The 59343-nt window shown below is 37.2% G+C and overlaps 1 protein-coding gene and 1 non-coding gene across 2 annotated transcripts; one reads left to right on the top strand and one right to left on the bottom strand.

The window, feature by feature from the left end:
* Window positions 1–22920: 22920 nt before the first annotated feature.
* LOC145566568 (zinc finger BED domain-containing protein RICESLEEPER 1-like) lies at window positions 22921–24282 on the bottom strand. Its single transcript, XM_081625947.1, has 4 exons — window positions 24042–24282; window positions 23270–23827; window positions 23115–23157; window positions 22921–22996 (listed from the first exon to the last, which is right to left on the bottom strand). Exons 1-4 carry the CDS (start codon window positions 24280–24282, stop codon window positions 22921–22923), a joined length of 918 nt encoding a protein of 305 aa, XP_081482073.1.
* A 31565-nt stretch (window positions 24283–55847) lies between these two features.
* Window positions 55848–55954, top strand: LOC145569667 (small nucleolar RNA R71). Its single transcript, XR_014096230.1, has one exon. It is a non-coding gene; the product is annotated as a small nucleolar RNA R71 (small nucleolar RNA).
* Window positions 55955–59343: the final 3389 nt, after the last annotated feature.

Consider the following 59343-nt stretch of genomic DNA (forward strand, 5'->3'; position numbering starts at 1 on the left):
CTAGTACTGTTCGCTCGATTCTACTTCCTGATTGAGTTTTTCTCACTTTTCTGAACCTATATGTGTTCTACATATGGCCATAACCCTGTAGGATTTCACGCTCCATCTACCCAATCGAACGCTCATGGCAACGAAGGGTACATCCGAGTTTGTGAATTCACAAAACCATGGAAGCAAGTTCAACTCGCGGGGTCCCTTCCACACGCGCCAACCCTTCCAAAGGTAAGGCTTCCGCGCGGTGCATCCGGACTCATAACCATGGACCCTCTTTGACTAACCCGTATCCTGAACTTTAGAGAACTAAAGCCATGGTTAGGTTGCAAACTCATTGCATCATATTGCTCTTACTTGACTACTTGTGCATTCTTTGCTTGTGCATAACTTGTGTGTGTTTACACTAACCGTTTATTTGACTTGTAAATAAGTCTAATAAACTAATTAATGATTAAAGGACTTTGCTTAATTAATTAATGTTAATATGAGTAATTAAAGTCTTAATAAATTGATCAAACTTGACTTATTACGACTATAGGCTTGTCCTCTTAGAGTAAGACAATGGAAACAGACCTAGACTAATGTTTCAGCAATGATGCAAAAGCCTGGTCTGCGGCGCGACACGCTAGTGTCCGGTGTTATGCGACAGCATTTTCCCATCGCGCTGGTCCTGGTGTTTGGCGACAGTTCGGTTGCTTAAGCGACGGTCCAGTTTTTTTGCTCGAGTCCTCACGTTGAGTCTAATTAATCAGTTTATTAACGGCAGAAGCTATATTTAGTCCTTAATTGAGTCTAAGCACATAGTCCCATGGTCTTACACAAGTGTCAAAGCATGTCACTTTCACTCACTGTTAAAGCACACACTTTGTATATATGTTTCACCTTGACCATGTCTAGAGAATCTTGTGTGCACGTGTTTTCCGTCATTTTTTTTAGGGAGGTAAGTCGGATATTAATTTTAATCCTCCATTTAAACCATACTTGTTTTACAGTAATTGGTCAAGAAGAGAAGGGCGGCTAATCAAGGATAACGCTTTTGTTCAAGTCTTACTTTTTGGTAAACCGATTTGTCAAAAGAGAAAAGCTAAGAAGATAATGGCAACTCAAGAAGAAGTCAATGAACTTAGGCAAAACTTGGCCAATTTAACTAAAATGATGAAGGTTATGGCTCTTCAAGTCATTGACCCTGTGAAACAGCAACAGATGGAGCGAATGGAGGAAAGCTTGAGCAAGCTCTCCAATGACTATAAGTTCCAGGGCATTAGCTCACAAGGGGTCTCGGTGGACAAGGAGCTTCTTCCGCAAAATTTCAATGCCAATGACATCCCTAGGTTCAAACCAACTGACAATCCTTATTTCCACTTAAGGGCTTTTGAAACTATAATGAACATTAAGGGGATTGATAGTAAAGTCTTTCATTCTTTATTCTCATTATCTCTTGAAACCGTTTGCCAACAATAGTTCTTTTCTCTTGATAAAGAAAAGATCTCTACTTGGGATGGAATAGTGAACGCTTTCATTGATAGATACAAATGTAACATTCAAGTTGAAACTGACCATAGAGAACTTGAGATGTTAAAGCAAAAAGAGAATGAGGGTTTTACTTCTTTCTTTAATAAGTGGAGGGAAACTTCTGCTAAAATGGTTGAGGTTCCTAGTGAAAAAGAATCTGTAAGGATGTTCATTAAAAACCTCCAAGAAAAATATTCTAAGCATCTCAAACATCAAAGCAATTTGAACACTTTCAAGGCCATTTATGACATAGGAATTAATATTGGAGATGACCTTGCGAAACAAAAAGCTGCTAACAACTCCAACAGTGGCTGGAAAGGAAAGAAGAATGACAATCCTTCTTCTTCCAAAACCACCCACTCAAACAACGTTAGCACCTTTAATCTAAATGAAATCCTTGCTATGAATAATCAAGGAAAAAAGAAGCCATTTAGGAAGAACTTTACTCCTATTGGCATGAGTTATGACATCGCATTTGATCGCCTTCATGCAAAAGGTCTTATAACTCCCATTGGGCCATTTGGAGATCCACCAGTCGAAAGGAGGACGACTAATTGGAACCCCAATTCGCATTGCAAATACGATCAAGGTAGGGTCCATCTTATTGAAAATTGTTGGAAGCTAAAAGAAGCTATTCAAGATTTGATTGATAGCAACAAACTTCTATTGCCTCCTGCAAGCAAGAAGTCAAGCATCAATAACGCTCCACTTTCAGATTCTTTGGCTATTTTTGATGAAGAAAGTCATGTTGACCCATCATCCCTCATTAAACCAACCGAAGAAGCCCATGATATCGAAGAAGTGGAGGAAACCTTTCAATGACATGAGTGATTTCTGTAATACCCCGTAGTTTTAAAACGTATTTTCTAATTAATTAATTAATTAGTAATTTCTAAAAAGGGTATTTTAGTAAATTTATTATTTGGAGCCAAAATAATATTTGAATTTTGGCGCCAAAATTATTTTGAAAACTAATCATTATTTTGGATAAGATTTATTATCCATTTATTTTATTTAAAAACCGGATTATTTATATATATTCTGGATATTTTAATTAAACAAAATTATATTTTATTATGGCCGAAAATTCCTAATTTAATGACTATGATTTTCGGATTATCTATGTATAGAAAATCTGATTTTCTTAGTTATTTTATTTAGTGAATAATTGGAATTTTATTAATTAATTATTTTATACAATAAATATTATTTACACAATTATTTTTAATTCCTTAAAACTAGCAAATTAATTCCCTAAATATCTAAAGCCACCATGATGGATTTTTGGGTGACTTATTTTGGTAAATTATATATTTAATTATCTCCTTAAAATCTCTTATTTTCCTTAATTTTATTTCTCCATCTTTTTAATATCTAATCATCATATTTTCTTGCCATTCTTTCTTCTTAATTATTCCCCAAGTAATTCCAATGTCCTTATTATTTTTCATGACATACATACATTCCATATTCAATTATACACAATCACCTTAATATCCAAACTTTCCTTAATTCTTTTACTCACTTCTCCAAGTAATCTCTTAAACCCTACTTACCATAATTCTTCCCACATTCTCTTGCCATAATTCTTGCATGAGCTAGCCTATAAATACCCCTTCATACCTCTCATATTATTCACACCAAAACTCAATTCTCTTCTTCTCTCTCTTATTCTTCTTTTCCCTAAACCTTTTCATACTTTTCTTCTCCTCTTTTCATACAAATATTATCCCGTATACCTTTGAAATCAATTTTCGGGCACTTCAGGTCTGTTTTTGGGGTATTTATGTTTCACAGAAGATTGTTTCTCTCGAAAAATCCTTGAGGTTAGGCTCAAGAATCACCCAATTCGGAGTTATATTGAAGGAGTTATGACCTCTGCAAGTTCTGCCTATTCTTTCCTACGAAAATTCAATTCTCTTTAAACCTATTCCTTTATCTACTTCATGGTTAGTTTTCTAAAATAAAAATACCTATTTCAAAGCTATAATTTTATATTAAAGTATTATTTTAAAAGAGTTTTATAGTCCATGCACATTAGATTTGAGTTTATGTTGTGATAACCTTATGGTTATGTTATTTGCAAGGTGTATTTGTGATTGAACTTTAAAAGTGCGAAGTGTTGATTGATATTCGGAATCAAGGTTCTTGACGTTCTTTTCGTGTGGTTTTTCTAGCAAGGATCAAGGTACGTTTAGGTGGCTAGATACCTTTAAAAGTAATTGGTTTGAATAACATGTTTTACATGATTTGATTGGTGATTGAATTAAATTGATTTGAATTATGATTTTGAAATAAATTTTGTTTGAAGGTATTGATTTTAATAAAAGTATTTTGAATGATTGATTTTTAAATCATGTTTTGAATGGTTTGAATTACTTATCATGTTTAAATGAAGGAATTGATTTTAAAAGGTTGTTGAATTAAATAAAGGGTTTTTCAAGGAAGAGTTATTGATTTTGAAAAGTTATTAATATGAGATTTTATCCTCAAGTATCTATTTAAAAGGTTTTGATTTTCAAAGTATGTGGAATTATTAAAAGGAGTTTGAATTATAATGGAATTTATTGGATATTAAAAGGATTTATTGAACCATTGAATTATTATTATTAATGCTTTATAAGCATGTTGGTAATCCCACTATGCGGATTTGGTTTATTGATAAGGCCTTGGACTTTGTATGACCGGGTCTTTCCTCAAGAATAGCCTTGTAATATAAGGAGACTAGCTTGGGGGGTGTGCACACTTGGGTGAGGAATTGGATTAAAAGAAATTGGTTCTTAATAAAGGAATTGATTTTATTAACTATTATTTTGAATATTGAATCATTGGAATCGGTTTTGGAATAACGAGTTTGAAATTATTGGATTAATTATTGGAATTGATTTTAAAAGCATGTTTGCAATAAATTGAGTTTACATTACCTTGCACTTATCGTACTTAGCATAATTTGCTAATCCGTATTTCTTATTTGTTTTGGTTCGCCCTGTTTACCGTAATGGTAAGCAGTGTTGACTATTTTCAGGTGGAGTCAATAATTGAGCATATGGAGTCCCGGAAATGGTTTCACCTAGATTAGGAAGTGTTGGTCTTGTGTCTTTATTTTGAGTACTCATAACAATGTTACTACTTTTATAAGTATTAATAAAAGAAAGTTGAGTTTCCGCTGCAAGTTTTGTTATTAAGTTAAGTATTTTTGAGTAGCCTTGCGTAATCACGCGACGGTAACACTCCTAAGTCTATCTCTACGGTATAATTATACGTATTATACTAGTATTTCCGTAGAGGGAGATTTGGGGGTGTTACAAAGTGGTATCAGTTTTAATGTTCCTAAAAAGATTAAAATTGGGAATAATAAAAATTGTGGGTAGACTTAAGAGGGCATATAGGATAGATAGAGTTTCGCATTTGTGTGAGAGTCAAAAGCTTTATTTTTACATAAAAACTATTTTCCTATTTGTGGAAAGATGAAGGAGAAAAGGATTCTCGAGTTTCTACGGAGGCCTATAATGGGTACGACTCTCTGTCTAGGAAAGACTCGCCTCAACGTCGTAGGTAACTTTCCTGGGAGACGGGGGCTCAACCGTCCTATATCTTGATTCAAGTACATTATTATTATTTTCGAAAATAAAAAAAATTGAAATTATTTGAAACTTGAGTATGCGATTATGTGTGCATTAAGGTTGGTGTTAAAACACCTTAGAGTATGGTCTAGGGTCCGAAATTTTTGGGTTATTACCCATGGTTGGGTGATCTTGAGTTATGCTTGGTTGATTGAGAAATGAATTGCTTATTGAAAATGGATTTTGAATTGAATTGTTTATGTGATTTAGCATTGAATTAATTGTTTTGCATGTGTGTGTGAAACAGATGGAAAGGATTGATGAAATGAGACAAAATTACTTTAACTTGCATTACTTGAAAGATATTGGAGCCACAGTTATTGAGTTCAAAACTGGAATTGTTACTCTGGCCTTAACCCTTTATGAGAAGAATAATCTGGATATGTGATATGTGGCAAGTATTTGGATCATACGAGTTTTACATGTGGTCAATATGGCTGAGTTGTTATTTTGAGATTAAAGGATTTGATGATTACTATGGGATAAATGAGAAGTTATTTTGGATTGTTATCATGAATATTTGAGGATTTGTGCTATCAAGTCTTTCCTAATTTTTGGAATATGATTTATGTTGAGCAAGGAAATATTATTTGTGGTAATGATGAGCTGAGTTGAATTAGTTCTATATAAGTGTTGGAGTAAGGTATGTATTTTTGGGAGATACGAATTGGATATTAGCATTAATTTATGATCGTTTGTATCTAAAGGTGGAAAGTATTCCATATTGTGTGAGGATGAGTATTGTAGTGATTATTTAAAGCAAAATTGTTGATGGTTGAATCTTTGAAGAAACTTAATACAAAAGTTAGAGGATTTTGAGTCAATTAAAGTGAGAGGATGTATTTGAGATAAAGGTATTTGTTTTAAATCGAAGTTTATTTTGAAGAAATAATACCTTGTGAAGGGATTTATTGATGTTAGTTAAAGGAATGATTGTTTGGATGGTTACTTACAGGATTTTACTCTAAAGGATTGACGACAAAGTTAATTGATATAGAGAAGTTATTAATGATGGAATAATCAATGATTGCATTGAGATATTAATGAATTGCCTTAAAGATGAGTTATGGACTATAACAACCAGATTGAGGAATTTGAAGTTATGAGAAAAGATGATCGAGTTTTTGAATGTTTAAAACGAAGTATTATGAAGTGACCAAGAGTTAATGATTACGATTTAAGGATGTGTTACCAGGATTTATGAATGTGTTGGGGAAATTGTAAATACTTTTGGAGGATACCTTGAGACAAGTTACCAATCTATAGGCGATAAGAAGGTCAGGATAAGATGTGTTCCTTTTATGCTTGGTACCTATGACAGTGTTTGCTATGAATTGAAGTTGAATATGTGATTATTGAGTTTCTTTATGAAAAAGTAAGACTTTTATTAAAACAAGTATTTTACTACAAGTATGCAAAATGAATTTTCAAATATGCAGTTTTCAAAATAAAGTTTTGTATTCCTTGTTTTTAAATAATTGATTAGATTGAAAACTTTCATAGATCTTTTAAAATCTTCTATTAAGTATTTTGATTTCAGTTCATACCTTGTAATTAAATATATATGAGACTTTTACAGTGTTTTCAATGATTTCTCCTAATGTAAGTATTTTAAATTTTTTCGAATGACTCATGAAATATTTTACGAGTTTTCTCACTAGCCACTTTTGTAAACAAATCATTTTAAAACCTAAACTCTTTGGGTGTTTGAAACTTGTTGGTTTTCCTTACTTTGATTGATGATTGTTGTGTTAATATAGTTGATTTAATGAGTTAAAGTGTTGGTCGAGTTACGGGGGCGTATCTCCTTTTAAGGGGGGTAGAGGGCGATAGAGTTTCACGCGTTTGCTTTTCGAGTCATTTATGAGTAAATTTGAGTCTTTCTTGAGTTAGTTATGATCTTGAGTCTGGTTAGGATGTGCATGAGTCTAAGAATTTAAAATCGATTTCTTTTTATTTTGGCTAAGTTTCGGGATGAAACTTCTTTTAAGGGGGGTAGACTGTAATACCCCGTATTTTTGAAACGTATTTTCTAATTAATTAATTAATTAGTAATTTCTAAAAAGGGTATTTTAGTAAATTTATTATTTAGAGCCAAAATAATATTTGAATTTTGGCGCCAAAAGTATTTTGAAAACTAATCATTATTTTGGATAAGATTTATTATCCATTTATTTTATTTAAAAACCGGATTATTTATATATATTCCGGATATTTTAATTAAACAAAATTATATTTTATTATGGCCGAAAATTCCTAATTTAATGACTATGATTTTCGGATTATCTATGTATAGAAAATCTGATTTTCTTAGTTATTTTATTTAGTGAATAATTGGAATTTTATTAATTAATTATTTTATACAATAAATATTATTTACACAATTATTTTTAATTCCTTAAAACTAGCAAATTAATTCCCTAAATATCTAAAGCCACCATGATGGATTTTTGGGTGACTTATTTTGGTAAATTATATATTTAATTATCTCCTTAAAATCTCTTATTTTCCTTAATTTTATTTCTCCATCTTTTTAATATCTAATCATCATATTTTCTTGCCATTCTTTCTTCTTAATTATTCCCCAAGTAATTCCAATGTCCTTATTATTTTTCATGACATACATACATTCCATATTCAATTATACACAATCACCTTAATATCCAAACTTTCCTTAATTCTTTTACTCACTTCTCCAAGTAATCTCTTAAACCCTACTTACCATAATTCTTCCCACATTCTCTTGCCATAATTCTTGCATGAGCTAGCCTATAAATACCCCTTCATACCTATCATATTATTCACACCAAAACTCAATTCTCTTCTTCTCTCTCTTATTCTTCTTTTCCCTAAACCTTTTCATACTTTTCTTCTCCTCTTTTCATACAAATATTATCCCGTATACCTTTGAAATCAATTTTCGGGCACTTCTGGTCTGTTTTTGGGGTATTTATGTTTCACAGAAGATTGTTTCTCTCGAAAAATCCTTGAGGTTAGGCTCAAGAATCACCCAATTCGGAGTTATATTGAAGGAGTTATGACCTCTGCAAGTTCTGCCTATTCTTTCCTACGAAAATTCAATTCTCTTTAAACCTATTCCTTTATCTACTTCATGGTTAGTTTTCTAAAATAAAAATACCTATTTCAAAGCTATAATTTTATATTAAAGTATTATTTTAAAAGAGTTTTATAGTCCATGCACATTAGATTTGAGTTTATGTTGTGATAACCTTATGGTTATGTTATTTGCAAGGTGTATTTGTGATTGAACTTTAAAAGTGCGAAGTGTTGATTGATATTCGGAATCAAGGTTCTTGACGTTCTTTTCGTGTGGTTTTTCTAGCAAGGATCAAGGTACGTTTAGGTGGCTAGATACCTTTAAAAGTAATTGGTTTGAATAACATGTTTTACATGATTTGATTGGTGATTGAATTAAATTGATTTGAATTATGATTTTGAAATAAATTTTGTTTGAAGGTATTGATTTTAATAAAAGTATTTTGAATGATTGATTTTTAAATCATGTTTTGAATGGTTTGAATTACTTATCATGTTTAAATGAAGGAATTGATTTTAAAAGGTTGTTGAATTAAATAAAGGGTTTTTCAAGGAAGAGTTATTGATTTTGAAAAGTTATTAATATGAGATTTTATCCTCAAGTATCTATTTAAAAGGTTTTAATTTTTAAGGTATGTGGAATTATTAAAAGGAGTTTGAATTATAATGGAATTTATTGGATATTAAAAGGATTTATTGAACCATTGAATTATTATTATTAATGCTTTATAAGCATGTTGGTAATCCCACTATGCGGATTTGGTTTATTGATAAGGCCTTGGACTTTGTATGACCAGGTCTTTCCTCTAGAATAGCCTTGTAATATAAGGAGACTAGCTTGGGGGGTGTGCACACTTGGGTGAGGAATTGGATTAAAAGAAATTGGTTCTTAATAAAGGAATTGATTTTATTAACTATTATTTTGAATATTGAATCATTGGAATCGGTTTGGAATAACGAGTTTGAAATTATTGGATTAATTATTGGAATTGATTTTAAAAGCATGTTTGCAATAAATTGAGTTTACATTACCTTGCACTTATCGTACTTAGCATAATTTGCTAATCCGTATTTCTTATTTGTTTTGGTTCGCCCTGTTTACCGTAATGGTAAGCAGTGTTGACTATTTTCAGGTGGAGTCAATAATTGAGCATATGGAGTCCCGGGAATGGTTTCACCTAGATTAGGAAGTGTTGGTCTTGTGTCTTTATTTTGAGTACTCATAACAATGTTACTACTTTTATAAGTATTAATAAAAGAAAGTTGAGTTTCCGCTGCAAGTTTTGTTATTAAGTTAAGTATTTTTGAGTAGCCTTGCGTAATCACGCGACGGTAACACTCCTAAGTCTATCTCTACGGTATAATTATACGTATTATACTAGTATTTCCGTAGAGGGAGATTTGGGGGTGTTACAATTTCCCTACAGGTGAACAACCTGCCACTAAAGAAGAAGTATGGGTCCTCATATAAGCAATGAGGGAAGCAATAGACATGTGTCGCGAGGCCCTCGATCACGCAAATATGGTTCGAAATAAGCATGTCATTAAAGAGGTGACGCCTACAGAGACTACTAAGAGAAAGCCATTTTCTCTCCAAGTAGTCGAAACACCCAAGAGGAGCAACAAGCCTTACACTCCAATTGGGACCCCTTATGCAAATATGTTCAAAATGCTCTTTGAGAGTTGGAAGATCAAACCTCTCGAGCCAAGGCCATTTGAATCGTTGAAAAGGACAGATAGGTTCTATTGTCCATACCATCAAACAGACGGACATACCATAGAAAATTGTTTTAAATTCAAAGATCTAATCCAAGGATTTATTGACAATAAAAAGTTGGTCCAAATTCCACCAAAAAAAGATTTTAGCATCAACGGAGTTTGAGAAAGTGATGATGAGGACATCTACCTCAAAGTTATGGAAGAAACTCCACTTTCCACGATATACCCAGTAGATGACATTTGGGATGAAGAAGATTCACCCATAGATGTTCTCACAAGATCAGGAAGAATGCAACCTCCCATCACTACACAACCTATTCCTACAACCAAACAAGTTCCCATACCAATCATAGAGGACAACGATGTTGTCAAACAACTTAAAAAGACTAAGGTCGAAATGAACGTATGGAAACTATTAGCCACATCCCGTGAGCATAGAGTTGCAGTAATGGATGCTTTGGCTAAAGTAGGGATAGATTCTGAAACCACTCTTAAGGGATTTCCTAATTTTCTCACGAGTGATCTTCCGAGTCCCATCAATCTAATCACCTTTTCTGACAAGGATTTACCTCCGGAGGGTGATAAGCACAATAAGGCCCTAAACCTCACAGTAATCTGCAAGAGAATGAATGTCCCAATGACTCTTGTAGACAATGGGTCAACAATCAATGTTTGCCCACTAGGAACTGCGAGGATGTTAGGAATAAGGGATGAAGACTTGTCTCCATCTATACAAGGAATAAGAGCTTATGACAACACTCGTCGCCAAGCTCTTGGGACTATTACTATGAATGTCACCGTAGGAGTTATAGAACATGCTACTACTTTCCAAGTGGTAGATATTAAAGCTTCTTTCAACTTATTGTTGGGACGCCTTTGGCTTCATGACCTTAAGGCCGTCCCTTCATCCCTTCATCAACAAGTAAAGGCTATAGTTGGAGGAGTTCCTATTACAATTGATGCTTCCCCAATGAGAATCAAGGCAATCGATAAGCCTATCATAAATGTGGAGCATGATGACAACGATGAAGACTTATGGGGCTTTAATGCAGAAGAGGTCTCTTTTATCGACGAAGATGAAAAGACCCCTCTTTACTACGACCTCCATTCAAATATGATAGTTAATAGCATACTCCGAACATAGGGGCACTTTCCTGGAATGACTCTAGGAAAGAAGAAAGGAGTAGTAATGCAAACCAGATCACCTGGCCTTCCTAAATTAGATACTTTGGGACTTGGTTTTGAACCGACTCTGAAAGACTATAAGCAAGCCCAGGAAAAGGCTAATGCGAGCAGAAAACACTCGTACCCAAAAGAAAACAATCCCAATGGATCAATATCCTCTCACTCTAAATGGAAAATTCATAAGAGAGGGTGAAGATTATCCATGTTATGAATTTCCCGAGCCCTTTGTCAAAAATGGGATAAGACAACCTAGGTTGGAAATCTTTCTGGATTGCAACTTCTTAGATGACATCCCAACTCCTATCCATAAGGAGAAAGCACCTCCATGCTTTAACTTTAATTTCATGGGACTCCTTTTCGGGCACGAGAAGAATGAGCCAAAATATGTTGAAGACAACTCCGTGCTCATTCAAACAGCACTACAAAGTGAAAGCTTTGACCCTATCACTCCAGTAGAGGGATTAGTCCAAGGATGGTGAAAGATTGTGAAGGTAAATACACCAAATGGAAGGAAGATCTCCATAACAAGAGGACAAGGACCCATGTTCGAAGAGTCATCTAAGACAAAGTCTGAATTTGAGTCTTCCCCTATCAAATCTTCAAAGTCTTTAGTTATATTACCTCTCCCTAGCTCTTCTACTTTAGCACCTACTCCTAGGATAGTTAGTAGCCAAGTCCCGACGGACATTTCCTTTTTTGATGTAATGGTTTCTGAATTCAGTAATATGTCTTCTCTCTCTTACTCCTCGTGTCATTCTTTGACCCAAGATGACGAGCGTTGCTTAACTAACAATGAAAGTGACAAAGAAATAATTAAAGCAATGGAAGTACTTGAGAATAAAACACCAGTAATTGAAGATACTGAAACAGTGGATGTCTCAAAAGATCCAAACATCAAAAGAGAAGTTAAAATCGGACTAACCCTTAATAAAGAAGAAAGAACTGGTTTAATTAATCTACTAAAAGAATTTATCGATGTATTCGCTTGGTCATATGAAGATATGCCAGGAATAAATAGAGAAATAGCTCAACATATAATACCACTAATTCCAGGAATGAAACCTATAAAACAAAAGTTACGTCGAATGAAACCCGACGTAGCTCTTAAAATAAAAGAGGAAGTTCAAAAACAAATAATTGCAGGTTTAATTAGGGTATCTAAATACCCCAAATGGGTTGCAAATGCGGTGCCAGTTCCAAAGAAAGATGGAAGGGTAAGAATGTGTGTCGACTATAGGGATCTAAATAAGGCAAGTCCAAAGGACGACTTCCCTTTACCACACATCGACAATTTGGTAGATAATACAGCGAATCATGCGCTTCTCTAATTAATGGATGGGTACGCAGGGTACAACCAGATTCTCATGGCCGAGGAAGATATGGAAAAGACTACATTCATAACACCATGGGGCACTACTGTTACACGGTAATGCCATTCGGGTTGAAAAACGCGGGTGCCACTTACCAAAGAGCAGCGACTGCCCTACTACATGACATGATGCACAAAGAAAATGAAGTCTACGTGGATGATATGATTGTAAAATCAAAAGATCATCCAGGACATCTAGTAGCCTTAAGAAAGTTCTTCGAAAGGCTGAGGAAATACAACATGAGATTAAATCCATCTAAATGCGCTTTTGGAGTCACCTTAGGAAAAATCTTGGGATATGTCATTAGCTCTAGAGGAATAGAGATAGACCTAACCAAGATTAAAGCAATCATGTCAATGCCGCCGCCCAAAACCGAGAAACAGATTTGAGGATTCATTGGCCGATTGCAGTACATAAGTAGATTAATATCCAAGTTAACCACAATATGTGAACCAATATTCAAGAAACTTAAAAAGAATGTGCCAGTAATATAGGACGACGAGTGTCAAAAAGCCTTTGAAAAGATCAAAGCATACCTCGCTAATCCTCCCGTATTAGCACCTGCGCTCCCGGGAATCCCTCTTAGGTTGTATTTAACAGTCACCAAAGAGACAACGGGGGCCATGCTCGCATAAGAAGTTGAAGGAAAAGAAAACGTCATCTACAACTTAAGTAAAAAGATGCTCGAATATGAAGTATGCTACACACCACTTGAGAAAGTGTGCCTCGCATTAGTGTGGACCACAACCAAGTTAAGACACTACATGCTCGTTCATACAGTCTATGTGGTATCTCTGATGGATACACTAAAGTATCTCTTCGAGAAATCTTCACTTAATGGGCGAATATCAAGATGGATAGTCAATTTAGCCCAATTTGATGTAAGGTTTATGCCTCAAAAGGCTATCAAAGGATCAGTGGTCTCAAACTTCTTGGCGGATTTCCCAATAGAAGATTCGACACCACTACATGAAAATGAGTTTCCAGACGAAAACTTAATGCTTACAGAAGATGATACTTGGACATTATACTATGATGGAGCATCAAACCAAAAGGGTTGTGGTGTAGGAGTATTATTAGTTTCGCCTAAAGAGGAACATGTCCCAATCTCCATAAAGTTAGATTTTGACGTTACCAACAACGCTGCAGAATATGAAGCATAGGTGGTAGGCCTCGAAACAGCTTTGGCATTGGGAGTAAAGAAACTTCAAATATTCGGAGACTCTTCTTTGATCATCAATCAAATTTCTAAAAGAGGGAAAGTAAGAAGTGAAAGCTTGGCCCCTTACCAAACATATCTGGAAACTCTTACCAATCAGTTAGAAAAGGTAGAATACACATATCTACCAAGAGAGGAAAATCAATTTGCTGATGCCTTGGCAAGACTAGACTCAATGGTTAGAATTCCCATGGAAATTGAGCAAATGCCTTTGACAATAGAAAAGAGGCATAAACCCGGTTACATTGAAGCTATAGAAGACGATGAAGTAATCCAAGAAGAAGTAGAAGAAGAAAAACCTTGGTATACGGACATCCTCAACTATGTCACCAAAGGGGAATATCCACTCCACGCTAACAAGAGAGCAAAACAAGCCTTAACACTTTTGGCTTCCCAATATGTACTCATAGACAATGAGCTACACAAAAGGGTACCTAAAGGTCGAGCTCTTTTATGTGTAGGCAAAAAGGAAGCCCAAAGGGCAATGAGAATAGTCCACAAAGGAGTATGTGGAACTCATGTGAATGGCAAGATGCTAGTCCAAAAGATAATGTGCGAAGGATATTATTGTACTGCCATGAACAGGGATTGTCATCATTATGTAAAAAGATGTCCTAAATGCCAAATATATGCTAACTTGGAGCACGTTCCTCTATCACTCCTTTACACCTACATATCCCCATGGCCATTCTCAACATGGGGAATAGTTATCATTGGAAAGATCACCTCTCCTGGAACAGGAGGTCATGAATATATCCTGGTAGCAATCGATTACTTCACGAAGTGGGTCGAAGCAGCATCATATGCAAAACTCACTGCCAAGCATGTAGTACTCTTTATCGAAAGGAATATTATATGTCGATATGGAGTCCCACATGAAATGATAAGTGACAATGGAACTCACTTTGAAGCATAATGTGAAGAATTGCTACAAAAGTATGGCATTCAACATCATCACTCTTCCCCTTATAGGCCTCAAGCAAATGGTGCAGTAGAGGAAGCTAATAAGAATTTAAAGACCATCATCGAGAAACTGGAAGAAAATTACAAAGATTGGCCTAACAAACTCCATTTCATTCTTTGGGGTTATCGCACGTCAATTCGCTCATCAACAGGAAATACATCATTTTCCTTAGTCTATAGAATGGATGTCGTACAACTTGTAGAGCTAGAAATACCTTCCCTATGCATTGTGTTGGAAAGTAAACTCGATGAAGTCGAATGGACTAGAGCAAGATATAAGGAGCTAATTCTACTTGATGAAAAACGACTAGAAGCTCTACATCATACTCAATGTTACCAAACTCGTATGGCTAGACACTTTAACAAGAAGGTCAAGACAAGAAACATTAACGTAGGAGACTTGGTATTAAAGCCATTAAGGAAAAATGTTCTAGATCCAAGAGGCAAATTTAGGCCTAATTGGTCTGGACCATATGTTGTCAAAACCATCCTATCAGGGGGTGCCGCAAAGCTAACTGATATGGATGGCAATGAATTCTCAAACATGACAAATCTTGACCAACTTAAGAAGTACTACCCATAATCACTTGAGTAAGATACTCAAAAGAGCTACGTTTGGCCTGATTCCTTAGGAAAGGATACGTAGGCAACCCTTTACAGGATGCGACCACTTTAATCTTCACAAAAGAAAATTCTTCAACGTAGAATGAACGACGCGCAAAAATTGAGTCTAGCATGACACGCCACATCTGTCGCACAACGGCAGGAAGCAGCGCATCGCGACAAGCACATCGTGATGCGACAAATTCAAATTCGCAGCACCAGAAGCTCTACATGAAGATGGGTGAATTTCGGTGTTTTTTGGAAATTTTTGACTTCCATACTCGAATAATTCTCGGAAATAATTCAAGACGTTTTCATTGATTTAATAAATTTTTAATGTAAAAGTCGGTTTAATTTAAAAACCTGAAAATTGTAAAAATTACATTATGGAATTTTAATAAAGCTTAAAAATAAAATTGACTTAAAATTAAAACTATCTAATAAGTTGAAAGTAAAGCAATGCTCTAATCTATATTCTCCTTTCTAGCCCTTTTCCAATTCTTGTCTGCCTCTTCTTCATCATCCATCACTTTTTCTAGTAAACATCCTTTAGAAGATCTACACTCGATTTTGGTGTTGATAGTTTCTCCAATATCCATAACATCGTGCTTCTTTTCAACCCACACTTTCTTCTCTACAGAGTTGGCTTTTCTTTTCTCTTTACCCTTAGTAGTATTTTTCTTCTTAGGCATGATAGGAGTCTTGAATTCAACTCTTTCACCCAAGCGCTCCTTAAGAGGAATTTTCTTATCCCCTAGGCGATCGTTCACATTGGTCTTACTCAGCTTTCGGGATTTGTTCTTGTCCTTTTGAGATCTACCAAGTAGCCATTGCTTCACATCCCTAGATAAAGAAGATGGGACCTTTTGGGTAACCACTTCCCATAAAGGTCTAGCACACCAATAGTCATCAAATCTCTCTACATCTTGTGAAACAGGAAATTCATAGGGACGACGAAGATCACTAGAGGGAACAGTTTGAGCAAGACCATATTGCCTCCTTACCCTAGAAGGGTAATAAAAAGTCAACTTTGACAAGCTAGGAAGACGCTAAAAAGGTTGACTGTTGACACCAACCATCTTTTCAATTTTCCACCAAGAAACGACCCACTTGATGGCAAAGTCGCGAGTTCAAAAATTCTACTTCACTCCCGGCGGCCCATCTTTATGGAAAAGCGTTTCTTCTGTCTTATAAAGAAATTTGGTGTATATTTGTCAACATTGTCAGGAGGGCTAATTAATTCAAGTCTCTCCATTAACCATATCTACGAAAATTCAATGCAAATAATTAGTATTACTATACAAAATTAAATATTTTTTATTTCTGTAATTAAAAATATTAATTTTCTACCTGTAATAAAATTGGAGAACCTCGAAGAGGTGCTTTTGGATTCTTTTTTAATTCATCTAAACCAAGCATGTTTCCTCCAACAATCAAAGGCATTGGATTTCTATCTGATTCAATTTGCTCCATGACAGATGCTAAAATCGCTTGGCCCTCCTGAATATTACCACTAGTAAGGAGATATTGGTTTAGCATGCAAAAAAGAAAGGCTCTCCTCCTATAAACATGAAAAGACTCAGAGCATGGTTTGTCAAATAAAAACGTGCAAATTCCTTCAGATTAACCACATTCCCATGCACTATATCTTTTAAGTCCTTGTCCCTAAGGTTAAGGAAACGCTCAAAAAATTTATAATAATACTCGCTTACTTTAGGAATTACCGCAAGATTTTGGGAAGGGAAGCCTAGAATGGCCCCAAATTCTTCCGGTAAAGGACAAATTTCGTCATAATCAAGTCTAAAGCAATGAGTATCTAAATCCCAATACTCTAAGGCGGTATGAATAAAGTTTATGTCAAGATCTACCCCCTTTATACCATATATACCCCCCAAGTGAAAATAGTCAAGCTCTTTTCTCTCCTTAGCGGTCAAAGACCGGCACCACTCACGAGTAAAATCGCTAAAACTCTTAGACATGATTACTTGATGAGAAATAGAAGCTAGAATTATTTTTAATGTGTTCGATGTATACAGAATTGTAGGGAATATTTCAAGCATTACCCCAATATTGAACCCCACTGTGATCATACACTTAAGCATGGTGGCGTCCAAAGGGAAGGAAGCTAGAGCAAAAGAGTCGCCAACAAGTTTTAGGAACTTGTAAACAGTTCACAAGGTGAAGATTACACCCCTTAACGATCCAGGAGATCGTCAACTCCAAAAGGTCTTGAACCAAATAGGGTTCGGGGATGAAGGTACAAATCCAACCTAAAAGAGATTGAACCTGCCCTAATAATAGGCCTCTACTTCATTCTTCTCGTATTCATGTGCGCTTTCTGACTAACATGCAAACAATAGGTTAACCCTAAACCTGTTTATCTATGTTGGTTGAACTTAATGCACAAGAAAACTATTATTGGTGATCACTTTAATTATAATCATATTAGCCTAAACAAGATTATTAATTATCTTATTAAGCGTGATTGCAAGTACAAATTCCCTTTAGGCATGCATAAAAGGCGTGATAAGCAATAACAATAATATATATCAAGCAACATAATAACAATCATAAATCATAATTATAATCATAATCATAATTAAAATAATTATCATAATCATGTTAAAGCATAATATTAATAGCAAGATCCTAGGCATGATACTAACAAGATTAATAACAAACCCTAGCATGTCACTAAGCATTAAAGATCAAAGCTTTAGACTTAACATGATACTAACATGCTATTAGAAAAGAGTAAAAGGCACCCTAAACATGATACTAGAAAGCAATAACAACATCCTAACATGATGCTAAGAATTAAACAAATTTAAACATGTTTTCTACAAGAATAGAGCAATAAGATTACATACTTTGATGCCTCGTATCTCTTTCTAATAACAAAATACACGCGTTAGTAAATTCAAGGAAAATATAAAATCAAACAATCAAATCAAATAATGGAAATAGAGATTTGGGACCAAACCCTCAGAAATTATAACCTTTTACGTCTAGGGCGAAGGCAACTTCGAACTTGGCTAGGTGTGTCTAGATCTCGTGAATGCGGAATTTTGTAAGAGGGAAGGATAGAGAGAAAGAAAGAGGATTGATGATTGTAAATTGAGGATTGATGATTGTTGATGATGATTTATTGTGAATGAATAAAAAATGGAGGTTCAGGACCCTATTTATAAGAAAACAGTCCGGAAATAGGTAGAATTTGATAAGGAATAAAACTCCACTCTGTTGCTGCAAAACCGACCTTGTCGCTTGGTGACAAGCTCTGTCGCGTGGCGACAATCCTGTCGTTTGGCGACAAGCTCTGTCGCGTGGCGACAAGGCTTGTCGCTTGGCGACAGCCTGGATTCCTACGCGCTTTCAAACACGGAGTCCACTTATCAATCAAAATCGATTTGTAAAGTCCGTATGAAAACTAAAATCGTATTTTTCATAAAATAATATTTTATTCCAAATAAAACTTTATCAAATCTAATTATTAATTCTAATTCTATTAGGATTATAGAGAACCTTCTAGAGAATTCTAGAAGACTATAATTAATTCTAATAACTTTAGGAATAATAATTAACAGGAAGCTTGCATCGGTATAACCTTCAACAACTAATTCTTCTGAGCCACCATATACCAGGAACTTATCCTTGTTCCTTTTCGGGTACTTTAGGATATTCTTGGCTGTAGTCCAATGCACCTCTCCTGGGTCTGATTGGTATCGGCTCATAGCACTCAAGGCATACGATACATCTGGCCTAGTACATATCATGGCATACATGATCGATCCAATAAGCGAAGCATATGGAATCTGATTCATCATTTCCCGCTCATCAGGTGTCTTCGGACACTGCTTCTTGCTTAGGGTTATGCCATGTGACATGGGTAGGTGTAGACACCCATTTGTGTCTCCCCAAAACCAAACCCGGTGATGAATACTTTTCACGTCGAATCATAATCGAATGAAGTGAAAGTGTGGAAAGTCTAGTCTTGCGGTTAGTTTTTTATTTCTCTTCTTTCTCTCTGTTTTCGAAAACCTAATTTATGAAAATAGCCAATCCAGTTTAGTCTGGTCCATGGCAAGGGTCCAATAATAGCGTAGTTGGATTGGGCTCGAAAAGAGCTTTCCAATGATATATTATAAGCCCAACTCCAATGAATAATGAGGAAGTTATGGACAAATTACTAAACTAGGCCCGGTTCGACCTTTATATGCGGCCCAATGATCTAGAGGAGGGCCTATTATGATTCCTAATGCAATTAGGATTGATTATAGTCTTCTAGAATCTTCAAGAAGGTTCTTTTGAATCCTAATGTGATTAGCGTTGATAATTAAGAAGTGTTTTAAATGAAATTACAGTTTTACCCCTCGTGCGCTTAATTTTATCAAAAATATGAAAATGTGTGAAAAAACTGCCTGCAGCGCTGCACCACAGGCCTTTCGCGCGGCGACACTCCTGTCGCTCGGCGACAGAGGCTTGTGTGGCGACAGCGTCGTGTTTTATTCTTCTTGAAACTCTGATTCTTTTTTGTCATATTCCGGCTGATTTTCGTTATAAATAACCTCCTTTAACCTCCGTTTTTTTATTATCAACTATCATCTACGACCAACTCTCATTAAGAATTTCTTGATATTCTCTCTCTTTTTCTAAACCAACTTTTCACAGGCAAAATTCCGCATTCACAAGATCTAGACACACCTAGCCAAGTTCGAAGTTGCCTTCGCCCTAGACGTGAAAGGTTTGATATTTGTGAGGGTTTGGTCCCTAATCTCAATTCAATTATTTGATTTAATTGTTTGATTTATTATTTTCCTTGAAGTTACTAACGTGTGTATTTTCTTATTAGAAAGAGATACGAGGCATCGAAGTAAATACTTTAATTGTTTAATTGATCTTATGATATAGAAATCATGTTAAGATTGTTATTTTGGTTCCTAGTATCATGTTAGGATGCTTTCCTTAGTATGATATTTAGGGTGATTTGCTTATATCAATTATGATTTCTAGGATGCTTCCTATTTTCTTTCCCAATAGCATGTTAGTATCATGTTAGGGCCAAAGCTTTGATTTTTTTATTGTTTAGTGACATGCTAGGATTTGTTATTAATCTTGTTAGTATCATGCCTAGGATCTTACTATTATTATGCTTTAGCGTTAACATGATTATTTTAATTATGATTGTTATTATGATTATAATTATGATGATTATTATTATGTTGCTTGATATTATATTTATTGTTATTGCTTGATCACACCTTTTATGCATGTTTAAAGGAAATTTGTACTTGTAATCACGCTTAATAAGATAATTGATAAACTTGTTTAGGGCTATTATGATTATAATTCAAGTGATTGCCAATAATAATTTTATCTGTGCATTAAAGTTCAACCAACATAGATAAATAGGTTTAGGGTTAACCTATTGATTGCATGTTAGTCAGAAAGCGCACATGAATACGAGCAGAATAAAGTAGAGGCCTATTTTTAGGGCAGGTTCAATCTCTTTTAGGTTAGATTTGTACCTTCATCCCCGAGCACCAGTCATGGTTCCAGACCTATTGGAGTTGACGATCTCATGGATCGTTAAGGGGTGTAACCTTCACCCTGTGAACGGTTTACAAGTTTCTAAAACTTGTTGGCGACTCTTTTGCTCTAGCTTCCTTCCCTTTGGACGCCACCATTCTTAAGTGTATGATCACAGTGGGGCTCAAGTTTGGGGTAATGCTTGAAATATTCCCTACAGTAGGTGACCTCTCTTGGCCTCCTGCATGTTAAATCGAGCCAGTACTTTATCAATGTAAGTACTCTGGCTCAATCCAATCATCCTCTTAGATCAATCCCTATAGATCTTGATGCCCAATATGTGCTAAGCCTCTACCAAGTCTTTCATTGCAAAACATTTTCCAAGCCAGGCCTTTACAGACTCTAACATCGGAATACTGTTTCCAATGAGCAATATGTCATCGACATATAAGACCAGGAAGGCGATGTCACTTCCACTGACCTTCTTGTAAACACAAGATTCATCTGGATTCTTGATAAAACCAAACTTACTGATGGCTTCATCGAATCGCAGATCCCAACTTCTGCCAGCTTGCTTCATCCCATAAATGGACTTTCTAAGCTTACACACTTTCCCAGCATTGTTTTGGTGGAAAAAACCTTCAGGCTGTGTCATGTACACAGTTTCTTCCAAAATTCCATTGAGGAAGGCGGTTTTGACGTCCATCTGCCATATTTCATAATTGTAATATGAAGCAATGACAGGACAAAGTCGTATCACCTAGTTAAAAATAATTCCTAAGTCCTCTAACTATGCAGATAGGGAAGAAGGGTCGAATCACAGGGAAACGAATCAATTTATTCCTAATTAAATTAAATAATCTAAATTATTAAGTAACTAATTTATTGGTATGTAAAGAACTAACTACGAAGATTAAAGTTTTAGAAGAAAATCAAATAATAAAAGCCTAGGGTATAAGTTCACCAATAAATAATATTGCAGGGTAAAACAAATTAAACAATCATCAATGCATTAATTAATCATATCATAAAGGGCTTTCGCTACGTATTACAATCACAAAATTAATTTACCGGTATTAAATCGCATCTTTTGAATCTTGACTTAACCATTTATAAATTAACTTGCCTATTAAAACTAAGCCTAAACATCAATTCTCATATGTCGAAACTCTAATCAATATTGCAAAACTCATACAATTAAACCAGGCCTAATCTAATTGCATAGCATTAAATCAATCAATAGGAAATTAATCAGGCATTGACAATCAACAATAATAAATTAACCCTTCATATTATTTACGGATCCCCACAACCCTAGAAAATAATGTACTCACACATAATTAAATCTAAACAAATCAAAGTAATTAAGCAAAACATGATGAACAAAAGCAAATAAATTACTGAAATAAAAAGGGAAGAAATTATTACCAAAGTTAACGGAAATAATGAGTTGAATTAAACCAAGAGTTGTAGAGAGAGAAAACAAGAGAGAAGTTTAAGCTTAAGAGAAGATTAAACTCATGAAAGAGAGATAATAGTTAAGAGAAGAGATAATCCTATCAAACAACTAAAAAAAAACGTATTTATACAAAGCTCCTAAAAATCCTAATTAGAAACTAAGTAAAAATCGCCGGAATTAAGCTTCAAGACACGCACCCAGTCGGGCGCCATCTCGCCTGGCGGGGCCCGCCTTTTCGATCCTCAATGCATCTCGAGACAGGGCGAAGAGTGCTTCATTATTAGGGTGGTACACAGTTTGGTTTGGTGAGATTTAGGGGTGAAACCGCACTAAACCGCAATTATGCAGTTTTAACTTTTCCCAAACAATACCAAACCGCATTCGTAACCAAACCGCACCAAACCGCAATTTAACCGCAATTTTTGGTTTGGTGCGGTGCGGTTTGTGGTTTAACCGCAATTTTTGAAAGGATAAGAACACCTGCTCAATTTTATTAACCTAAATAGCAACATACAACAATCAATAATATGGCTTTCATCTAACTTAAATTAACCATACAACCATACATAAAGTTTATCTTTATACAACTAATTAATAAAATCCAAATATCAAATAGTTCTAATTACTTCACTAAAAGAAGAGTACAATAATAGACAACAAGGATCTCATGATGAGCACATTAAACGATTACATCCCTCGATCTTCCAAGTGATCTTTGCGAACATTGTGATGCATCTCATCTACTAAGTACTCATATGGTAACCTACACAATGGGAAATAGAATTAGAGTAATGTTATGTAAAGTGGAATACTTTGAAGTTAAAAAAAGAATGCTTATTCAATTTAATGATGTAACTTACCTCAATCATATGACATCTTACGCAATGTCAATAACGGAAGGAACTAGACTCATCTTACTGATATCTACAATAAAATAATAACATATATTAACTTTGAAGATTAAATAATTATAAGTTAACATATACTAACTTTAAAGATAAAATAATTATATGTAAAAGGCAATATAGGTACATACCCTTTTCTAAATTTTCAATGTCCTCAATGATTTCTTCAACAATATTTGGTGATGCTCGAAGCCAATCTTGACTACAAATGAGCCCTTCTACTACTTTAGGAGACAATGAACTCCTAAATGCATCAAGTACTCGACCTCCTGTGCTAAAAGTACTCTCAGATGCAACTGTAGAAACCGGGATAGCCAACACATCACGAGCTATCAAAGAAAGAGTAGGGTACCGTCCACTATTAGATTTCCACCACTTTAGAATATCAAAATCATCCACATCCTCCTTTGGTTCCTCATCTAAATACTTTTCTAATTCTGATTTGGATTCTCCATCATCTTTAGTAGCTTTATGTTTTTTATATCTAGCCCTTATAATACCTTTATTTTGTGAACTTGTTTCAGCACTTGTTCTTCCAGCACTAGTTGAACCCCCACCTTGACTTGAAGCTAAATTAGTAGCTACTTCAGAACCTTTATACTCATCAAACATATCCTTAATAGCTTTTTTAACACGGGTGCACACAACCAAAGCTACGTCACTCTCATACATTTGAGAGATCCCATACTCTACACATTCCCATTTATATCGAGGATCAAGAATTGTAGAAACAAACATCATCACATTAATTTTTTAGGATCACCCCAATACTTGTCACATTTTTCTTTCATTTTAAGAGCCATGTTCTTAAAATCCTCATTCGAACTTTCACACCAATCCTTTAAGAGGCAATCCACATCAGTGATCTCATGAAAATAAGTGTTGGAAGTAACATACAATGACCAGACACACGCATAGTTAAGTTATAGAAAGCTTCTAACAACTTTAACAAGTTCCTAACATGGTTCCAGTCATCTGAACTTGGTTTTCCTAACCCTTTCCCATAATCATCTTCATCCCACAAATCATCATTGTAATGTGCATCTTCCCCAACAAACCTTTCAAAATCATTCTCAAATTTCACAGCGGTTTCAAGCATCAAATAAGTGGAGTTCCATCTAGTTGGAACATCAAGACGCAACATGCTTTGAGTTGAAATTTTTTCTTCTATGGCACATTTTTAAACTTTTCAACTCTATTACAAGATGACTTAACAAATCTGACCGCATTTCGAACACGATGAAATGAATCATTAACCAATTTTAAACCATCTTGGACAATTAGATTCATAATATGAGCAATACATCTAACATGCAAAAATTCCCCTTTTAAAATACTAGTTCCCCAATTGTTAATCCTTTTATTCAAATAAACAAGAACAGTGTCATTTGAACTTGCATTATCAACAGTAATAGTCATAACCTTTTCAATACCCCATGCAAGCAAGCACTTTTCAATATCCTTACCAATGGCTTCCTCCTTATGACTAGAAATTGGACAAAAGTTTAATATTCTTTTGTTCAATTTCCAATCAATATCAATAAAATGGACAGTAACACACATGTAGTTAATTTTTTGCAATGAGGTCCATGTGTCGGTTTTAATACATACTCTCCTACAATTAGTCTTTAGAAAAGACTTTAATTTCAATCTTTTATCAACAAACATTTCATAACAATCCTTAGTTACTGTAACTCGAGAAGGAACATGAAATTTATTGGACAATTGTGAGAAAAAATAATTAAACCCTTGTCCTTCAACAAATCTAAATGGAAGCTCATCAACTATGATCATGTATGCTAGAGCTTTCCTACACAAGTCATAATTGAAATTCTAAGTTTTCAATTTTCCCTCTAGTTCCCCATTTTCATTTATAGAAGATTGGAAGCTTAGTTGGGTTTGCTTAGGGTCTGAACTTTAAAATTTGTTGCTAGGATTGTTCGCAAATTTTTTCAAGTGTGTCCTATAAGTGCTAGTGCAATTAACTCGAGGATTACATTTGTAAGGCGTACCACAATAGTTACACTTACACCTCCCAATACCTTTGTCAGTATACTTGGTGAAGTGTTCCCATATGCATGACCGTGATTTTGTGGCCTTCCTCTTTTGTTTGGGCATATCTTCCTCCTTTACAAATCCTTCTTCATCTTTCTCGTTTTCATCCTCGACAGGAGAAGCTCCAATACTGTCCTCAGTAGTAGACATCTAAGCATGACATTCAATCCATCAGATGGCTGGAATTATAACAATAATAAATGCAAATAATAAGAAATTAAAGTAGTCAAACCATAAGACTTACATTACAAGATCTAGTACTAGAATCCGTGGTTGATAAAAGCCACAAATGCAAAGCAACAATCACTGATGTCTGACTGAGTTGCTGGAAAAATAATAATAATAATAAAAAATAAAAAAATAAGTCTAACAATACAATAAAAAGCATTTGAAAGTAAAACAAATTGTAAGCCTAAGACATTATATCATTATTCTCATACTCTTGAAAATGACCATCATATACACAATCTAATCGAAAAGGGTAAAAATATACAATTAATTGAACTAATTAATGAATAACCAAATATATAATTAAACTAATTAGTTGAAATCTAACATATAATTGAAAATTTGTACAACAAATTACACTACATAAAATCAAATATACAATTAAGCATACCCACATAATTATTCCCTAAAAACTCCCCAAATCCTATACTTCATTGTAAAATTATTCGCTAAAAACTCCCTAAATAAAAATAGCAAAAATAAAAAAAAAATAAAAAACATACCAATTAGGTGAAAAAAAAAAGTAGATCTTGCTATGTTTTAGATCTTGTGATATGTATCTTCAAACCTTCAGTAGTAATGGAAGGGGAGAGTTGGTTCGTTGGAGGCTGTAAATGGAGGGTTTAAGGCAGGACTGCAGGAGGTAACAAAAGTGAAAGAAAGAGAAAGTGGCGTGAGTGAGTTGATGAATAAACTGATAAACCCTAGTATATTTTTTTTAACTTGTATTAATGTAAAATGATTTTTTTTTATGAGTTAAGTTAGTTATTTGTATAAGCTTCCATTTAATTCGTATACTATTGTATTTTATATAAATGCGGTCTATATATGCGGTTTGCGGTTGTGCTGTTTGCGGTTAAAACCATAAATCGTATAATTGCAGTTTGCGGTTTGGTTTGGTTTTATTTTTTGGAAAACCAAACCAAACTGCAATAATAAGGTTTGGCAAAATAAAAAACCAAACCGCAAATTTTAAATCGCAAACCAGACCAAACCGCAAAATTACGGTTTGGTTTGGGGTTTGTTCCGGTCTAAACCACACTCTGTAAAGCCCTATTCATTATCCTTCAGCCCCGCCCGGCCGAGCGCGCCTCCAGGCGAGGCCTCATCCGGACGGGCGAAACCTTAGGCTCTTCTTTGGACTTCCGTTTGGGCTATTATCTTGGCCCAAACACTAGTTTCCTCCTTGGGGCTTGAATCACCCGGTCCATAGCATCAGCTTCTCATATTTCGAGCCCTTAATCACCAGTTTGATGACTCCAACCGGCCTTGGGCTACGAAAGATGGTCGTGCTCCTCCAATGCTCGTAGTTGCTTAAAATAAACCCGGGAAAAAGCTCCAAATATGCAATTTCCTATAAAACATAACCAAGACTACGAAAACACTTGAAAGCACAAATTAGTAATAAAAGTGGCTCTAAAGAGCCAAAAATACTCCTAATTATGACCAAGGGACGGGGGCAAACCACTATATAAAATAGACATATCAAACTCCCCCAAGCCAAACTTTTGCTTGTCCCAAAGAAAAGGGCTCATCAACGAACAAATAAAATATACTTCACCCCAAATCGATCAAAACAAACATAACTGATTTAAGGCAAATCCAACAAGTATGCATCAAAACCAACCAATCAAATCCATCCAATTGCTCATCCTCCCTAACAATTTTCAAATAGAGCAAACCACAAGAGCATATAGAATTCAAGACTAGTGCTCACGCACTCAACTCTCATTTACGTGGCGGATATAAAATGTATCCGATCGCTCACCATCCCAACCCCTTTATGTGAACAATGCCCTCCAAACTCACAATACTCGTGTGTTTGAAAGACATACACTCAACCATAGTCGACTCGAAATAAATCAAATCATTCTTTGCATTGATAAGCAACTAATTTCACATTCACACAACTCTATGCACAAAGGTCGGAAGGTCTTTAAACCTTGTAATGTAAGGCTAAGGTAGAGGGTAGGATAAATTTGGGAAAATGTGAGAGTAAAGCCATGCTTAAGGGAGCCATAATCCTAATAAAACCAAGGCCAATAATAAATAATGACCAACCAATCCCAACACAACTCAACTCTTCCAAAAATTCACCAAACAATAATCCAATCATATCAAAAATTTCCAACATTTACAATTTCACTCATAAAAATATAATAAGGTAAAACTTGAGTGAACAAACAAACTTTGAATTCTTTTTTTTCAAACATGACCTTGAATTTTTTTCTTTTGAAACCCTTTTTCTTTTCTTGAGCAACCTTCAATCAAAACACTTGAAAATTGAAATATTTTTTCTTTTGCTCTTTTTTTTTTCTTTTCTTTGAAGTTCACTTTTTTTTCTCCTTTTTTTTTCTTGAACTTCTTTTTTTTCACTATCATGCTTTATTTTTTCTCAAGAATTTCAACTTTCAAAAACAAAACACAATCAAGAACAAAACAACTTCTCATAACCACCCAAATTGTGCAAAAAACAAGCACACTACAAACTCCCTCACCTCACTCACTAATAGCTCCCCCAAGCCAAGCTTGGGACTAGTAACCAATGAGGCAAAAATCGGCTTGTAATGTGGCTAATAAATAACAAATAGTCAAGGCAACAACAAGGGTAGCAAGAAGGGAACAAATGTATCTAAATTATTCTGAAGGCTACCTAAAATAACAAATGCCTTCGTCATCCTCAATGTGCATAATAATGAGTTATACAAACACTACTCAAAGTTGCAAACCAATACTCAAATTCATTGACATAGCAGGAACTAACACACAATTCCTAACCAAATCAACTAGTCAAGCACTATATTCACAAGTAGTTGACAAAATTTACTCATGTTAAGGCATCTAAGCAATCAAACACCAAATCATAGCTAGCCTATCCACAATACTCATCATCGTATACCAAGAATCAAAACAATTTTCATATGTATAGGGCACAGGGAAGCATGATTTATCATTCATTGGATCGTATTTTTGTATTTTTTAATTTTTTTCAAAGCAATAAAATCTATACTAGAAACCAATAAAACTAAACTAAACTAAACACACCAAGAATACCAAAAATAAAAGAAATAGAAGAAGAAAGATACCAATATCCAAAAATCTCCCCCAAGCCAAAATCAGAAAATGTCCTCATTGGCTCGGGAATTAGCCTAGCACGGCTAATCCTCATCCTCATCCACCGGGTCAAATCCTCTGCCGCTGCCACCTGCACCACCAGAAGAGCTACCACCAAAATAGTTAGGGTTAAAATTCCTCCCCGGAGGCCCCCCAAAAGGAATGTCTTGGCCATATCCATGAAAGGCCGAATAGTCTGTGTAAATGCCATGGGAGGTGGGATCGACGTATCCCTGAGGTGGTGCCTGAAACCAATAAGGGTAAAGAGCATCGTCAGGAATAGCACCCCGACGAGCATAGTCATCAAACATAGGATATAAAGCTCTACCCTAGTTTCTCTCAATGTACCCTAACCGTTGGTCTATGGAACAAACCATCTGCCTAAGCTCCCCATAAGACCCCTCAATACGGCCTATAGCCTGTCCGATACTCTGCAAGTCCCAAACAGTCTCGGGACCGTGCCTAGGGGGTGGTGGAGGTCCATGATGTGGCATGTGAATCAGTGATGGTGGTGCCATATCCTTAGGCTGTGGCACATGGGGAGATGGTGGTGGTGATGGCGCTCGCCCCTGGGCATGGGAAACTAAAAGGTCATAGGTGTATGTCTCTTTCCCAGGGGGAAAATCGGTCAACTGGGGGCTAAGTAGGGGAAAGATACGCAATAGGTCATTTCCTATCCTAACACACCAATGGGGGATTTGCTGACAATCTAGCTCAATCCAATCCAAACTCTACAAATACCTAGTGGTCATATAAGTATCCCCCCCACAGTTAGTGAAACCCTCAGCCCTAGTCTCACTAAATCCAGCTTTTTTAACCGTTATCCTAGTGATAAGGCCTCCTAATCGAATAGGGGTTCTAGTGGTGGTACTAGCGGTGGCATGTCGACTCAAATGGTGTATAATGTACCTACCTATGTTCAATTTACCAAACCTAAACACATAGTGACCTATTATAGCTAGTTCATTGGTTTGAGCGTTATGTGGTTCATACCTACCTAAAAAACTAGCATGTTGGGAGTTTGGGGCCGGTAAACCAGTTAGAACACGATAAATATCTTTCATTTTGTAATTTTCATGCCAAGTGGTGGGGAGTTCCAATTCCAATTCAAACAATTTGCAAAATTCAATATAAGTTAAACTAATATTTCTATTGTTCAACCTAAATTGCAAATTAGGACCATTTTTAGTATTAACAACATTCAAAGAAGATAGGATTTCGCATGTTAATTCACGATATGTAGGATAATGCATATCAACAAATTTTCTCATTCCTGTATCATTCATGAATCGTCTAACATGATCATATAAACCTAGAGATTCAAGAGAGGGTCGGTGAAGCCACCGAGAAGGAATTACCTCGCGCTCATAGAGCTTGATGAGCCGTTCCCGTTGGGTTTGCGTGTAATACGGATCGTCGGCCATTCCCGAGTTGTAATTCCTGGTCATATGCTTGGCTTGAGCTTGAACTGCGCCCCCCTTGAGTTCTTAACCTCTTTGATGCCATTGTTGAGAATGGGTTTGAAAAAAACTTGTTCAAAAGTGAACAAAATTGGTATAGAAGTGCAGAGGGTGAAGAGAGGAGAAGGAATATGTAAGAATTTTTGGATTTGGGTGAGAAATGGAGGGAAGATCTTAGAGAGAAGGTAGAGGTTTTTGAGTTTTTAGAGAGATAAAGAATGGAGGAAAGAGAAATAAGGAGGAAAATGGGTCGGTGGTGCCGCGCCCGGTCGGGCGCCAACTCGCCCGATTGGGCGAACCAACCTTTGAAATTTTTCGACTCTCGCGCCCAGTCGAGCGGAGGTTCGCCCGATCGGACGAATAAAGTGGTTCGTACTCGTCAACTCTCGTGCCCAGTCGGGTGCGCCTTCGCCCGGTCGACGAAAACACTTGAATTTTTTTCTTCTTCTCGCGCCCGGTCGGGCGAGAATTCTTCTTTTCTTGGCTTCCTCTCGCGCCCGGTCGGGCACGCTACAGCAAAGAGGGTCCGATTTTTTTTTCTTCTTTACTCCAAATTCGGTTAACTCTTTTCTCCAAACCTGTATAAAAACTCTGAAAATCATTAAATTCCCTCCACTTTCCTCTCACAAGAAAAAGAAGGAAATAAAACTAAACTAAAAAGCGAGAAAGTACGGGTTACCTCCCGCAAAGCGCTAGTTTATCTAGGTTCCGCACGACCTTCTTACCATATGTTTATCAAGATGGGACAGAATCGATTAGGTGAAGTAGTTTAACTGGACCAATCGTGGCCCCTTCGTGGTATAGCTTGAGCCTTTGACCATTTACCTTGAATACACTACCATGATCATCGTATAATTCCACAGAACCGAACTTATTTGCCCTTTTTACTGTAAAAGGACCCGACCACCTTGACCTCAACTTTCCTGGGAAAATTTTAAGTCTAGAGTTGAATAACAAAACCTTATCACCCTCTTTGAACTCTCTTGGAAGGATCATCTTGTCTTGTCATCTCTTGGTTTTCTCCTTGTAGATGCGTGCACTATCATAGGCCATCAACCTAAACTCATCTAACTGATTAAGTTGTACAAGCCTCTTTTCTCCCGCTAGCTTAGCATCTAAATTGAGCTCTTTAATAGCCCAATATGCCTTGTACTCTAATTCCACTGGGAGCTGACATGCTTTACCATACACAAGTCTAAAGGGAGTAGTACCAATTGGGGTCTTAAATGCGGTTCTATACGCCCAAAGAGTGTCATCCAACTTATCACTCCAATCATTCCTAGATTTTGCTACCACCTTCTCCATAATGGCCTTGATCTCACGGTTAGAAACTTCAACTTGGCCACTAGTTTGGGGATGGTAGGCTAAACCTGTCCTATGATATACACCATATTTCTTGAGAAGGCTGTCTAACTTTCGCTCATGAAAGTGAGATCCTCCATCACTAATTATCGCTTTAGGTACTCTAAATCTGGGAAAGATGGTTTTCTTGAAAAGCCTATGGAGGATCACCTTGGCATTATTGGTAGGTGTGGCAATGGCTTCAACCCACTTGGATACATAATCAACGGCGACAAGTATATATCGATTCCCTCGTGAAGAAGGAAGAGGTCCCATGTAATCAACACCCCAAACGTCGAAAATTTCAACTTCCAATATACCTGTTTGAGGCATCACATGTCGCCGTGAGATGTTGCCAGTCCTCTGGCAAGAGTCACAAGCCTACACAAAAGAGTTGGCATCCTTGAACATGATAGGCCAATAAAATCCTGACTCATTGATCTTAGCCACCGTTTTGGTGGGACCATGATGTCCTCCATAAGGTGAGTTGTGGCATCTAGTAAGAACACCGTGAACTTCCAATTCGGGAACACATCTGCGAAATAATCCATCTGCACACTCACAAAACAAAAAAGGATCATCCCAAAAATAATGTTTAACATCAGAAAGGAATTTCTCTTTCTGTTGGTAGGAGAAGTCAGGGGGTAGAGTACCGCCCACCAAATAATTTGCAAAATCGGCAAACCAAGGATGTTGCTCTACGACTGCATACAAGTAGTCATCAGGGAAAGAATCATCTATAGGAAGAGAATCTTTACCCTCATCATACCTGATTCGTGACAAGTTGTCTGCCACAACGTTCTCTACACCTTTCTTATCTTTAATCTCCACATCAAAGTCTTGGAGCAAGAGAACCCAACGGAGGAGCCTAGGCTTTGATTCCACCTTGGCTATTAAGTACTTCAAAGCTGGATGGTCAGTAAAAATAATAACTTTAGAACCAACTAGATATGATCTAAATTTTTCTAAAGCATAAATCACAGCAAGAAACTCCTCCGTAGTGACATAGTTAACTTGGGCTTCATCCAAAGTTTTGCTTGCATAGTAGATAGCATGCAAAACCTTGTTCTTTCTCTTTCCTAGCACGGCTCCTAATTGTAAAGTCACTGGCATCACACATGATCTCGAAAGGGAGATCCCAATCGGGAGCACATATGATAGGTGCCGATATCAAAGCCTGCTCAATCCTGTTAAAAGCCTCAAGATACTCATCAGTAAAAATAAATGGGGCATCCTTGAGTAAAATCTGAGTTAGTGGTTTAGCAATTTTAGAAAAATCTTTGATAAAGCGACGATAAAACCCCGCATGACCTAAGAAACTTCTAACCCCCTTAACATTAATTGGAGGAGGTAATTGCCCAATCACAAAAACTTTAGCTTTATCTACCTGTATACCCTTGTCAGATACAATATGACCAAGAACTACTCCCTCGGTCACCATAAAGTGACACTTCTCCCAATTTATAACCAAATTGCATTCTTCACATATTTTCAAAATTTTAGTGAGATTAATAAGACATGCATCAAATGAAGAACCATACACACTAAAATCATCCATAAAGACTTCCATGATAGACTCTATGAAATCAAAAAAGATACTCATCATGCAACGTTGAAAGGTGGCAAGGGTATTACACAAACCAAAGGGCATTCTATGATAAGCAAAAGTACCATAAGGGCATGTAAATGTAGTCTTTTCCTGATCTTCAGGGTGAATTTTGAATTCGGAAAAATCCCGAATACCCATCCAAATAGCAAAAGAACTTATGATTAGCTAACCTCTCAAGCATTTGATCAATAAAGGGGAGAGGGAAGTGATCTTTTTTAGAGGCGATATTTAATCTACGATAATCTATGCACATACGTCACCCTGTAACAGTTCTAGTGGAAATTAATTCATTTTTATTATTTTTTATAACAGTCATCCCACCCTTCTTAGGAACCACCTGAACAAGACTTACCCACTTTGAGTCAGAAATAGGATAGATAATACCTGCATCAAGTAATTTCATAACCTCTTTCTTGACTACTTCTTGCATATTGGGGTTCAACCTCCTCTGGGGTTGAATGCATGGCTTATAGTTGTCCTCTAGATGTATCCTATGCATAAGAAAATCAGGGCTAATACCCTTGAGATCATCAATAATGTACCCTATTGCCCTTTTGTGGGTTCGAAGAACCTCTAAAAGTTGGGAAGTTTGTGGGTCATCAAGTGCAGTACTAATGATCACAGGGTATAGTTCCTGCTCGTCAAGAAAAACATATTTTAAATGAGAAGGGAGAGGTTTTAGTTCAGGTTTCTTGACCTCTGTAGGTTTTGATTCCTAAACTAATTTTACTACCTTCTTGCTCTTTATAGGATCAAGTTCTTCAATTGGGAGAGCTTTTTCTATAGCGTCCACCTCTGTATTCCAAATACTCGCATTACCTGTGGTTAATTCGCCACAAAGAATTTCCTCCAAGGGATCTCTTGCAAGAACCTGTGGTAAGCTTTCTTTACAAATATCATCCATTATATCAATCACATCAATTAAACAACAGTTTTCCTCTAGCACAGGTCCTTTCAAAACCTTCCCTAAATTAAAAGTGATATTATCATCTCCAACAGAAAGGGTTAGTTTTCCATTTTGCACATCAATTATGGCTCCTGCAGTGTTGAAAAAAGGCCTACCTAATATAATGGGAATTTGTGTATCCTCAGCCATGTCTAAAACAACAAAATCTATAGGGATAAAAAATTTACCAACTCTGACAGGAACATTGTTGTTTCAATGAATACTACAAAAAGGGGGGGTTGAATTGTAGTATGACAGAATAGTCAAACTTTTTGCGGAATTAAAACTAAGTAAGCTAGAGGAACAAAAAGATAAGCTAAAGGAACTAAAAAGTGCAAGAGAGATTTTTACGTGGAAAACTCCTTGGCCCTAACAAGGAGAAAAACCACGACCACTTGGGATTTTAGGAAAAGAATCTTCACTAGAATAGGGCAAATGGACCTATTACAAACTAAAGACTCTAACTTCAAGTTCCTCAACGAACTCAAAGCCCCGAGGAACAAGTCACTAAACTTGTCACTCTTTTCTTTCTCTTTCTCTTCTCTATCTCTCTTCTCACTTCTCTTTCTCTTCTCACTTCTCTTTCTCTTCTCTTTCTTTTCTCTTTCTCTTCTCTTCCCCTTCTCTTTCTCACAAATAGAAGTTCACTCAAACTTCCGAATTTCCCAATACAACTCGAAAAGATTAACTCTAGTATAAGAACATTAGAACACTCTTTTTCACAAGTGTGGAATTGGCTCTTGACTCGATTAAAGAAAACAAAGGATGAAATCTTAGTTGAGCAAGGGTAAATTTTTCCAACTGAAATCAACAACTATTTATAGACCAAAATTCGTTTAGGAAAAACCTCTTTGTGCAGCAAATCCATAACGCCACTACTCCAACCCACTAAAAAGATCATGTCCTAAATTCAAGGAACACGAACTCCTCAATGTGCTTGACCATGATATGAAGAAGATCATGGGGAGTAGGCCGCAAGTTTTGGAAAACATAAAATCAGATTTTATTTGTTAAAAAGATATTTTTGAAAATCAGAATAAAATAAAATCCTTTTAGTTAGAAAAGATAAACGTTGAAAACTGTTTTCCTAAAAACATGCTAGCACTATTTAGACCAATTCCAAACAGCAATTTTCGAGTATAATTCTATCCTTATACTTACATAAATCCTAAAATATAAAAATATATTTAGTCTTCATGTTCTCTGATGAAGCTTCTACTCCGAGGCTTCTGTTCCTTAAGGGGAACTTCTCTTCTCTGGTGAAGCTTCTGCTCTGAAGCTTCTGTTCCCTGAGGGGAACCTTCTCTTCTCAAGTCTTCATTTCTGAAGCACCAGTTCCTGCAAAGGAACTTTTCTTTTTGAATAGCTTTGTTTCTGGATTTCCTATTCCTCATGGTATCTTCGCAAGACACTTAATTCTCCTAGTCTTTGCAACTGATCACACATCAAACAATCAAGCTCTTATTAGTTTGTAAGTAAGTGAGGTTGTGTCATCATCAAAATCATTAAGTCCAACAAACATCCTCTAAAATACATAAGGGGTATTTAACAGAACGGTCTGCCATCTGTAAAGTAATGTTAGTAACTTTCAAATCACCCATATTAAGTTTAGAACACACAGACGATGGCATAACACAAACACTAGCACCCAAATCACATAATGCTTTATCTATGAAGACATTACCAATATGACAAGGGATAGAAAAACTACCAGGATCCTTTAATTTAGGAGGGGATTTATTTTGCAATAAAGCACTACATTCCTCTGTAAAAGCTATAGTTTATACCACATCAAAGGCCCTTTTCCTAGTCAAAATATCTTTCATAAATTTAGCATATGCAGGAACCTGAGTGATTAAATCAGTGAAAGGAACTGTTACCTGCAAATTTTTCACAACCTCCAAGAACTTACTAAATTGCTTATCAAACTTACTCTTCAAATGTCTATTTGGGAATGGAAGTTTGATGACTGGGCCCTGCTGTAGGGAATATTTCAAGCATTACGATAACCCCAAATTTGAACCCCACTGTGATCATACACTAAAGTACGGTGGCGTTCCAAAGGGAAAGAAAAAGAGCAAAAAGAGTCGCCAACAAGTTTTAGGAACTTGTAAACCCAAAAGACAATCCAAAAGGACCATCAACTACTCCATAAGGTCTTGAACCAAACAGGGTCCGGGGATGAGGGTACGAATCCAATCTACAAAAGAAAGGACCCGCCCTATAAAATAGGCCTCTACTTTGTTCTGCTCGTATTCATGTGCGCTTTTCGAATAACATACAAACATTATATTAAACCTACCCTGTTTAATCTATGTTGGTTGAAATTAATGCACAAATAATACTATTATTGGCGATCACTTGAATTAAAATCACATTAGCCTAAACCAAATTATTAATTATCTTATTAAGCGTGATTTCAAGTACAAATTCCCTTTAAACCTGCATAAAAGGTGTGATCAAGCAATAACAATGAAATAATATAATATCAAGCAACATAATAATAAACAATAAATAATGATGATAATAACATGATGAGGCATAATAAAGCTTGAATATAATAGCAAGATCCTAGGCATGATACTAACAAGATTAATAACCAATCCTAGCATGTCACTAAACAATAAAGATCAAAGCTTCAAACCTAACATGGCACTAACATGATATTAGAAAAGAGTAAAGGCACTCTAAACATGATACTAGAAAGCATACAAATAACACCCTAACATGATACTAGGAATATTAAAAACATCCTAACATGACACTAGGAATATAATCAAATCTAAACATGCTTTCTACATTGAAAGAGGGTAATAAGATTACATACTTTGAAGCCTGGTACCTCTTTCTAATAACAAAATACACAAGTTAGTAAACTTCAATGAAAATCAATAAATAATTAAAGAATTAAATTGAAATCAAATTAAATAAAGTTTTTACTAGTTTTGGACCAAACCCTCAGAAATTATCAACCTTTCACGTCTAGGGCGAAGGCAACTTCGAACTTGGCTAAGAGACTCTAAGTCTTGTGAATGCGGAATTGTATTTTGTAAAAGGTAGTTTAAAAAGAGAGAGAAAGAAAAGAATTAAGAAAGAGAATTGAGAATATTGTTTGTAGATGATTGTGAATAATTTCTGAAAACGGGAATTCGGACGCTATTTATAATGAAAAATAATCCGGAAAAACATAGAATTTGATAAGGAATAAAACTCCACGCTGTCGCCAGGAATTGACTCTGTCGCGACGCGACAGGGTCCGACAGACCTGTCGTTTGGCGACAGCCTGTATTAGCGCGTTTTTCTTCACGCGGAATCCGATCTTTAATCAACTTGATCTACGGAATCCGTACAGAATATAAAATATATTTTTAAGATAATAAAACCATATTTTATTCCAAATAAAAATCTTTTTAAAAATAATTAATTATTAAATCTAACAATATTAGAATTAAAAGGAACTTTCTAGAAACTTCTAGAAAACTATAATTAATCCTAACAATTTTAGGAATAACAATTAATATTGGGCCCTCCTCTAGATCATTGGGCCGTATTAAAATAAATAACTGGGCCCAGTTTAGTATTTTGGCCATAACTTCCTCAATATTCATCGGAATCGGGCTTATAATATATCGTTGGAAAGGTCTTTTCAAACCCCATCCATCTACACCATTATTGGACCCTTATCATGGACCAAAATAAACGAAAATAGACGTTTTCAAATAAATAAGGTCATTTTCAAAAACAGAGAGAGGAGAATTTAATTAAAACTAAACCGCAACACTCGACTTCCGAATCACTTTCACCTAATTCGATAATAACACAACGTGCAAGGCATTCATCACTGGGTTTGGTTTTGGGGAGACACAAATGGGTGTCTACAGAAGCCCCCACTTTGACTGAGTTTGGAGAAACTTAAGTTTCGAAAAACGAGAGTCAAAGTATCGATAGGGACGGAGAATGATTCAAAATGTTCTGCAATTCCAAATCATTCTTATAACGCCGATACCTGCAAAACTAATCATTTGTTAAAACAGATAAAAGAGTTAAGAAACGCGTATCTTGCACCGTCGAGCACACGTCTCTGAAAGTAATCATTTTGCTGTTGCTTCATTTGTTGTTTGTGACAACCTCCACTGTTCCTCGTGAACGCCATCCTTGAAGATAACCATATGTCGTCGCCTTCAATATTCTTGGTAACAATCCTCCACAGTATTTCGGGAACATCGTCGAAAATAACTGTATGTCGTCATTTCCTGGGTGTGGCAATATGTCACCACAGCAGTATGTCGCCGCTATAGACAATCTCTTCTTTACCTTGAGAGACCGCCGAAGGTGGCCTTGCTTCGCCATCTCCACTATTTGTGACACTACCTCGTCACGACCGTACTTCGCCGCTAAATAATTCCTCTCTATGTTGAGACATTGCCAAAGAATCACTTTACCTATTGACCCTTAATATCATTATTTATCATTGTTTTTTTTATATATATTTGTGCCGGTACTTTGGTGCTTTTGCCTTTGTAAACCATTACTTTGGTGCATCTATTGAACCAATATTTCGGTGCCTTTATTGAACCAATATTTCGGTGCCTTGAACCATTATCTCGGTGCCTTGAACCATTATCTCGGTGCCTTATTACGAGCCAATACATAGGCGCTTTAAGCTAAATGAGACGATCTTCATCAAGTCGATCACTCAATGCATTTTCGATCAAGCTGACTAAATCATGTCAATTGCTCAAAGGGGCTAACTGGCGTACCAAGGAACCCAAATTACTAAAATGGACCCACAAAACCATAAGGAAGAGCCCAGCACTCTGTCGCCGCTCCAGCGCTGATCAGAAGTGCCTGTCGCGAGCTTTTACATCTGTCGCCACGCGACAGAGTCTGTCGCCTCGCGACAGAATCGGGGTTTTAAACCCGTCTTCTTCTTCTTTCTCATTTCGCTGCTCTGCTTCACAAATTTCGCGAAAAACTTCAAATTACTCGTTTTTGCTCATTTCTCAACCAAATTCGCTCAAACTTGTTGCAAATTGAAGCTTTTCTCATCTATTTTCCCGATCTATGTAAGTTTTGCTCAAACTCTACTCGGTTTTTGATGAATTACGCGTTATAATTCGCGAATTTTTGAAAAATTCGAAACTCATTTTGCTTAATTTGCTTTGCTCGTTGAATTTTATGCCTTGAATTTGTTTAATTATGCTTGTATATTACTTTGGGAGTATTTTGAGACTTGTTTGACTCAATTTGGTGAAGAAATAAACAATTCACCATAGTAGGACCTCTTAAGGTCGTGAAGAACAATGTGAGTCGTTCTTTGCATTTTGACTGCTTTTACTTGTACAATTTGTCACAATATGCATCATATGTTTGCAAGAAATTACTTATTTGCTCAACGAACACTTCCATGCTTGTTTGAGATTTTGCTCTGTTTTAGTACTACGTACTCTGTTTTTTTTTTTAACATAGTATCATGCGGCTTAGGCGAACTTTAGATACTGTAGAACCTTAAGTTTAATTACTTTTACATACTTTAGCATGGCTAGACGACGTGGTTCCGGTTCTCGGTCGAGGGACACGCATCGAGAGGACGAGCCCACCAGCGAGGGCGAGGACGTGCCTTCTACTTCCGGGCTGGGTGTCATGCCTGATTGGGACGAGCGCACTCTATTTCACGCGCCGGTTCATCATCTGTCGGAGAGAATCCGACGAGGTCTAGCGAGTGGGAGGACCCGTAGCCATAGCTCGGGTAATTCCACCATCATCTCCCTGTACGACAACTTCATCTGCCACGATGAGGGGCTTCGCCGTCTTTGGGAGTCATGTGGGTTGACTCCTCTGCTGCAGGCCACTCGGGCCATGTTTTCATACGATGGGGGTAACCCCGTCGTCCGAGCTTTGGTGGAGTTCTTTTGGGACACCACTAACACTTTTCACTTTCCCTGGGGTGAGATGACAGTCACTCCAGCTGACTTTAGTCTCATTACGGGGCTAGAGTTTCAGTCTACTCCTCTACCTTTCGATGCTGGCATTACCGTTTACTCGCCGGAGGTTTTGGAATTATTGGGGCCGATCGTTATTCGGGCCCAGGCTGAGGCTTAGTCGGGACAGCTGAGTTCCCGATGTATCCGTCGCGGCACGCTGGCTGCAGCTTTCGAGGATGATGCGACTACCCGAGAGCAGCGGGTGCGCATCTTTGTGCTGATTCTGCTATCAGGGACATTTTCCCCTGATCGAGGTAATAGAGTACTTCTATACTACCTGTCCGCCGTTCGCGACCTCCAGTTGGTCGGGACATATGACTGGGCCAGCATGGCCTATGCTGATTTTTTACTAGGCTTGCGGCGCTCCTGTCGTCACAAGGCCTTGTCTGGAGAGATAGCCCTTTCCAGTTTCTGGAGGGTCGTAGAGGTATATCTCCTTTTCCCTATTTAGATTTCAACTCTAGCTTTAGAAGTACCATTTTTACTGATTCTCACTTTGGTATAGATTTGGTTCTACGAGTACTTCCCTTCTCTTGCGCCTGCGAGGCCTTCTCCTCGCGTGCTCCCCATTGCTGCTAGTTGGGGAGGCCGCAGAGGTCCGCCGGAGGTGCTACGCCTTCGAGAGATGATCCTCACGGTGGGTTTTTCTTTAAATTCTTACTTTCTCTTTTATCACCTTTTAGTGTTAGTATCTTACTTAGTGATGTTTCAGGAGCCTAGCCCGGTATATCGGCCTTGGGCTGCTTTTCCTATCCCTGCGCTGGCGGCGCAGTACACGGCTGAGCGTCGTTATTTTCTGGGGACATATGGCGCGGTGGTCTACCTAGGGGAGAGGGTGGCCATCCAGCACTCCTCGGATACTTTCGTTGTTCCCGCTCCTCCACCTCGGCATATGTTCCACGATGCCTTGCAGCGGGATCGTGCTGGTGGGCCTTCGCGAGGTACTCCTTGGAGGTCACACGTTCTCCTCGAGCAGAGCTATGAGGAGGACCTGCTACCGTTGCTAGCGCCGGCTCCTGTCCCTTCAGAGGAGGCAGCGGTATGCTTTTATTCGTTTAGTTTATCTTTCTTAGGTAGCCCCCAAGTATCTTTCTAACTTTTACCTTTAGCAGGCTGGTCCTAGGGAATTCATCCCTCCGAGGATGTCTATACGCTACCAGGGTACGTATGGACCGATCGAGGAGCTTATTCCGCCAGCTCCAGAGGGAGAGCAGTTTGTGGAGCGGTCTATTCCTCGTCACCAGACTCGAGTAAGTAGTTTTTCTTGTTATATACCATCCTTGTGTTGGGCTTTATAATTGTTATTGACTTTGGCTATTTTGGCAGTTCTCTCGTGAGGTGGTGACGGCTATGGCCAGGTGCATTGACGCCTTTCGCAGCCAGCTTGTGAGGTTGCGGAACCGTGCTACCTGTCGTAGCAACGACGCTGAGGAGGTATTACTTTTACTTTTACTGTTTTTGGCTTTATTTTCGTTGCATTTGCTAACCTTGATTTACTTTTGCAGGGGCAGCCTATTCCTTCCCCACGCACTCGATCGAGGCCCGAGCCTAGGAGGGAGACTACTAGGTCTGACTCGAGGCGTCGCCGGACTACTTCTGGTGGTCGAGGTGGTCGTTCTGAGGCCGCCGCTGTAGAGGATTCGGCGTCATCACCTGAGGACATTCCGACCGGGCCAACCGTTCGAGGTGGGATGGGTGGTGGGACATACGAGTTTGGCTCGTCGTCGCAGCAGCCTTTGCAGCCCCAGCCTCTTTCCGTCGGGTTTCAGGGCGAGGTTAGATGGCCTGGTCCTAAGCTGCAGTTCGCGCCGCCTGGTGGTTCAGGGGGCGATGATGGACATACTCCACGGAGTAGGACATTTTTCGATACATTCGGCATCCCTCGCGACTTGCGACCTCCGGCGCCATAGCTGTACCTGTGTTTATTTATTGTTTGACTTTTGTAGGACTTTGTCTATTTTATTTATATAACTTATGTACCAGACACTTGTATATATATACATTTTATTATTTATTGAACATTTTATTTACTTAGTTTGTTACTTTATAATGAATGCATTGTGTATGTAAGTGTGTGAGAAAGTGTAATTTTTGCGCAAAAATTTTTTCCGTCATTTTTAATATTAATGGAGGGTACCGACTCTCTCCCCCAAAAAAAGAAAAAAAGGAAAATGAAGGCAAGCTTAAAATTAATTAAGCTTTACTATAATAATGATAATAATAATAATAATAGGAGTAATAATAATAATAATAATAATAATAAAAGTAATAATAATAAAAATAATAAGAATAATAATATTGAGGGTATGAGAAGAGGAGTAGAACAGTAAGACAAGTCAAAGTCGGAATCAAATACGTAAAAACACGGTTTCCTACGCGCAATAGGTGACGCTGCTAAGGAATAAACTGGCGCCGCGTAAACCATCCTGTCGCCACGCGACAATTTTGTCGCCTGGCGACAGACGCGCTTTCCCGTTTCCTACAGGAATTGAAGTCTGTCGTGCAGAAAAAGTTATAAATAGCCCCCGAATCATCTGTTTACTGCATAATTTAACCAGCTTATCAAATTGTTAATTAACTAGTAATCATGCCTTTAGCTAAAAGAACCTGTTGTGGGTACATGGATGAATGGTGTCGTCACTTAACTGCTAAGGATAAAAAAGCATTAGATCTTTCTCATATGGGGGGTATGTTTGGAGTCAAGGGGATGAGTCTTGATATTGACTTTATTTATTCTGCCATAGACTATTGGAATACTGATACTCATTGTTTTAGATTTTTTCATGATGAAATATGTCCTTTACCGGAAGAATTTTGGGCCATCATAGGTTATTATTCTACAGACCTTGCGGTAATGCCTAGGATCAATGAATATTACTATAAAGATTTCGTACACTTTTTTGATTTGAGGGGGACGGCTTTGAAACACATAGTGCATGGTAACATAGTTGATTTGACAGAATTTGCACATTATTTTTATGATAATCCCAATCCCGATTTCCGTGTCTATAAAAGAAGGGCTTTCCTGTATTGTTTATTTAACCAATTGCTCTTAGTGAGTGGTAAAGATAATGAAGGGCAATCGATAATTATATCTGTTATAGAACAAGTTGAATCTGGGAGAAAACCAATGACATTAATTGTTGGAGAGACTATGTTGTGGTTAGATACACTAAGAAAAGATTCAAGGGCACCTTTAAGAGGTTCTCCAATTTTATTACAGGTATAAAATAATATTATTATTAATTTATCAAGAACTAAAGAACATTATTTTTACACTGTAATGTTAATTTAAATACATATTTGCAGATATGGCTCATGGAGAGACTGAAGCTTATTAATCCTCCCGATGATATTCACACATATGTTCCAAATTGTATAGTCCGCCGAAAGAAACGATTTTTGAAAATCGGTCGCCATGAGTGGAGCAAGGTGTTCACTGCCGGTGACTTTACCATAAACTGGATTGTTCCTTGGTGGAGGATTGAGGCGATGATTGGTTGTAGTAATCAAGCATATTGTCGTCTCCCGAGCTTGTCGAGACTAACCTTTTACTTTCCTTGTAGAGTCATGAGACAATATGGTCTCGCACAAACCATCCCTACAGGAGATCTTCGCCGTCCTTATGAATTTCCTGTGTCACAAGAGATTGAGCGCTTTGATGGATACTGGAGTGGTAGGCCCTTATGGGAGGTGATTACTCATAAGGAACCACCTTGCTTGTCAAATAAAGTGAAGCAATGGCTTGATGGAAGATTCCAAAAATTTCAAGAAAAGACCAATGTGAAGGATCGTCTAGGTGACAAGAAGGTCCCTGCTAAAGAACGCCTAGGGGAAAGAATTGAATTCAAGACTCCTATTATGCCTGGAAAGAAGAGTGCCAAGAAGAATCAAGGAAAAAGAAAAGTCGACTCTATTAAGAAGGAAGCTTGGGTAGAGAAGAAACATGGAGTCCTAGCGGAAGGAGAAACTATCTATACTAAAATAAAATGTAGATCTTCTAACGGTTGTCTCCTAGCGAAGGTTATGGATCAAAGAGGAAGAGAATGAAGACACAAATTGGAAAAGAATGAAGAAGGAGAAAAAGGATTAGAACATTGCTTTTCTTTTGATTTATTAGACAAAGTTAATTTGTTTTAGTTAATTTTCAGCTTTTATTTTATCAATGATGTCCTTTCTTTATTAATCAATAAAATTTCAGCTTTTATTTTTAATTAACTTTCAATTAGAGCAATGAAAACAATTACAACATTTATTTTTCGGAGAATTAATTCGAGTACGAGAAGTCGAATAATTTTCCAGAATATGCGAAACTGGTCTAGACAGTCGCAGAAGACTGGCGCTGCTATCTGATGCACTGTCGCTGACGATTGGGCTCCGTCGCCTGGCGACAAAATTGTCGTCTGGCGACAGAGACTATCGTCTGGCGCCAGTTTAGAAATTTTGCAGACATGAGTTTTTTACTTCGGAGATACAGAATCTGAAAAGATTAAAGCGGCCGCACCCTGTCTGGGTTGCCTACGTATCCTTTGCTTAAGGAATCAGGCCAAACGTAGCTCTCTTGAGTATTTTACTCAAGTACTTATGGGTAGTATTTCTTAAGTTGGTCAAGGTTTGTCATGTTTGAAAATTCATTGCCATCCATATCAGTTAATTTAGCCGCGCCTCCTGACAGGATTGTTTTAACAATATATGGCCCAGACCAATTAGGCCGGAATCTGCCTCTTGGATCTAAAACATTTTTTCTTAATGCTTTTAATACCAAGTCCCCAACCTTGATATTTCTAGTCTTGACCTTTTTGTTGAAATGTCTAGCCATGCGGGTTTGATAACATTGAGTATGATGTAGAGCTTCTAGTCGCTTTTCATCGAGTAGGATTAGCTCTTCATATCGTGCTCTAGTCCACTCAACTTCATCGAGTTTGCTTTCTAACGCAATGCGTAGAGAAGGTATTTCTAACTCTACAGGTTGTACGGCATCCATTCCATATACCAAGTTGAATGGCGTATTTCCTGTTGATGTTCGGATTGACGTGCGATAACCCCACAATGCGAAGTGAAGTTTGTCAGGCCAATCTTTATAATTTTCCGTCATTTTCTCAATGATCGTTTTCAAATTCTTATTAGCGGCCTCAACTGCTCCATTTGCTTGAGGTCTATACGGGGAAGAATGATGATGTTGAATACCATACTTTTGTACCAATTCTTCACATTCTGCTTGAAAATGAGTTCCATTGTCACTTATTATTTCATGTGGGACTCCGTATCGACAAATTATGTTTCTTTCGATAAAGAGTGCTACATGCTTGGCGGTGAGCTTAGCATATGATTGTGCTTCCACCCACTTTGTGAAGTAATCTATTGCAACCAAGATGTATTCATGGCCTCCTGTTCCGGGAGGTGTAATCTTTCCAATTATGTCTATTCCCCATGTAGAGAAAGGCCATGGTGAAGTGTAGGTGTAGAGAAGAGATGGTGGGATATGTTGCAAATTTGCATAAATTTGGCATTTTGGGCATCTTTTTACATATTGATGACAATCTTTATTCATGGTAGTCCAGTAATATCCTTCTCGCATTATCTTTTGGACTAGCATTTTGTCGTTCACATGTGTTCCGCATATACCCTCATGGATTACTCTCATAGCCCTTTGAGCATCTTTTTTGTCTACACATAATAGAGCTCGTCCCTTAGGTACCCTTTTGTGTAGTTCATTTCCTATGAGTACAAACTGGGAAGCTAAGAGTCTTAATGCTCTTTTCGCTCTTTTGTCAGCATGAGGAGGATATTCTCCTTTGGTGACATAATTCAATATATCTACGAACCATGGTTCCTCCTCTGGTTCTTCTTCTTGAATTACTTCGTCGTCTTCTATGGCCTGAATGTATGCTGGTTTATGCCTTTTTTCTATGGTTAAAGGCATTTGCTCAATTTCTTTAGGTATTCTAACCATTGAGGCTAGCCTCGCCAAGGCGTCGGCAAATTGGTTTTCCTCTCTAGGTAGGTAAGTGTATTCCACTTTTTCTAATTGATCGGTGAGAGTTTCCAGATATGTTTGGTAAGGAGCTAAACTTTCACTCCTAACCTTCCATCTTTTGGAGATTTGATTAATAATTAGGGATGAATCCCCGAATATCCGGAGTTTCTTTACACCTAGGGCTAAAGCGGTTTTGAGGCCTACCACGCATGCTTCATATTCAGCTGCGTTGTTGGTGACGTCGAAATCTAATTTGATGGATATAGGGACATGTTCTTCCTTAGGTGATACTAATAAGACTCCTACGCCGCACCCCTTTTGGTTTGAGGCTCCATCAAAATATAGAGTCCATGTATCATCCTCTGTCATCATTAAATTTTCGTCCGGGAATTCATTCTCTTCTAAGGGTGTTGAATCTTCTATTGGGAAATCTACTAGAAAATCCGAGACCACTGATCCCTTAATTGCTTTTTGAGGCATAAACCTTATGTCGAATTGAGCCAAATTTACTATCCATCTTGAGATTCGTCCATTAAGTGTAGATCTTTCGAATAGGTATTTTAGGGGATCCATTCGTGAGACTACGTAAACGGTATGCACGAGCATGTAATGTCTCAATTTAGTTGTGGCCCACACCAACGCGAGGCACAGCTTTTCCAATGGGGTGTAGCGTGTTTCATATTCGAGCATTTTTTTACTTAAGTAGTAAATAGCATTTTCTTTGCTTTCTACCTCTTGTGCGAGCATAGCTCCCATTGTTTCCTTTGTGACGGTTAAGTATAGTCTTAAGGGTATTCCGGGGAGTGCTGGGGCTAATACGGGAGGATTCGCAAGATAGGCTTTGATCTTCTCAAAGGATTTTTGACACTCATCGTCCCATATGATTGGTACATTTTTCTTGAGCTTTTTGAATATTGGTTCGCATATCGTGGTTAACTTGGATATGAACCTACTTATGTATTGCAACCGGCCAATAAATCCTCGAATTTGCTTTTCGGTTTTGGGCGGTGGCATGGACATGATTGCTTTAATTTTGGTGGGATCTATCTCTATTCCTCTAGAGCTTATGACATAACCCAAGAGTTTCCCTGAGGTAACTCCAAAAGCACATTTAGAGGGGTTTAATCTCATGTTGTATTTTCTTAGTCTTTCAAAGAACTTTTTTAAGGCTGTTGGATGTCCTTGGCGGTCTTTTGATTTTACAATCATGTCATCCACATAGACCTCCACTTCTTTATGCATCATATCATGGAGTAGGGCAGTTGCTGCTCGTTGGTAAGTAGCACCCGCGTTTTTTAACCCGAATGGCATTACCGTATAGAAATAAGTACCCCAAGGTGTTATAAATGTTGTTTTCTCCATATCTTCTTCGGCCATGAGGATTTGATTGTATCCTGCGTATCCATCCATAAATGAGAGAAGTGCATGGTTTGCTGCGTTATCTACCAAAATATCGATGTGTGGCAAAGGGAAGTCGTCCTTTGGACTTGCCTTATTTAAATCTCGATAGTCGACACACATTCGAACTCTACCATCTTTTTTTGGAACCGGGACAACATTGGCGACCCATTCGGGGTATTTGGATACCCTGATAAAACCTGCAGTTATTTGTTTTTGTACTTCTTCTTTTATTTTAAGGGCCACGTCGGGTTTCATTCGACGTAACTTTTGTTTTACAGGTTTCATTCCTGGAATTAACGGTATAGTGTGTTGAGCTATTTCTCTATTAATGCCTGGCATATCTTCGTATGACCAAGCAAATACATCGATAAATTCTTTAAGTAGATTATTAAATCGGTTCTTTCTTCTTCGTTTAGCGTCAGTCCGATTTTAACTTCTCTTTTAATGGTTGAATCTTTTGAGATATCAACCGTTTCTGTATCCTCAATTATTGGTGTCTTATTTTCAAGTGTTTCCATTGCTTTAATTATTTCTTTGTCATTTTCATCATTAGTTAAGCAATGCTCGTCATCTTTAGATAAAGAAAAACAAGAGGAATAAGGGGAAGAAGACATATTATTGAACTCAGAAATCATTACATCAAATAAGGACATGTCCGTCGGAACTTGATTGCTAACTATCCTAGGAGTAGAAAAAGAAGGTGAGGGTGCTACAACTAAAGACTTAGAAGACTCGATGAGGGAAGACTCTAACTCTGACTCTGACGACTCTTCGAATATTGGTCCTTGCCCTGTAGTTATTGAAATCTTCTTTCCATTTATAGTAACTATCTTCACTGTCTTACGCCATCCACGCTCTTGATCTTCTATTGGAGTGATAAGTTCGGAGGGATCGAAATTTTCGCTTTGGAGAACTGCTTGGATGAGTGAAGAATCATCTTCCGCATATCTTGATTCGTTCTTTTCCCTTCCAAAGAGGAGTCCCATGACATTAAAGTCGAAACAAGGGGGTGCTTTTTCCTTATATGTTGGGGCTGGGATCTCGTCTAGGAAACAACAATCCAAAAAGATTTCAAATCCAGGCTGCCTTATACCATTTACAACAAAAGGTTCAGGAAATTCGTGACAAGGGTAATCCTCTCCTTCTCTTATAAATTGCCCGTTTAAAGTGAGAGGATATTGATCCATGGGTATTTCCTTTTTTTGTATACGGGCATTTCTTCGTGCTTTTGATTTTTCCTGGGCTCGTTTAAGGTCTTCGCGGGTTGGTTCAAAACCAAGTCCGAAAGTATCCAATTTAGGGAGGCCAGGTAAGCCCATGTGTTTAGCTACTTCTTTCTTCTTTCCTAGAGTCATTCCAGGAAAGTGCCCTTGTTTTCTTAGGATAGCATTTGTTATCATGTTTGAGTGGAGGTCATAATGAAGAGGGGTCCTTTCATCTTCCTCTATTAAGGAGACCTCTTCGCTAAAGCCCCACAAATCTTCATCATTTTCGTCGTGTTCCACATTAATTAGTGGATTTTCTACTGTTTTAATCCTCATAGATGAAGCATAAATGGTTATTGGAACGCCTCCAACTATAGCCTTTACTTGTTGATGGAGAGACGACGGGACGGCCTTTAAATCATGAAGCCAAGGGCGTCCTAATAGCAAGTTAAAAGATGCCTTGATATCTACTACTTGAAATGTAGTAGCATGTTCAATTGCGCCTGCAGTTACATTCATAGTGATCATCCCTAATGCTTGACGACGTGAATTATCATAGGCTCTTATTCCTTGGGTTGACGGGGATAAATCCTCATCTCTTATTCCTAACATTCTTGCGGTTCTAAGTGGGCACACATTAATTGCTGAACCGTTATCCACAAGAGTCATAGGGACATTCATTCTTTTGCATATGACTGTGAGGTTTAGAGCTTTATTGTGTTTGTCACCTTCCGGTGGTAGATCTTTATCCGAAAAAGTGACCAAATTAATTGGACTTGGGAGATCGCTCGTGAGGAAGTTTGCAAGTCCCTCAGGAGTGGTGTCCGAATCTATGCCTACCTTAGCCAGTGCATCCATGACTGCGACTCTATGTTCTCGAGATGTGGCTAAAAGTTTCCATACATTCATTTCTACTTTGGTCTTTTTTAGCTGTTTGACAACATCGTTGTCTTCTATAATAGGCACGGGAATTTGCTGAATAGAAGGTATGGGTTGTGTTGAAATGGGGAGTTGTATTCTTCCGGACCTAGTGAGGACGTCTATGGGTGAATCCTCCTCGTCCCAAATGTCACTTACTGGGTATATTGTTGATAGAGGAGTTTCTTCAATGTCTTTAAGGTAAACATCCTCATCATCACTGTCCCATACTCCATTAATCATGGCATCTTGTGGAAGTCGAACTAACTTTTTCTTATCAATCAAACGTTGAACCAAGTCCTTAAACTTGAAGCATTGCTCTATTGTATGTCCTCCTGATTGATGATATGCACAATAATATTTGTCTGTCCTTTTCAGCGATTCAAATGGTCTTGGTTCGAGAGGTTGAACTTTTCCATTCTCGAAGAGCATTTTGAACATGTTTGTGTATGATGTCCCAATTGGAGTATATTTCCTATTGTTCTTTTTGGGAGTGTCAATTACTTGGAAAGGAAATGGTTTCTTTTGCTTAAGGGGGGGTTTATTTTTAAGCAACTCATTTTTCTCTTTTATGGCCTCGAAGGTTTGTGAGATTAATTCTTTTAATTCCGAAAGTATTAATGTCAATGCCAATACTTCTTGCTTAGTTGCGGGTTCCTGACCGGAGAATTCGAGAGCATCTTCAAAGATTTCTTCTTCAATGGTCTCGATAGGCTCTATGAGGCTAGATGGATCCTCTTGGTTTTCTTCGTCGGAAATAGCCAAAGAATCCGATAGCGGTGCAGTATTGATACTTGGTTTCTTACTTGCAGGAGGTAATGGGAGCTTGTTACTATCAATCAAATCTTGAATGGCTTCCTTTAATCTCCAACAATTCTCTGTAGGGTGACCCCTACCTTGGTGATATTTGCAATGTTCATTTGGGTTCCAGCTAGCCGTTCTCCTTTCGACAGGTGGGTCCCCAAATGGTCCAATAGGAGTTATAAGACCTTTTGCATGTAAGCGATCAAATGCGGTGTCATAACTCATACCAATAGGAGTATAATTCTTCCTAAATGGTTTCTTTTGTCCTTGATTATTATTCATTTCCAATACTTCATTAAGAGGAAAAGTGCTAACATTATTTGAGTGGGTAGATTTGGATGAAGAAGGATTGTCGTTCTTCTTATTTTTCCAGCCACTACTTGAGTTGTTATTAGCAATTTTCTGTTTAGCGAGGTCATCTTCAATGTTAATTCCAATGTCATATACCGCTTTGAAAGTATTTAAGTTGCTTTGATATTTGAGATGCTTAGAATATTTTTCTTGGAGGTTTTTAATGAACATCCTGACGGATTCCTTTTCACTAGGCACTTCAACCATTTTTGCAGTGGTTTCCCTCCATTTATTGAAGAAGGAGGTAAAACCCTCGTTTTCTTTTTGTTTCAGCATTTCTAATTCTCTATGATCGATTTCAACTTGTATATTGCATTTATATCTTTCAATGAAAGCGCTCACAATAGATTCCCAACTAGAAGTTTTTTCTTTATCAAGTGAAAAGTACCACTGTTGACATATAGCTTCTAAGGATAGTGAAAATACAGAATGAAATGCCTTTCTATCTATCCCCTTAATACTCATTACAGTTTCAAAAGCTCTTAAATGAAAATAGGGATTATCCATGGCCTTGAACTTAGGGATGTCATTGGGATTGAACTTTTGTGGAAGAAGGTCTTTATCCACCGAGACCCCTTGGGAGCTAATCTCTTGAAATCTAATGTCGCTGGACAGTTTGCCCAAGCTTTCCTGGATTAGGTCCATTTGTTTTTGTTTTTCAGGATTATTTATTTGCAGTGATAGGTTTTACAGCATTTCAGCCAAGTTGGCTACCTGTCCCTTGACTTCATTAAGTTCTTCTTGACTAGCCATTGCCTTCTTAGCTTTCCTTTTCCTACCGACTGGTTTGTCGAAAAGTAAAACTTGAACAAAAGTGTTGTCTTTGATTAAGCGCCCTTCCTTTCTTGACCACGCGCTGTAATTTAAACCATATTTGTTTTAATATTTGACTCTAATTGACTTGACTTTATGTTTAAAAGATTTAAAAGAAAAAGTGAAAAAATGGGTTATATATTTTAAGGGAATTTAAAAATTGGAGGATTAATATCCGACTTACCCCCCTAAAAAATGACAGAAAACACGCATTCAAGACTCTCTAGACATGGTCATAATGTGACAAACATGTTATGTGTGTGCTTTATGTGTATGTGAGTGACATGCTTTGACTACTAGTGTATGACCATGGGACTTTAAGTGCCTAAGCTCAATTAAAGACTTAAACATGGTTTGAACCATTAACAAACTGATTAATCCGATTAGTAGACTGTTAATTAAACTCGTCGTGATGACTCGAGCAAAAGGACTGGACTGTCGCTTAAAACAACAGGACTGTCGCTACGGTTTAGAGCCTGTCGCCAGACGACAAAATTGTCGCCAGGCGACAGACGCTAAACTGCAGCGCCACAGTCCAAATTCCTGCGCCATTGCTGGAACATTAATCTGGACTGTTTCCAGCAATTTTACTCTAAATGGGCATGCCTAAAGTCGTACTAGGTCGAATCGATTAAATTATTAGCCTTTAATTAATTCAAAATTAATTAATTAATTAGACAAAGTCCTTTTAGTCATTATTCAATTTATTTAGTCTTTATCACAGGTCAAACAAACGGTTAGCACATATATAATAAATACAAGCAAGGGTGCACAAGTAGTTCACATAGTCACAAGATGAGTTTGCAACCTAACCATGGCTCTAGTTCTCTAAAGTTCGAGGATATGGGTTAAGTCAAAAAAGGTCCATGGTTAAGAATCCATATGCATTGCACACAAGCCTACCGAGAGGGTTGGAGCGAATGGACAGGATTCCGCGAGTGCGAGATGAAATCGGACTCGACTCCATGGTTTGGTGGATTCACAAACATTACACGTACCCAAATCTGAACTTTGCACATGATCGTGGGATATTCCATTGGGCAGGTGAAGTAGGAACCCCCAGAGGGTTATTTCCATATGTAGAACACATATGGGTTCAGAAAAGTGAGAAAATGACTCAATCAATAAGCAAAATCGAGCCAACAACACTAGAAATGGTCAAAGCAAGAAGACAGACCCCTGGCTCGGTATTGGAAGAACTTGGCGCCAGACTACAGGGACTGTCGCCGCAAAAAAGCTTATGTCGCCAGGCGACAGAACTGTCGCCAGGCGGCAGAAACTTTTTACGGGCGACAAGCCCTATTTTCTAGACGCTAGTTCCTACATGCATTGGCAAGTTTCTGTGTTCTTCGAATTTTCCAGATTTCGTATTATCATTTCTATTCTAGTCATGAAAGATATTTCCCAAATTTCCTACGTGTAAAAATTCCTATGGATTGATTCATGGGGTACTCCCATGAGGACCTTTTAATGCATATGACAATAATGTTAATCAAATCACGCACATGAAATACTTAGAATTTTTCAAGTCTCATCCGCTCATTCTAAATAATTGCCAAAATTTAATAAATTTCAGGAATATAAATAGAAATCCTCCCTAGTGGAGTCGCCAAAAACTGTAGGGAATATTTCAAGCATTACGATAACCCCAAACTTGAACCCCACTGTGATCATACACTAAAGTACGGTGGCGTTCCAAAGGGAAAGAAAAAGAGCAAAAAGAGTCGCCAACAAGTTTTAGGAACTTGTAAACCCAAAAGACAATCCAAAAGGACCATCAACTACTCCATAAGGTCTTGAACCAAACAGGGTCCGGGGATGAGGGTACGAATCCAATCTACAAAAGAAAGGACCCGCCCTATAAAATAGGCCTCTACTTTGTTCTACTCGTATTCATGTGCGCTTTTCGAATAACATACAAACATTATATTAAACCTACCCTGTTTAATCTATGTTGGTTGAAATTAATGCACAAATAATACTATTATTGGCGATCACTTGAATTAAAATCACATTAGCCTAAACCAAATTATTAATTATCTTATTAAGCGTGATTTCAAGTACAAATTCCCTTTAAACCTGCATAAAAGGTGTGATCAAGCAATAACAATGAAATAATATAATATCAAGCAACATAATAATAAACAATAAATAATGATGATAATAACATGATGAGGCATAATAAAGCTTGAATATAATAGCAAGATCCTAGGCATGATACTAACAAGATTAATAACCAATCCTAGCATGTCACTAAACAATAAAGATCAAAGCTTCAAACCTAACATGGCACTAACATGATATTAGAAAAGAGTAAAGGCACTCTAAACATGATACTAGAAAGCATACAAATAACACCCTAACATGATACTAGGAATATTAAAAACATCCTAACATGACACTAGGAATATAATCAAATCTAAACATGCTTTCTACATTGAAAGAGGGTAATAAGATTACATACTTTGAAGCCTGGTACCTCTTTCTAATAACAAAATACACAAGTTAGTAAACTTCAATGAAAATCAATAAATAGTTAAAGAATTAAATTGAAATCAAATTAAATAAAGTTTTTACTAGTTTTGGACCAAACCCTCAGAAATTATCAACCTTTCACGTCTAGGGCGAAGGCAACTTCGAACTTGGCTAAGAGACTCTAAGTCTTGTGAATGCGGAATTGTATTTTGTATAAAGGTAGTTTAAAAAGAGAGAGAAAGAAAAGAATTAAGAAAGAGAATTGAGAATATTGTTTGTAGATGATTGTGAATAATTTCTGAAAACAGGAATTCGGACGCTATTTATAATGAAAAATAATCCGGAAAAACATAGAATTTGATAAGGAATAAAACTCCACGCTGTCGCCAGGAATTGACTCTGTCGCGACGCGACAGGGTCTGTCGCGCGGCGACAGACCTGTCGTTTGGCGACAGCCTGTATTAGCGCGTTTTTCTTCACGCGGAATCCAATCTTTAATCAACTTGATCTACGGAATCCGTACAGAAGATAAAATATATTTTTAAGATAATAAAACCATATTTTATTCCAAATAAAAATCTTTTTAAAAATAATTAATTATTAAATCTAACAATATTAGAATTAAAAGGAACTTTCTAGAAACTTCTAGAAAACTATAATTAATCCTAACAATTTTAGGAATAACAATTAATATTGGGCCCTCCTCTAGATCATTGGGCCGTATTAAAATAAATAACTGGGCCCAGTTTAGTATTTTGGCCATAACTTCCTCAATATTCATCGGAATCGGGCTTATAATATATCGTTGGAAAGGTCTTTTCAAACCCCATCCATCTACACCATTATTGGACCCTTATCATGGACCACAATAAACGGAAATGGACGTTTTCAAATAAATAAGGTCATTTTCAAAAACAGAGAGAGAAGAATTTAATTAAAACTAAACCGCAACACTCGACTTCCGAATCACTTTCACCTAATTCGATAATAACACAACGTGCAAGGCATTCATCACTGGGTTTGGTTTTGGGGAGACACAAATGGGTGTCTACACCTGCACATCTCCACCTTTGTCCTGAGATTTACCCTACAAATAAACATTAGAAGGATTAGTTTTCTCTTGTAGCCCTGCAGGGTTAGTAACATTAGCATTTGGTACAAGGGAATCAGGATTAGCAATAGGTTCATCATCCTTGGGCATAGGAATCCCATCATAGTGTGAACCACTCCTTAGAGTAATTGCATTATCATGATCCGTAGGGTGGATTGGTTGCGATGGTAGGGCTCCTTGCTGACGGGTTTGTATGGTAGATGAAATCTGCGCAATTTGATTATCCATAATTTTATTATGAGCTAGGATTGAATCAATTTGTGCATCCCTACTCTCCATGTGCTTTTGCATAGTTGATAGCATCGCTCTAATTTCTGACAAAGCAGGGTCAGAAGATGAGGAGGGTTGTGATTAGGTTTTCTGGCCAGAGTTAGGATGGTAATATTTTTACTGTGGTGGTGGTTGTTGTTGTGGTTGTTGTGGAGGTGGAGGATTTTGTACATTGGTACTCCGGTAGGAAAGATATGGATGATTCCGGAGGCCGGGATTATGTGTTAGAGTATAGGTTATTTTGCCTATAGGTTTGGAAGGCATTAACTTGCTCCATGGAACTCCTACAATCTTGCTCCCAATGTCCTACAATTCCACAATTTTCACAAAAAGCTTAGTTAGTATTATTGACAGCAAAAACATTAGCTACAGAATTAGGAATAGCAGTACTAAGATTATCTAATTTCTGGCAAATAGATGTTAATTGAGCCTACACAAAGGATACGGAATCAACATTATGTTTCCCTTTGTTAGCAAACCCTCTAGGATTTCCATATTGGGAATTATGAATTGTCATATCTTCGATAACATGACCTGCATTATCAACATTAAGATTCATAAACCTCCCGCTAGCTGCATAATCTAGAATTATTCTAGATGTATTTCCAAGCTCATTGTAAAAAGCTTGAATCAACTGCCACTATGCTAAATTATGGTGGGGGCATTCTCTCTGCAGATCCTTGAACCTTTCCCAAGCCTCATATAGAGTTTCATCTGGCTCTTGGGCAAAATTTTGAATTGCACTCCTTAGTAAAGCTGTTCTTTCTGCAGGGTAATATTTATTATAAAAATTTAAAGCAAGAGTTTCCCAGTCAGTAATACCAAGTGCAGTTCTATTCAAACCATTAAACCATAATTTAGCTTTTCCACATAAAGAAAAAGGAAAAAGAATCTCCCTGATTTGGTCTTGCGTGACCTTAGCTTGCCTAATGGTACTGCAATACTGATAGAAATCTACAATGTGAAGATTAGGGTCTTCACCTTTAGCTCAACTGAATTGCTTTCTCTCGATCATCATGATGAATTGGGGCTTGATTTCAAATTGCACTCCATCAAGAGTCGGAGTAGGAGTGAGATGTGGAAAATCCGTTAGGGATGGCTGAGAATAATCGCTAAGCTTGCGAGCTGGAGGAGGTGGTAGTGCTTCCATCTCTGATTCAGGTTCTGAAGAAATTTCTGAATCGCTAGAATCAGATGGGGGTTTCAAAGGTGGATTACCTTCAGAAGTGTCTCGAACCTGTCTGTAAAGGTTCTTCTGTCCATGAAAAGATCATTCGATTTCAAAATCGAATGGAATATAACCTGATCTAGAACCCCTGGGCATAAAAACAGAACTAAACAAACAAATATGAGAAATTTGTCTTAAAGAACTTACGTTCTCTGAGACTAGAGGGAATAATCTAGACAATAAAAAAAACAATCAGAAATAAAAATAAAATTGCTTCCCCGGCAATGGCGCCAAACTTTGATAGGATAAAGTCGTATCACCTAGTCAAAAATAATTCCTAAGTCCTCTAACTATGCAGATAGGGAAGAAGGGTCGAACCACAGGGAAACGAATCAATTTATTCCTAACTAAATTAAATAATCTAAATTATTAAGTAACTAATTTATTGGTATCTAAAGAACTAACTACAAAGATTAAATTTTTAAAAGAAAATCAAATAATAAAAGCCTAGGGTATAGGTTCACCAATAAATAATATTGCAGGGTAAAACACATTAATCAATCATCAATGCATTAATTAATCATATCATAAAGGGCTTTCTCTACGTATTACAATCACATAATTAATTTACCGGTATTAAATCGCATCTTTCGAATCTTGACTTAACCATTTATAAATTAACCTGCCTATTGAAACTAAGCTTAACCATCAATTCTCATCTATCGAATCTCGAATCAATATTGCAAAACTCATACAATTAAACCAGGCCTAATCTAATTGCATAGCATTAAATCAATCAATAGGAAATTAATCAGGCATTGACAATCAATAATAATAAATTAACCCTTCATATTATTTATGGATCCCCATAACCCTAGAAAATAATCTACTCACACATAATTAAATCTAAACAAATCAAAGCAATTAAGCAAAACATGATGAACAAAAGCAAATAAATTACTGAAATAAAAAGGGAAGAAATTATTACCAAAGTTAACGGAAATAATGAGTTGAATTAAACCAAGAGTTGTAGAGAGAGAAAACAAGAGAGAAGTTTAAGCTTAAGAGAAGATTAAACTCATGAAAGAGAGATAATAGTTAAGAGAAGAGATCCTATCAAACAACTAAAAAAACGTATTTATACAAAGCTCCTAAAAATCCTAATTAGAAACTGAGTAAAAATCGCCGGAATTAAGCTTCAAGACACGCGCTCGGTCGGGCGCCATCTCGCCTGGTCGGGCCCGCCTTTTCGATCCTCAATGCATCTCTCGCCTCCGGGCGAGGCCTCATCCGGACGGGTGAAACCTTGGGCTCTTCTTTGGACTTCCGTTTGGGCTATTATCTTAGCTCAAACGCTAGTTTCCTCCTTGGGGCTTGAATCACTCGGTCTATAGCCTCGGCTTCTCATATGTCAAGCCCTTAATCACCGGTTTGATGACTCCAACCGGTCTTGGGCTACGAAAGACGGTCGTGCTCCTCCAATGCTCTTAGTTGCTCCAAATAAACCCGGGAAAAGCTCTAAATACGCAATTTCCTATAAAACATAACCAAGACTACGAAAACACTAGAAAGCACAAATTAGTAATAAAAGTGGCTCTAAAGAGCCAAAAATACTCCTAATTATGACCAAGGGACGGGGGTAAACCAACATATAAAATAGACATATCAAGCAATCGCCAAGATGATCCGAACGAATTTAAGCATTGCGACCGAGGAAAAGGTTTCACCGTAATCAATACCATGAATTTACTTGTAACCTTTTGCTACCAGTCTAGCTCTGTAAATGAATACATTTCCATCTTTGTCGATTTTCAATTTGAAAATCCACTTACATTCGATAGGTGTGTAACCTTCGGGTAAGTCAACCAAGTCCCAATCTAGATTTTTAAACATGGAATCCATTTCAGATCTCATAGCCTCTTTGCACATTTTGACCAGCGTCAACAGATGTTGTTTGAGCACTTTGACTGTCAATCTGATTTTGTTGCTCGTCCTCTCGAACTTCATCGAGTTCGATTTTCCTCCCACTTGTCATTTTGGAAAGGTGTAATACCCTTTGGTTTCTTTTGGGTAGCCCACAAAGAAAACCTTGTCAGATTTGGGGTGAAGTTTATCAGAAATTAATTTCTTGACATATGCTTCGCATCCCCATATCTTGAGAAATGACAACCTTAGAGGTTTCTTCGTCCATAGTTTGCATGGAGTCTTTTCCACAGCTTTTGATGGAGCACGGTTCAATGTTAGTACCGCGGTTAGAAGTGCGTGTCCCCAGAAAGAGATAGGAAGATCACTAAGACCCATTGTTGATCGTACCATTTCCAGCAAGGTTCAATTTCTCCTTTTGGATACTCCGTTCCATTGTGGAGTTCCTGGAGGTCTCAATTTTGAAAGTATACCCTTTTCTTTCAGATGGTCATTGAATTCTTGGCTTAAGTATTCACCACCTCGATCCAATCGAAGGGCTTTAATTTTCTTGCCAACCTGATTTTCAACTTCACTCTGAAATTCTTTGAACTTTTCAAACGATTCAGATTTGTGCAACATAAGGTAGACATATCCATATCAACTATAGTCTTCTGTGAAGGTGATAAAATATCGATGGCCGTTTCTTGTGGTTGTGCTCATTGGTCCACATACATCGGTGTGTATTAGGCCCAATAAGTCACCTGCCCTTTCTCCCAACTTGGAGAATGGCTGCTTTATCATCTTGCCTAATAAACATCCTTCGCAATTCTCAAACGATTGTAAATCGAATGAGTCAAGAACACCTTCCTGTATAAGTTTCTTGATGCGTTTGATGTTAATATGGCCAAGACGACAATTCCACAAGTACATCTCATTTGAATCAATGGTCTTAGCTTTCTTGGTGGTATTATTAAAATTATAAACTTGTTTGTCTAACGAAAACACATAAAGACCATTTTCAGAATGTGAAATACCATATAAAACATTATCGAGATAAAATGAACATTCAT

This window comes from Chenopodium album, chromosome 11 (genome assembly GCF_948465745.1).
Source record: "Chenopodium album chromosome 11, dcCheAlbu1.1, whole genome shotgun sequence".
Classification (NCBI taxonomy): Eukaryota; Viridiplantae; Streptophyta; class Magnoliopsida; order Caryophyllales; family Amaranthaceae; genus Chenopodium; species Chenopodium album.

Bases quoted from the DNA above. Each gene is read 5' to 3' on its own strand.
- LOC145566568 (XM_081625947.1), bottom strand. From the start codon at position 24,282: ATGTTGCGTCTTGATGTTCCAACTAGATGGAACTCCACTTATTTGATG. The intron at 23,158-23,269 runs GTATGTACCTAT...ATTTTATTGTAG, and splicing joins CATTGAAAATTTAGAAAAGG to ATATCAGTAAGATGAGTCTA. The intron at 22,997-23,114 runs GTAAGATGTCAT...CCCATTGTGTAG, and splicing joins CCTTCCGTTATTGACATTGC to GTTACCATATGAGTACTTAG.